Source organism: Pinus tabuliformis, chromosome X, assembly GCF_031772625.1.
Source record: "Pinus tabuliformis cultivar Carrire ecotype Pingquan chromosome X, CPIR1, whole genome shotgun sequence".
NCBI classification, from domain to species: Eukaryota; Viridiplantae; Streptophyta; class Pinopsida; order Pinales; family Pinaceae; genus Pinus; species Pinus tabuliformis.
This window is the reverse complement of record NC_142308.1, coordinates 255,026,652-255,098,740: the sequence shown is the minus strand read 5'-3', so window position 1 is coordinate 255,098,740 and position 72,089 is coordinate 255,026,652. Positions and strand designations below refer to the sequence as shown.

Here is a 72,089-nt window from a genome sequence, read left to right as displayed (position 1 = left end):
GATTCCAGGAACATGTTGGAATTTTCCAATCACGACAGTGTCACAAGGATGGCTAGGTGAAATCACTCTTCGCAGCTGTTCCTCAAAATGAGTAAACAATCATATGGAGGTGAACGATCGGCCAAATGAAAAGTGGAGGTGACGGTGCAAACACGACCAAGGCTTTAATGGCTGATGATATTACATTCACAGTGGTTATTTACCGGGATAGTTCATTTTTTAACGAGCTTAAACGCGGGTGGAAACATTTGCTCGATCTTATGTTTATTTTTTAACGAGCATGAACTATGCGCTAAAACTGCTCGGATCTTGCGTTTATTTTTTAACGGGCATGAACTGTGTGCTAAAACTGCTCGATTCTTGCGTTTATTTTTTAACGAGCATGAACTGTGTGCTAAAACTGCTCGATAAGTTTTTGTGCCCCCAGCATAATAACTCAAATCAAGGTGCATGACCCCCAAGCTTCATTGCATTCAACTTGGTGGTTGGAATGAAGGTTTACCTTTGAGATTTGGAAAGGGGTCATTTCATTTTTTAATGAGGTTGACACAGTAAAAGAACTATCCTCATGACTCCTTGTTTCATTTTTTTATCGAGGTTGACATGAGATAAGAACCATCCTCGGAGCCCATTGTATTTACAGTATTTCTATTAGGGCGATGATCCATGCTGACAAAATGTTTAGGAATCTTCCGAATCCATTAGATATAGAAGATTTCATATTGTAGGTTTCCGCTGTGGCTACTTCCGCCAGATTACTCGCAGGCGGTAGGGAAAAAGTACCCATTAAGGCAGGGTCTTTTAGGAGACCTACTCCAATATTTTGAAGCGAATGATTGCTTCCATGGATCGTTGGAGTGCTTCCCGTAACTTGTGAACTGTCGGGGAGGAAAGTTTGTTGGTCGACGACTGTAATTCCTCCTTGAAATGGAAATGCAATCTTCCTGAAGTAGGTTGACACAACTGCGGCCATGGCATATATCCAGGGCCTTCCCAGTAGGATGTTGTAATCGAGGTTTCCATCGATTACTTCAACATCAGCTTCTACTGTTTTTCCCCCCAGTTCAACTTGCAAGTTACTTAAAATCCCGTATGCAGTGTATGATCGTCCATCAAATGCTTTTAACGTCGTTGACGATTTCGACAAGGGTGGTGAGCCTAAATTTTTCCAGCAACTCATCGACATAAGACATGTAGATGCCCCCTCATCAATAACTGTTCGATGAACAGTTTTGTTGAGGGCTTTCACTTGAATAAGGAAAGCTAGTTGAGCTGGTAACTGAGGGTCATATCCTTTATGATCAAAGGCCACAAGATTGGAATCCATTGGGCCAATCCCACCTATTGCTGATAATAAAGCTTGCTCTTGGGAGGGGCAATTTTGCGGTACCTCAAGTGTCGACATAGCGGACGGCGATTGGGCCAGGTCCTCTACTATATTATAATTCTGTGCTACTTTGGCACGAGGATTAAATGTCGATTTGTGTACTACTCCCTTTGGCGACTTTATCATTGGTTCAGGAATGATGGGTGGCACAACTTCGGTCAAAGTTGTCGTCGAACTACTAGGTTGTTCATTAGCCTTGTTATTCGACAGCTGTGGATTCCCGTAATCTTTATTCCTTGTCAAAGCATTATTCTGCTGCTTTGAGGTAGACAACATAAGCACTTGGGATCGGGAAGCATTTTGATTAGCAACCAGTTTGGTTCCCGGGCTTGGAAACGGATCAGTCAAAACTGCTGGGGTTTTTGAACTCTTAAAGAGTTTCTTAACTTCAGCTATATGTGGACAATCTCTCGTCCAATGATCCTCATCGCATATATGACACCCCGCAGGGGGTTTCCTTTTTCTCCCTTTCTTTTTCTTCTTGCCCCCTGGTTGCTTCAGTTGTTTGCCCTTGTCTGTCGACATGGCATTTACTTCCGAGGCAAGAAGTTCCTCATTTGCATTTTGACTAGAAATCTTACAGGCCTTTTTAGATTTAGCCTTTGTCGATTTCGTATCTGTTTTGCCAATCACGCCATCGCCGGCGTGAGAGTCATTGTTTGATTTAGGAGGAGGAGGAATTGAGAATTCCGGTCTAGGGGCATCAGGTATTTTGTCGTAGAGCGTGCCAGACTGAGTATAGACCAAGTCTAGATATTGCGCACGAGCGATAACTTGCTCTTCCATTACGACTCCTCCCTTTGCCACATCTTCCGTTATAGCAGGAAGTAACGACTTGATAAACCATTCAGCTAATAGCTGATCGGGAACGTACGTTTTTACCATCCTACGACGACGTCGCCACTCATGTATATGATCAGATATGTGAGTGGCCGTTGTCTGTTTGAAGTTGGTTAGGATTTCTGTTCTCGTTTCATACCTTATCGGTAATTGAAAATGGGTTAAGAAAGTCGTGGCTAGGGAGCTGAAATTGTCGAACGAGGCTCTAGGTAATTCAATATACCATTTTGCCGCTGGACCCGTTAACGTCCTCTGAAAAAGGCGAAGTCTTATCGAATCATCATTCAGGGTGTTTGATGAACACCACAGATGAAATGTCATCACATGATTCGACGGATCTTCACCCGGATTTCCATTAAATTTAGGAATATCTGACGGAAGTTTATGCGGAATCGCTGGCCACCAAGGGGCATAAGCAATTGGATCATTCGTCAGCCGGTTTAGATCTGGTAATTCTAGAGTTGCTACAAAGGGCAACTGTTGATTCAGGTTAGGCGAAGCATACCCAGGATAAGATGGAATCGCCTGAGCAGTGGGTCTTTGCATACCAGCATAATGTATTTGATGCTGGCAACTTTGACAAGGTTGTTGGGCATAACCATTATAGTATGGTTGTTGAATACCGCTTTGGAAATGCAGCTGCCCATTACTTACAAAGACTTGTTGCTCAGGTCCTTGATATGATTGCTGGAATTGCGGTTGTTGAGATTGAACCAGCCCTGGTTGTTGGACCATTTGATGTTGTCCAATACTGGATGATTGACCAAGATGAGGAGTCATAGTACTTGTTTGAGCCTGAGTCGCTCCAGATAAGGAGTCACTAACCTGAGGTTGTGATTGAGTCGTTGAGACAAGAGGCTGTTGTATTGCAACCTGAGAAATTTGGGGTTGACATACAACAGGTAGCGCTTGTACTTGCATCACAGTCACCATACCAGGTATAGTGGGAATATTCGACACAGGGTGGACTGGTTGCATTGAATATGCAACCCTTTGTTGCTGAGGCAGTATTGGTACCCAACCACTGGATGTAATTTCAGTTTGACCTGAACTTTGTTGTAAACTCCCATATGGTTGTTCTCCGGTAGAGAACAATGAAAAGGCATACTGCCCTCCATATGGTGGCAATCCAGTACTTAAAGGGCAAATTGGCCTTTGAAGACACATTGGATCAATTTGTTGAGTTTCAACATAAGAAATACCAGATGATAATCTGGATGAAGAAATAGGAACTAACCATGTCGTCGAAGCAGTCCCTGGTGGGACTCCGGCTTGTTGTTGATAACTTGCCGGGACAGATGGTATACCATCGAACATCGTTGAGGTAGCAGCAGGAGGCTCTGCCGCTGCTGTGTCGGATGACACAGTCCTGGATGTCGACGGTTGTTCAGACATATCTAGTCTATCCAAAAGATTTTCTAGCGATTCTACAAGAACTTATGATGAAAAGAGACTAACTTCGAAGATCAACGAGGGAATGGTGATGATTATTCCGTTTAAAATAAATTTTAACGACGCTTAGACACAACCTGCTTTTTCAATTTTAAAGAGTCGAGAAAAAGCAAAAGATGACTCTAGTCTCCTTCGATGTTTTAACGAGCCCGAAGTGACAAATGCTCGGATGGGCTTTTTCCGTTATAGAGTCTGAAAAAGGCCAAAAGGAACTGCTCTGGAGTTCTAGGCAGAGGGTGTGCCAAACTTTTCGCAAAACCGCATAATACTTTTTAGGGTACGGGCGGTCGATCTTCCTGAATGCTGTGTTCAGTGCATTGCGATCAGTAGGGCGGCCGACACGGCTTCCTAAGTATAAAGGTTTTATGCCTATAGGGGTCTCCCAATATATATGCGACGGTACGTGGGAGCACAATCCGTACTGGCGCTATCGTCCCTCAGGAGGAATCACCCACCATCCACGAGATCGACAGTCACCAGGCTTTACGACGCCGGAACACGTCTCTAGCCTAGACCTCTATGTTGTGCGTTATGTTGCAAAGCGTTGTTAAGTTCATTCAATTTATTTTAGGTTGATCTTTTTAAAGTTTGCCTTTCAAGGTTCACCACGAGATGTATGATACAAATTCCTAAATGCAGTCTAAAGATGATAAGCAAGCTTTATATCTTTTCAACTTTGAAAATCCTAGCTACTAAGGGAAAAGAAAGACACCATCTTTTCTCAAAGAGCAATCAGCACACTCTAATGCACTTTTCCTAAATCAAACATGCAAACTATCAAAATGCAAATGCACAATGCAGGTGTTTGTTTTCCACTTTCTTAGTGTTGATGCCTACAAAAGAAAGCTTTTTTGCACAACTTTGAATTTGCTTTTAAATGACAAATACAAACAAGTTTACTTTTTCGAAATCAGAAAGGGTAGAAGAGATTACAACACTTAACGATTTTTGAAATAAACTTTTGTTTCGACACTTTAAAAGAGACAAACTCAAACCAATAAGCAAAAGCAAATGTATAATCAGCTGCAAACAGCCAATGAACTCTCTCCTAAGATCACAATCAACAGATCTGAATCAAGGGCTACAGGATGACTATTTCACTCATGCAAAGGAAAACTGTAAATGACACCACAAACACATAAAAACACTCACAGTCTTTTTGTACAAAAGGAGGCGGAATCTAAGCAGAGAAAAGGAGTTATCAGACTGGTACCTATGCTGGTTACAGGCTGCAAAAATCAGAGATCAAAACAAGGCAAAACAGAGCAGAGAACCCCAGCTGTACTAGGACAAACTGGTTCAGCGCAACCTCAACATAGGGGTTTTGACATTCAGCGCAGGTAGCCTTCACGAGACCTGCGTTGAAATGTAGAATCCCTTCACTGGGTCTGCGCTGAAGGAGAAACTCTCGTTTCTCACTGGTTCTGGGTCACAGATTGCTATTTAATTCACTGTTTTAGGCCAAATAAAAGCAACAAGCAAGGTACAACCAAAGGGATGCTTTGAGGGAGTACTAAGATCTATCACAAAGGATCATCAAGTCATTTGTGAGTCCATAGTTCAGATCATAGACAAGTCCAGTGATTGGATCAAAGCAGCAACTTTCTACTTTGCATCCGGGAATAGCAGATGCAGTTCGATTGTTGCTGTCAAGTCTATGAAACAAACAATGATAGAAACACAAATAAAATGACTAAACAGATCTCCCCAGTAGAGTCGCCAATTTGTTGTGGGGAAAAATGCCTATGCAGGATGATCCTATCCACCTAAGGTGTGACAGTGCCTTAGCAACAAACAGAGACAGCTATTCTAGTATTGTTCCTTTATGAATTAAGAATGAAGAGAGAGAGATGGATGGACTAACCGGTGTCTTCCTTTTGTCCCTCGATCCGGCTTCTCTTCTCTTGGAGAGTTCCCAGCTACTTGCCTTCTTGTTCGCCCAGCTTCAAGAGGTTTCTGCAAGATCACAAGAAGAGAACACTACACAAGACATGGATTCATATTCATAACTAGTTCAGGATTAGAAATAAACTAAACATACTAATGCATTCATACATCAAAAATACACCAGTATATAGGAGAAACCAAGATAGCTTTATTGATGAATAACAAGGTTCAGGAAGAGATACAACCCAGAGGGCTCCAATCCAGCATCTCCTTCCCAACAAATAGAATTCCTATCTTCACCCCCTTTCAAAGCATTAAGCACCCAATGATTCCAATCTCAAACCAACAACAATTCTTTGCAATAACAAAATTCCAGCCTCTAGATCTCATGGAGGAGAGATCCATATATAGATGTTTGGAGAGAGGATGAGTCAGCTTGAGATGTGACTAGTGTCCTCTCCCTCTGTTAGTTCTTGATTCCACTTGGAGGTTCTTGCTTCCACTTGGAGATTTGGAACCTCTTACTCATCACCAGTCGAATTCCCTGAGGCAAGTGTCATTTTGGAAGCTTCCTGGGTTTTGACACCTTGAGAAATGAGCTTGCCACATGTCCATTCTCGTTCAGCGCAGGTAGCCAGTGTTCCATTTGACATTCAACGCAGGTAGCCAGTGTTGGCTTTGACATTCAGCGCAAACAGCTAGTGTAGCCATTGAAATGATCTTGAATTGACTTGTTTTTGATCAGTTTCTGGTGGAGAACTTCTGTGAATTGCTGTGGTTTGTTAGCCTTGTTCCTCTAGGGGTAGGAACAACATGTTTAGGGACTTTGGATCCCTTATATTATGGACATTTCATGCTCAATGCTGTAAGGCACAAAAATGTCTATAATAGACTAAATATTTGATTATATTAAAATCAGATTTGTTGGATTTATTTACTTATTTATGGTTGAGAATTTATTTGCAGCTCTGTGTCTTATTATCTCAGTGTTTCAAGTTTTATTCAGCAAATTTAAATAATAATTACTTCAAAAATGAAGAAAATGACTTCAAAGAGTCCACTAGTTCCAATTGTAAACTCTTTATGATCTTTGTGGAGTACATATGTTGTGTAGGCTTTAAGTTTAGTTTAGTTTAGAGGGTGCATGCATGGTTCGTTTAGAGAAACAGTGAAACCAAGTTCTTATTGCATGTGTTTAGAGACATTATTTTACCTTATTCCGTTATCTGAGAAAGGAAATGTACGGTGCGCCACTGTGTTGGTTAATGAGTTTTGGTTTTGAGCTATTGTTGTGTATTAACTTCTTTCTGTATTCAATAGAATATAGATGTGTTTGAGAGTTAAGATATTTTACAGAAGTATGTGATTGTAGGTAAGCTTACTTAGATCTAGGTTATTCTTTCAAAGTTGAAAAACTGCTTACAGTGGCCTACTTTCTATGATCCTTGTTGACTGCAATGAATAATTAGATCTGAAGCATATTGCTACTGTGACTTAATAAATACCATAAGACAATAATAATAAGCCCAAGACCATTGCACATTGACCATAAGAGGCTAATAAAGTCATATGTTTTTCTGTTGGTGACTTTCCAAGTGTTTTTCTAAGTTCTGGTATATGTTTTCTAATATCTGAAATATGCTTTTCGAGATCTGGTGTACTTGTTTCAGTAAGAAGAAATCAATTTTCTAAGGTTTAATATCCACAAGAAATCACTTATCAGTCTTGGGAGCATCATTTTGAAGCTAATGGTGAAGTATTAAGTGATTTATCTTGTGAAATATTGTTCATATTTGCAGTGGAAAAAGAAGCCCCAAGACATAATATGAATTGACATAACAATTTCAAAAGGGGAATAAGTATCTAAGTTATCATTGTAGCATCTTTTGTGGACTGATATCATCTCTCTTAAATATTTCAGAGGTTGGTGTATTTTTTGAGCCATTGGTTTCAGGTCTAACTATTATGTTTGCATCCATTGGGTGGCAGACTTCATTGGTTTCTCTTTTTGTCTTTCTTATTTGAGCGTTGCATGTTTGCATCTCATCTCATTGCAAAACATTACATTGACATTCTGATTTGTATTTTTCATATAACACAACATGTTCTAGCTACTCTTCGGGAATATTAACTCTTGCATAATATATCGTTCCTATACTTATCATCATTCCAAAATTGTTGCATTATTAAAGTAGAGAAGGAATCTTATAGAAGTCAGATCTAAAATTAACATAAAGGTGACTTTTGTGCATGGCTTTTAGTTTCTAAATTAGCTACTTTCAGTTGAGGGTTGCTAACATTTACTTTTCCTTCCACACCATCGTCTTGGAGATAGGCTTGTGGATGTGAATGAACTTAGTAAGCATGTCGATTAATGATTTTGAGATTGTGTGGATGTGGATGATTGCTTCAGCTTTCCTCATCATTTGAAAAAAATGATAGATCCTAAGCAGTTCAGTAGGTATTTGTCCTCTTTAATCTGTCTTTTATCGGGGCAGAGGTCAAATTATAGTAAGGGACCTAGCAGGATATGAGACATGGAACCTAACTGGATGGTTTCTTCTTGTTGATGATTACTTCCTCATCATCTAAAAGAACTGCTAGATTCGAAGCATTTTAGGCATCGTCCTACTCTCAGGCATCGTCACCCCTAGCTTCCTTTTCAGTTTCCCTTCATGTTGTTGCAATGGACCATGCCACTATACAGGTGTATGAAGGATCACATCGGAATATCCTCCCTCTCATTCTCTTAGTTTTAGATGTTGTGGGTAAGCTTACTTAGATCTAGGTTATTCTTTCAAAGTTGAAAAACTGCTTACAGTGGCCTGCATTCTATGATCCTTGTTGACTACAATGAATAATTAGATCTGAAGCATATTGCTACTTTGACTTAATAAATACCATAGGACAATAATAATAAGCCCAAGACCATTGCACATTGACCATAAGAGGCTAATAAAGTCATATGTTTTTTTATTGGTGACTTTCCAAGTGTTTTTCTAAGGTCTGGTATATGTTTTCTGATATCTGAAATATGCTTTTCGAGATCTGGTGTACTTGTTTCAGTAAGAAGAAATCAATTTGCTAAGGTTTAATATCCATAAGAAATCACTTATCAGTCTTGGGAGCATCATTTTGAAGCTAATGGTGAAGTATTAAGTGATTTATTTTGTGAAATATTGTTCATCTTTGCAGTGGAAAAAGATGCCCCAAGACATAATATGAATTGACATAACAATTTCAAAAGGGGAATAAGTATCTAAGTTATCATTGTAGCATCTTTTGTGGACTGATATCATTTGTGCTTAGCTCGCAAATAAAACTGCTTTACAACCAACCAAGCTGTTGTTGGCTTTTCAATGTAGTGAATGCATAGAACCATAATGTTGTTAGCGTTTCAAAGCAATAAAACAACCTAGGTTGTAAGCCAGAATGTTTTTGTGACAAGAAAAAGAAACAATCCATCCAAAATCCACATCATAATGTGGTTACAACCAAAAACATATGACACCCCTATTCTTTATGGCCCTGAGAATCTTGAGTGCCAAAACTCCCCGAGTTACCTTCTTGAGCCAGGTAGGTTGGCCTACCTGTCAAGGGTTGATTAGGAAATGGTTGATTGCTGCCATATGATTGACTCCAATTTTCAGCTTCCAACCATGGAGGTATTGAGTACCCATACCTCACATTTGCACTACTGACCCCTGCATTAAGTGGAGGTGTGTAATGAGCATACATAGAATTGGCACCAACTATGGTAGGAATAAGGCAAGTGGGTAAACCCTCAGTTTGATAGTAAGGCACTTGAATGTTTATGAGATCTTGGAATAATGGTGTATTATCTGCAATGGAGTCCAATGAGTTTGAAATAATCTTGGTTTCATTAGCTATTCTTGTATCATTGTCAACCATATTGATCATCCCTTGTTCCTTTTCAAGAATTTGTTGTGCCTTTCGTTTTTCCTTTTCCTGTCTTGCCATTTGCTTTTGTTGGTCCTTAAATTGCCTTGCTTTATATCTTTCAATCCTTTCATCTGCTCGATGTTGTGCTGCAATAATCCTTGCTGCCTTCTTCTCCTTGACTAGATCCTTCTTTTTTTGTTTTAATTCTTACATTTCAAATTTCTTTTTTTCAGACTCAACTAATAGGTTTATATAGTCCTCTGAGGTGAGTAACTATGAGCTTCGGCCCAGATGAAGACTACCCAGTGCACCTTGCTTTTTTTTCATTGATACTCTCTATACTGGTAGCTTTAGGAACCGTCCAAGTTTCTTCTCCACCCCTCCCACCTGCATGTCATTTCTTGGTACTTCCCTTTCAGTATCTGTTGGAACTGATTGAACTATATCATTATCTTCATTTGATGCCTTATTATGTCCTTCATCTTCTTCCATTGATCTATTGTCCACAAAAAAATGAACAATTTCACTGTTCAATTCTGCTGGTTGTGAGGGCATGTTCATGCTTTCTTCATTGGTTGCTGAGACACTATGTGCATTCATATTGATCATTGCTTCTGCTAGCCATGAAGGTGGGGTTACTTGGCTTGGCAATGTCAATTGGTCATTGTCAACTGCATGTTCAACAATATCATTAACAATATCAGCAATAGGAATTTCATGTTCTTGAGTTGGTGGAACAATCTCCATGTTACTGCGAATTCGTTCATTGTTATATTGTGTTTCACATACAGTTTCACCATCTTCAACATGTAAGTGTCCTTGAGACAGGGAAATCATATTACCAGCTACAAAAACATCATCTTGGTCATCTACTTCTTGCACTTCAACACCTGTTTTGGCATTCCCTTCTTCCTGACCATCCACATGAAACACTTGGCTACAACTAGTATCATGCATAAGAGCATCATAGTTCAGTGGCCAGATTCCTGTCCTCCTAAAGCCAACCTTGATATTTGATGGTGTCAAAGCCCTTTTAAAAGCTTTACTTGCAAGCTCTACTAGCTCAAATCTTTTCACCTCAACCCCTGGATTCTTTGCCATCCATGCAGCGCGCTCTGACCTGAAATAGTTCTTGAAAGGGCCAAACACACTAACATCAAGGGGTTGCAATCTGTGAGTGGTGTGAGCTGGCAATGTCAACGGGTCGATGCCTAAATTGTTTGCTTCCTCAATTATTTGTACAACCATGTGGCTCCCATGGCCATCTAATATCAAAAGGTGTCTGTTATTAGGCGAGACGCCACCTAGTACCGATGCAACAAAGTGAAAAAGCCAACTTAGAAACAGTTCTTTAGTCATCCATGCATGGGGATGTGCAGCCATGCATGCACCAGGCTCACAGTTTTATATATAGTTTTTCAGTTGATTTTTACCTTTGAATAGATAAAATCCTGGGATTGAAGTACCAATTGCATTGACACAACATAAAATAGTTATCCACTCCCTGCTCTTGGGCAAAATCTTTGGCACATTTCGGCTCCCTCTCTTGGCAATTACCTACATGCCACAATTCCTTTCTGCCTGTAAACCTGTTTCATCACAGTTCCATATATGGTCTGCTCCATAAGAATGTTTATCGTAAGCACTAGAAAGTGTGTCATAGAAATTTTGCACAACTGCAGGGCGCAAATTTAATGCTTTGTCTCTGTCAAGGCTCTCAGCAGTATGCAATACAAGTTCTGGATGCCTTTTTTTAAACCCAAACCACCATGATTTACCAGGAAACCCATCTTTGAATGGGTTTGGCCTCCCTTGACAGATTTGAGCAACTGTTGATTTGAGTTGTATCAACTCTAGCCCATGTCCCCATTGGGCCACCTCTTTACACCACTCAACCACCTCGGCCTCCTCCTCCTCAGTCTTAACTGTAAGACGCCCTCTACATTTTGTATGATTCAGTCCATTTATCTGATAATGTATTGATGAGGGAGGAATACCATGTTTTTTTGCAGATGCCCGAACTGAGTATCCATGAAACTCTATGTCATCAATTGCAACTAACATTTGTTCTTTTGTCCATCCTCTTATAGAACTGATCTTTTTAGTTGAGCTTGCCCCTTGGACTATTGTTGATGGTGGTTCTGTGGCTGATGGTGTGTTAACATCAACTGCTGTCACATGGTCATCCTCAACAATGTTCCCTGGTGCATTGTTGGCATTGACATCAGCTGGCCTATCATCATCAGATGATGTGCATCGCAGCTGCGCACCCCTTGTCACTCTCTTGCCACTTCTCCTTGTACGAGCATAGTAAATTCCTTTTGCCATAGATGCAACAACCTGTAAAATTATTGCATGCATTTAGACATTAGAATATTTGTAAATTATGCTTTATTACTTCTGCAAAAATACTTTTCCTTTATTACAGGAAATTATCAACATGTTTGTTACAGGAAATCGAATTGCATTACTTATGTTACAGGAAATCAAATTGCATTACTTCGTAGTCTCTCATTGCAAATTACTTCGTAGTCTCTCAATTGCCTGCCTGTTCATCAGTTTAGCAACTTTAATATGGATTCAAGTAGGATTCTATGATAGTTGTTTCAAATATCATTTTCCATTTTTTTTGCTGTTTGGCATTGCCAAAAATGTCTCAGTACTGCAACTTCTCCATTGCAGTCCATGGCCACCATTCCAGGTATTCATCTGTTTTCATAATGAGAGTAAATGTTTAACTTTCATAGGACAGTGTCAAAATTTTGCAAATGTCATTCCAAGTAAATCCATAGTTCATCAATTTAGCAACTTTTATATGGATTCAAGTAGGATTCTATGATAGTTGTTTCAAATATCATTTTCCATTTTTTTTGCTGTTTGGCATTGCCAAAAATGTCTTCTTCCTTTCTTCTTTATTTGGTGGGGGATACCAGAACGATATTGGAACCCTTGGGGATTTAAGGGTTCAATGGTGAAGTGGGATTTTGTTTTGTAATGGAGATGAAATTGTTTTGTGCTTCTGATGTTGTTTCTTGTTGATGTGACTTAGATTCATTTGAAATGTTGTTTTTTGCATGTATTAATAGCCTTACAATGGATCGGGGGTTTTGATACATAGCCTAAGTGTTTTTGCTTTAAACCCTTGTAAATATATCTTTTCCAGATTCCTGGCAGAGTCCATAATTCCATGTCGTAACTCTTCATGGTTTTCATGGAACCTGTATGTTGTGTAGGCTGACAATGCCACCCATTAATACCTAACCTAAGGTTTTTTGCTTTAAACCCTTGTAAATCTATCTGTGCCAGATTCCTTGAAGAGTCCACTAGTTCCAATTGTAACTCTTTATGATCTTTGTGGAGTACATATGTTGTGTAGGCTAACAATGGCACCAAATGACCGACAATGTAACACTTGCTTATAAATTCTTATAACCCAAACCCAAAGTGATCCAGGAAATTTTGCAATTAAGCTATTTTTCCATGTATTCATCTGTTTTCATAATGAGAGTAAATGTTTAACTTTCATAGGGTAGTGTCAAAATTTTGCAAATGTCATTCCAAGTAAATCCATAGTTCATCAATTTAGCAACTTTTATATGGATTCAAGTAGGATTCTATGATAGTTGGCATTGCCAAAAATGTCTCAGTACTGCAACTTCTCGTGGATTTTCAAAATTTTGCTTCGTTTTCCTGAAATAAGTAGTCAAAATTCACCTCCTAGGGCCACCTGCAAAAATTAGTTTTCGCATTAATGGATTTACATTTTAATATTTTCTCTAGGTTTTGGATAGCACTCACAACCTCAAATGTCTAATATTCCTTATCTCACCAAGATGGGAGAATATTCCCACAAAAATGAAGGATGTGAGAATGGAATACCATATCAAGGTGTCCATGAAATAAATGAATAACCAGGACCCATGATCACACCACATAATTTTTTTTGCTTTGATTAAGTAAAACATGCCACTTGCATGGAATATTTTTAATCTTCAATTTTGTGTTCATTGGAGAGACCATAGGTTTGATTTGGAAATAGTAGTTGAAGAGGAAATTTGCAAGCAACAATCTCAAGGAAGAATAAAAAGAAGCAATGCCAAAATCTCAAAAGTGATGAAAACCAGGATAACTGTCAAGTAGTTTATCAATGTTTTGTTTTCCTCCTTTGACCATCTCAAAGCATGATTCCTTTGAGCCCATATCTCACTATAAAACACAAAAAAGATAATGGTCCATGCCAATACCACAATGATTTTTGATACCATACTCATTCAAATTAGTGAAGTCTCTTTTGACGCTAAACTGTATTGGGATAATTTCTGATTTCTGGAATTGAACTTTGAATCGGAAGGAATCGTTAGAGTCATCTTGGTTTCCATATGCATTGCTGTTCGATTGTTCTGATCTTGATCTCAATGCGGCCAATTTAAATTAAAATGCTTTCAGCCGCCAAAATAATTCATGATGAGATCCAAGGGTGACTCCTCAATCAGAGAGAATTTGAATGTTAAAGTCGAACAGAGTTTTTCTGTGCACTATCCAACATCAAGCGATGACTACCAAAAACATAGGCTTACCTATGTAATGAAGGCACTAAAGAGCCCTGTTGATGTGTCTCTAGTTTATGATAAATTATAATCAAGATTGTTTGCTCTTGTTCTCATCATTTTTGCCGCATGGTTATTAAATAAAATTTTGAATTTATTTTTGCTATAGTAGCATGGAACTCTTTTGAACCGCGTCCCTATTATCTTCAAGAAAACGAAGGAAAACCTCCTTCGGAATATTAGTTACTCTGAATATTTAGTATGGCTAGACAGATCATGTAAGAACTCTGATAAATGAAAACAATGAAAACAGAACTGTAATAACAATGACTTTCAATGGCTGTTTGTGAAACCATCCAGGTATCTTTCTAGCAGTTATGGCCAGACAGATCATGTAAGAAATCTGATAAATGAAAACAATGAAAAGATAACTATAAGAAGAATGAGTTGTAATTCATATAACTAACCTGGATATATTGGCAACTGTTTTGTGATATTGTCTTCAAGTTCGCTGAATGGTTTGAAAGCATAAGATGCAACTTCAACAGTGGGTGGACTTCTTTTATAGTTTTGGGCACTTGAATTTAATTGGTGGACATGGATGCACATGGATTGCAATGGCTTCATTTTGAATGTGTGGTCTGGATTTAATTTGATGTGATCTAATGGTTGGGAATTGGTTATTTGATGATCCATGTGCTTTGATTTGTTTTAATGAGAAATAGAGTGAGTTGGGTGTCATTTATTGCAGTTATTGGGTCTGTGTGTCATTTATTGCAGTTATTGGGTCTGAGTGTCATTTATTGCACAAAGTGGGTTTAAATGTTATTGGGTTGGGTGTCATTTATTGAACATAGAGTGTTTAGCTGTTGAAAAACACAACAGTTATGGCTGACATACATTCCCTTTTGTTATGTGCATGTAGGCATATTCCTTTGGGATGCAAAGTTGCAGTTTTGATGAGTGGGGGTTGAAGTGACTGCTGCTTTGTACTTCTGGAATAGGCCATTTTGGAAGCCTTTATGGTTTTAGGCATTTTCTAGTTGGGTCAATATGGTTTGCAGTTTTAACTAGTAAAATACTATTTATGGACAGTTGTGGGCCTAGTCAATGTATGGGGAAATTTTGGACATAAATTAATACCTATTTATACTTAATGTTATCTATTTTTGTTTACATATTGGTTTCAAAAGTCTCAATTTATGGTAGTTTGGTGGGACCAGTACTATATCAATTACTGGTCCCTACAAAACATTAAGAATCTCTCCCCTAATGGAGTGGAAAAGAGTGAAGTGTCTAATTGATAGATTATGTAATGGAGTGGAAAAGAGTGATGTGGCTAATTGAAGGACTATATAATGGATTTGAAAAAAATTACATGGCTAATTGATGGTGAAATGAGGGACGAGGAAAAGACTCTCATAACTAATTGATGGTAAAATGAGGGTGCTTACTATTGAGAAAATTGCATTTAACATTAGAGAAATGGGTTGAGTTGAGTAAGGAGTTTTTTTCACCTTGGTGTTATCATAATTTGTTATGGGGTGGAATTCTTCATTTATTCTTATGTTAGGCAATAAAGTGTTCCTCATCCATTACTTTGGTGAACTTAAGTCTTCATTTCCATATAAGTGTCCATGCTTGTCTACCTATTTATTGTTCTCTATCTACGAAAGGAAGACAACATTTTGGCTTTAAACATAAGAAGAATAATTTTGGATTTGATCCAATTGCATATATTAATCATTAACATTGCAAGTCATTATATATTGAGTGTAACATGAGAGATTGTGAGGAAAATAGTTAGCCACCCAACCAAGGTTCAAATTTCACTTTGTAACATGTTGTTTTATTGCTTTTAATATATTGATGGTGTAAATTATATATATATATATATATATATATATATATATATATATATATATATAGCCAATTGAGTTTCTCCTAGTTGGTTGGGCATAATAGTTGTTATCTTCCCCATCTAGGTTCAAGTCTTGTATGTTTACATGTTTACACTTTGGAATAGAGTAATTTGTGGTGCTCTTAAGTGAGTATATACTAAGAGTTGACCTAGTATCAACAACTTCTCTCTTACAAGAAGGAAGTTGACTTTCATCCCCAAGCGGTACCCAGTGCCCATTTTTTTTAAGTGTGTGTGTGTGTGTATTTTATGGTTCATGGACTTCGGAGACCGATGGCCACTATGTCCACAAAATATTTGTACCAGGTAGATTCCCTTGAACGGATCACTTCCTTCTGGCTCAACCATGGAGCTTGACCTCGAAGATATCAAGAGAATTGAATTCGTGACCTCTCAATAACAAAAGTGATTTAATAATGGGAACTAGACCAATTGAGCTAACCCTTAAAGGTTTTTCAAATGTCTATATTTATATATAAATATAAATAAAATATTATAAACATTACAATAATTTTAATTATATTTATTATTATATCTATTTAAATATACATGTATTTTAAAGTAATGCAAAGAAATGAATATTTCTTATATAATGGAAAATGAGAGGATAATACACTTAGCCCCATCTATATATATATATATATATATATATATATATATATATATAAAATAAAATAAAATAAAATAAAATATTATAAACATTACAATCACTTTGATTATAATTTTTTTATGGCTATTTATATTTGCACATCTTTTAAGGTAATGCGAGGAAATGAGTATTTCTTATATAATGGCAAAATTAGAGGATAAGACACTTAGCCCTATACAATGTTAAGTTAATGTAATGTAGCAAATTGTAAAGCTTCTAGACAATTATGTTAAGAATGCCAAGCAACTAAGAGAGGACGTTGGACGTAACATTGGTTATGGTGCTTTGAAGGTTTGAGTACTACGATATAAAGTTGAAGGCATGTGAAGGGTTGTGTTGTCACAGGGATCCTTTTATATTTGAGAATCAAAGATGCTTTTGTGAGTATTCTCTTTACATTGCAGAGGTATATTGTACTAACATGGTACTCTCGGCCTTTCCAAATAGCCTACACATCATTGCGGCTGCAAAATTATGTGGGGCTGACAGAGGTGCAATTGAGTACATACCATTTTTCTCCCACCTGAACTTGCTGGAGCTAGAACTCCAATTCTGCATGACGTCCATCAGGTCTTCATTTTCTTTTGCAAAATTCTCAATAAAGGCTTTATCATAGAGCTTCTGTGGTTTTGGAAGATGGTACATTCGACGTAAATTGTCTGGAGTAAATGACCCCATGACTTCATGCCTGGAATTCCTGAATGTTCTATCTGAAATTTTGACATTGTCAATAATCCATCTTACCATATCAGTGTATGGCAAGATTTTAGGCCTTGCAACTATTTTGTGCAGGAAAGAACATGCCAGGGAAAATTTTAAGAACCACCCTAAATTTATATGTATAATAAATGGGCTAATCCCCATGATACATAGGAAAAACGGGAGGCGATTTTATCAATAATATAATATGTATATATAATTTTTTTGGCGAATCTCTCACCAGATTATATTATCTTGTACAGTGATGGAGAATCTTTCACTGAATTATAAAATCTTGTAAGATCTTGGCAAATCTTTTACTGAATAATAAAACATTGTGAAGTCTTGGCGAATGTTTTGTTAAAGTATGAAACCATATATGATAATAAGAAAACATATTCATTAAACTGTAATATACTAACATACATGTTTGGAAAAAAGAAACATAATTTTCTCTTCCTACAAACAATGTTCCAAGTTTCAGTGGCTGTGTTTGTCAAGGTTCTTACAATACACTCTTTCATATCCTTCTATTAGTTTTGATAATATTCCACAACAAAGTTCTTGTAGGTGTTGATATTAACAACGAGTTCTGTCAAGGTAGGAGAGATTAATCTTTTCTCTGCAACTTTTGTCAAGATATCAGTTTTTTCAAGTTATCAAATTTCTTTCTTATTCCATAGACTCCAACTACAAGATAAAAAAAACACATCAAGTTTGTTTACCCCAACACCCCAACAAGTAGCAAGCCCCAACTATATTATATAAGAAAGTATTAGGTATCCCAAAGGTTTAAAAGGGATCTAATTGAAAGAAGTGACCATTGTGAGAATCCTTCTAATCAATATATGAATATATAAATGTAGATTTATTATTATTTTAATTGGAAATCTTCAATTAAATAATAAAATTTAATTACGTCTCTCCCAATCTAAATTGCTTATTAGCATAATTCACTACCCTCATAGGTCTCACATTTTTTAATAGCATTGTAACATGTAGATTAATTTCCTTTTTGGTGAACAATCTCCACCTTTTAGGAAAATATGCTGCAGTGGCTCCAACCCCTACAGATCATTAGGACAAAGTAGGACAAACTAAGAATAGCACAGAAGATGAAAGGTTGTACAAACCAGCTTATTTTTCAAACAACTAATCCAACATCAATCCCTAAACTTTTTCATGAAGATATCATATTGAGAATGTTTGAAAAATGGTGAGAAATCTTTTGCGAGGGTGATGCGGAAAGAGTGATAAGGTTTCATTGTTTTGAATTTTTTTTGTTAAATCAGTAAAAGTTAAAGACCAATATTAATGGAGATATTGGTATTTTTTACTAAATTTTGTGAAGTGACTAAATGTAGCTTTAACCATTCACCTTAAGATGTTTTTACAATATAATTTCCTAAGTCTATTTAATATCTTCATTATCATAAAAACCAACCTATATCCATGTTAACTCCACATCTACCACTCTTAGGGGGATCAAATCTATTTATCCCTCTGAGCACTTGGTAGACCCAGAATTAAGATGGATCTAAGATGATAGAATTTCCCCTTTAAATAGTTTATGCTCACATGAATACCATGGTATTACCATGGGTCAATACCATGGGTTATCATAAACCTGGAGTTTAAAAATTACTATTAGTAATTTATAAAAATTAATAAAATTAATAATTGATTTTTATTTTATTTTTTATTTTAACCAAGTTAAAATGTTTAACATACATTAAATTACAACATCCATTTTTACTCTCGATCCACCAAGCTTCGAGAGGGATCAAATCTTTTTCCACTCTATGCTATTTTGCATATCACGATATTTGATCCTTCTCCGGGCTTAGTAGATCCAGAGTAAAGATGATCTATGCTGGTTTAAATCCCCCATTTAAATAAGCTACATTCCATGTGAATACCATGGGTCAATACCATGTGCCATTTTTATTTTTATTAATACTAATATTAGGGTTAATAATGTTTTTTTGCATGGTATTAATAATAATCTAGCCCATGGTATTTGGCCCATAGTATTTTTCCCATAGGTTCCACCAAAATATAACACATTTTTTGCGTGTTCGTAAATATAAGGTGACTTATGGAGTAAATATAAGAAAATGTTTTATTTGTTTACCATACCTCTCCTTTATTTATATTTTTATTAATTTACCATACCTCTTTTAAAAATATGGTATTTGCCGATAGGATTCACTTAAATAAAACCTCTTTTTTGAGCCTTCATAAATAGAAAGAGGGTTATGGACTAAATATAAAAAGAAGTTTTATTTATTTAAAATACATCTAGTTTATTTATATTTTTATTTATTTACCATACCTTTTGAGTAGGTATAAAAAGAGGTTTTATTTATTTACCATACCTCTACTTTATTTATATTTTTATTTGTTTACACCCTTGCATGTATATAAGGTGACTTATGGAGTAAATATAACAAATGTTTTATTTATTTACCATAATTCTCATTTATTTATATTTTTATTAATTTACCATACCTCTTTTATAAATATGGTATATGGCCCATAGGATTCACTTAAATAAAATCTAGGGCGAATGGAAGGTTGTAATTCCTAATTTCAAGGGCTAAATTTACCTTTTCTACCCTCTCCTTTAAAATAAGGTGGGCTATTTGAGGCAATTTGTAAAAATGTACTATGATACAAAATATTCGTCCACTAAAAATTTAAAACCCCTTAATTTCGCCAAAGGGCGAACATTCGCCCCTAAAATTTTCCATGGAACATGCTGCTTCAAAATAAGAAGCCTCGGATGAAACCTAGACATCCGCATTTGCTTTATTTTCCTCAAATGAGACCTCGGCATCTGCAGTTGCTTTAGTTTCCAGAAACTTTGGGTTTTATTCCTCTAGTAAATTATACATTGCCTCCCATGATGTAGTCCCGCCATCCTTGTTGCATGTAGTGTCAGAGAAGAGTGGAAGCATGTATGAATCCTCAGGTGCAGTAGCCTCTGCAGTCTTCTTTCCTTTCTTAACCATTTTTCTAAGCGTTGTTTTCTTCGGAAATTTCTTGAAATTTGGGCAATGGAGAAAACAGAATGAAATGCAGAGCGACAATGAAAGAGGAAACACAATAACATGGTAAATTCTGAAAGGACGTAAGGTTGAAGCTTTTATTTCAAATATGAGTGAAAAAAGATATAAATATTCTTGAGCGTTGAAAGAGTAAATGCAGTTACATCTTATTAACTACTCATTAAGGCCTACGTGTGATTTCCTTTATGACTCTTCAAAACATCGCATCACAAGTTTCTAAATGATATTTCAATTTGGTGTGTGTTAAGTGCGATACTGATCATGCGATTGCGATGAATGGAAATATCGCAATATCATAAATCGCAAAATCGGTGATATCGGTTTATTGAGAATAGACCAACTCAAAGTTGCCTTGGTATTTTGCGATTTTTGATGAGCGGCATACTTTTTAATTTTTCGAGCGCGTTTCCTTAAACAGATGATTATTCCATTGAAACAACTATTTTGTGATAGGTCAGACTTAATTCAAGTTATAACAATCTTTATTATTTCGTCGGGTCCGAACCACATCGCAATTCACAGTTTTTTATGGTTTGCATGTTTGTGCCTTTGTAAAAGCCACGATGTGATTGCGATAAATACTTTATTTTATAAGGAATATTCTAAGCCTTAAGTTTTATAAAAAAGTTCAGCATTTCCTTCGGTCTTTTAAGGGGGGTCTTTTATCACATTTCACAGACTCTGACTCACAACTAACCTTTGTTACTTTGGATCATGCGATTTGTGATAAAGCGAGAATGCCTAGTCATAAAGTGACTTGGCTTAATATCTTAAGTTTGTCTAAGGTTTTATTCCAAATGGTTTCAAAAGGCAAGATTTTATTTGCTAAGTTTTTTTAAATTTTTTTGAAGGGTCCCCATTTATTAATACAATACTAACTATTTATATAATAAATGGGGGGTTGTTGAACAGTACAACAAGCCCTAAACGATGTTTTTTTGGAAAACACAAAAACATTATTCTTAGATAGATGTTCGAAGTCAAAATTTATAGTCTTCGAATAGATCTTTCTAACAGAATATCGTGTAGGTCAAACGATGATCGTATGCCAAAGTTACGACCTCGGGAAATTGATGTACCAATTTACCCCAACGAGGCCCAAAGTTTTGGTGTCTTATCTCCTAGGGTTAGGTTTTTGGTTGTTTAGGGTTTTCCATTATTTCTCAATAATAAACAGGCCTTCGAGCCTCATTGTAACACAGTTCATAGGCATGTAGCCACCACATCTCTTCTCAATAATAAACTACCATCGTCCGAGCTAGTTTATTTCCATTTTGTTTGTAAGCATATTTTAGGTCTTTGATATTAATTAAATAAAGTGGTATTTCCTGTTTAAGTTCAGATCAAAACTGGACAACAAAAAATACTTTGGAGCAAAGGTAAATATCATAATTTGTTGTCCAAGAAGTGAATATCCACCGATGTAATTCTTTAGGTTTTGGATAGAATTTTTTGAATCTACATATGATGGATTTTGATTCTAGAACAGTGAATAAATAACATACTTGTGGGTTTTTTACCTCCATGGGTGAAACTTGTTCCATTTGGTCCACAATATATGGACCTGAAGGAAAGTTTTGTTTATGTTTTGTAGAGGACAAGATTTCCCTTTAACTGCAGTGGTCTTCCCTTCGACAACATCCTTGAAGGATACATAGGGGCCATAAGAGTTCCTGACACTATTTTCACCCCCATGAAGTCTGAGATTGAAAATTATTGATGAATTTTTAATAATACCGTGATCTCTTAGTTGCAGTGGATCTAACAAAGCCTTCCCTGCAAACTGTAGACTTTGGAAATTTGTAGGTAGTCCCCATTTCCCTTGAATCAACAACTTGAGAGATGTAACATTTAAAGTTTCCCAAAGCCAAAATATTTGTGTTTTCCCTTTGATGTTTTTGATGAATATCTAAAATTTTATTTTTTGTTCCAATGTAGGTAGGGATTGTGTGCATACACCAAATTTGGCCAGAGATATAGGAGAGGTTGTGAGTAAACATTGTTTAATCTGGGTTAGAGTGTTCCATTGTTCCACCACCAGCAATAAAGAGTAAGTCATGTTGGTCATTGACAAAGGTGGTAACATCTCAAATAGGGTCATTTTTGGACGTGTCATTTTACTGGGTACCTACAAGGAGGACAAAAGAATTTAGGCCACCCACAACTTATTTGTAAAACAGACCCAACAGATAGATGAGAGGAAACAATATGGCACAAAGGCCAGTGAGAGAATCACCTGAATAAACACCCTTTTAAAAATATGATCCCTCCATACACCAATAATACAATCCATTGAAAATATCTCAAAGTGAGGGTGACATAGAAAAGTTATCAAGACATAATAGGAGGTCTAACCACAAGATTATCTGCCTACGTCCACAAAAAACCTTCATTCATCAGATTCAGAGGTTGAAAACTCCCCTGAATTCATCAACGACAAGATGACTTTGGCAACATCCACAAGGAGGCCCTAAGACCTACCACACCTCCAATTAAGTTGTGAATGGGGAAGGAGAAATTCCAGAAAACCAACGACGATGCCATATGAAGAAATTGTAGATGAAACCCTATCGATCGATGTGCAAGCCATTTTTTCCCTATGGATGCTTTCCACCTCATAAAAAGAATGTCTAAAAAATATATATTGAAATAAAAACAAATTAAAGTAGTTTTATATTTTGTTAAAACATATTTAAATAAAATTAAAATTAAAAGTTATTAAAATATAAATTGAAAATTGAAAAAAGAAGAAGATAAATTTCAAAAATATAAATGGAAATTTTGAAAAAAGGAAACATAATCAAAGATCATTTTCAAAAAATGTCAAAGGTAAGCGTTTTTTTTCCCTTCATATATATATATATATATATAGAGAGAGAGAGAGAGAGGGATAGTAGGTGTGGGAGGGGGACTGAGGGGTTACTTGTTCACTCCATGGAACAAATCAAATTAACATTCTCTTGTAGCTTGGGAAAAGCCACCAACAATGAAGTGGAGATTTACACTTTTCTCAAAGAGATTGACCTTGCCACAACCTTACGTCCTTGCAAATTATTTCTCATAGGAGGCTCTAACAACATCATAAGGCATTTGCAACTTGTCTATGTCCCTTTGGATCTAAAACTTCACTCCACTTATTGATGAATTTGAGTTGGCTTGAATTCCCTCCAAAAAGTGTTATTCTTCCATATTCTATGCATAAAAAATGGCTTGCATATACCTCAGGTCAAGCCTAGGCCAATCTTGTGGATTTTTCCTTTGGGTTTTTTTGGTTGGATATTTCTTTGTGGTTTTTGTGGATCATTCTAGGTCAGATTTCGACCCTCTCTAAGATCAGACCTTGGCTTATACCTCAGATCAAGCCTCGGCCTATTTTTTGGATCAAACTTTTGGACCTATGACAACTTCAGATCTCTATTTCAGACCTGTAGCTTGGATCTTACTCTTTGTTTCGGACCTACTGCTCGAACCTTACCCTTTGTTTTAGACGTGTAGCTTAGAATATACGCCTTGATTGTGGCTCAGACAATGAACAAAGTACTTGACTGTGATTCTCATGTTATATTTCAGACTTGTATCTTGGTCTAGTTTTAAGATTTGAGTAGGATTAGACACAACTATAATCACTTTGTGAACAAAGGATTAGGAGCGAAGTTTAGACCAGATTTGGATGGTTCTTTGAATCCTTTCTTTTGTGCACCGGCTTGAGCAATTTTGAAGACTTTGTAACAACATATGAAGATATTCTTAGAGCATTGTTTGGATACATCCTTGGAGTATTGTCAAACCTTGGCTTGATTTGAGGTATAGGCAAACCTTGAAGAAATTATGGAGTATTCTTTTGAAGTAGTACTTGGACGCATCTTTGGGACAATCCTTGAAGAATCATTGAGCTTGCCTCGAAGCATACCTTAGAGACATTATGAATCAACCTTTTGAGACCAACTTGGAGCACATTTTGAAGATATTTTGAAGCAACTGTTGGAGATATTGGAGATATTTGAAGATCCTTTGAGAAGACATTGTTGGAGTAGTATTGGAGACATCCTTGAAGCATTGTTGGAGACATCCTTGAAGCATTGTTGGAGACATCCTTCAAGTCTTTTTGAAGAATATTTTGGAAGTCTTGAAGTGGTATTGAAGTCACCTTGAGAGATTGAAGTAAATTGAGAGGGTTAGATCCCAAGAGGATTGGAGTACTCACACAAGGTTGGAGCCTTGTGAGAAACTAGGTTTGAACCTAGTTTGATAGTTGAGGATTGGAGTCCTCATTCAAGGTTGGACCCTTGAAAAAGTTAAAATATATTGTTGTACAAGTTGGAGCTTGAGTTTTTGTATAAGAGGATTGGAGCCCTAATTATTTTCATTAATAAAATTATTTTCTTGTTCTACATCTTGTGTTCTGGTTTAACTAGTGATCTTAATTGGCATAATATAATAATTGTAAAGAAATACTGATTCACCCCCTCCCTCAGTATTTCCAGCTACTTGGTCTCCTTCCTCCTCAGTAAATTTGTTTTTCCCTTCTAATTCTACCATCCTAGACTTGAATATGGTAGTTCTTCCAACAAAATATGCAATTATTACTAGTCTTCCTCAAGACCCTCCTCCCATTGTTTAGTTATGGACGCCATCAAAATTTTATTTAATATTAGGGCTTTTTACAAAGTGTTCACATTCAAAATCCCTTGTTTCTATGTAAATAAAAATATATATAATCTGTATGATACTAGAAAATAGAAGGCTAAACATATCGTCTTAAAAATACCGTATCTATATACATTATATCCCAAAACTTATTAACAATAAATTTTCATCATATGAATAAAATGTTAAAACAAATCAATTAATTTCTTATTAAATGTGTTTTTAAATATTTAACTATTTTTATTAATAAAATTTAAAATATATTTTTTAATTTCACAATTATACATAATTTCATTTTTCACATTACACACTCTCTATATAAAAAAATTTAATATCTTTAATAAAAATTCTTTCCATACTTCAATGTTATCCGTCAAAATTATCTAATTTTGCTATTTTAAATAATATAATAATTTTTATTATCAATAATTTTTATAAGAGATAAAACAATGGATAAATAGATGCACTATTAAATTACTTTTTATATAAAAGTGATCGATTTGAAATCTATTAATAATTCCACCATTCATATAATGACCCTTTTTTGAATGGATGCACTCTTAAAGTACCTCTTCTATGAAAGTTACTGATTAAAATTTATGAAAATTCCAACATTCTATGATAACCCAAAAAAATAAAAATAAAAATTAATATGTTATTTTAAATTATAAAAGTTTTATTTGATATTTATAAAAATTATTATAAAATTGCCCATGGGGCTTTGGATTGACGGTGAATGGGTGCACTGTTAAGGCACTCTTTGTGATAGGTCACCGGTTCAAATCCCTTGTGGGTGCTTAGGAAGTATTATATATATATATATATATATATATAATTTACATTAATCTTTTTATATTTATATCTGAGATGTTATATATTATTTAGGATTTGATATATTATTGAAGATTAGAAAATTAATCAATTTTATTAAAAAGATTAATTATACACAATAATATATATATATCTATCTATATATATATATATATATATATATATATATATATAGATATATATAGATATAATTAATGTAGATTCATTTTAAATTAGGATTTTTTTTTCCAAAAGAAAAAAAAAAAGAAATTATATTTCATTATTGAAATATACTTCATGTTTTCTATATGGATTGTATCTGTGAGCTAATAATTTTACCAGAGAGGTATCATCCTTTTATCATTTTTACAATAAAAAATTCATTTCCATATTCCGAAAGTTAAAATAAGATTATAACTTGTATTGTCCAAAAGATTTAGTTGAAAGTTGTTATGTTTCCTTGGAGAGTTTGTTAGCTTGTTGATTCAATTCCCTATAAATATGAGAAAAAGATTCCCATTCAAATGTTTCCATCTCAAGAGTGATTTCTCGGAGGATATGGTTTAAATTTGAGACGTTGACCTTTGCCTTTTTGTTTTCCCAATTTATCATGAGCTTTGAATTGCCCATGACTTGTATTTTTTTAATACCAAGATGTGGAGCTCTATAAAAGAGTGTCCTTGTAAATTCATCCTTCATATTGGAGTGATGACCAGGAGCACATTTGAGGAGGTAATGGTGGTTTTGATTTAAATGCAATACTGCTCCAACACTGCATTCTGGGGGATATCCTTAGCTGGAATCATCGAAGAAAACCCATGGAATATGTTTGTCTGGTTCTAGCATAACTGGAACCAAAGTCTTCCTCATCTTAGGCTCAATTCATAATTCCTTGACCCTTTTTTCAATGGGTCCACTTGTCTCTTGAGGTGCGATGAGCTTGTCATGAAGGATCGCATGATCTAGTTAACCATCTTAAGATTAATTCCAATTTGGATCATCACAAATGTTATGAACTCCAATTAACTTTGTTATATGCTTTGGAGAGGCCTATCTTAATGGCTATTGTGCTAAGCTTCTTAGTATTCATAGAATGGAGAGTTTCTTGGGCTAATGAAACTTCATCATAAATTGTCTATTTTAAAGAAACCCAAATTTCTCTCCTGAAATACTTTCATTGGGAACTGACTTTAAATGATTAGAAATGATTAAATAGTAATTAGTTTATAGATTAGATTACAATAACATATGGGGCGGAAGTTGTCAAATGACTCAACATTCTAAACTTTTGGAATAAGTGCAATGAAAGTGGAATTAAGAACCCCAAAAACCTTTCCCATTGTTTGGGATTCTCTAACAACCTTAAGAGGAACCCAAGAGTCTTCGATTAATTCGATATATTCCTCTTCACGGATCTAGACATGATTAAAACAAAAGGGCATATGATATTTTAAATCATTAACGCCAATCTCAAAGAAGATCAGATGATGATTCGATAGACAACCATATTCTACCCAAGATTTTGTTTAGAGAGTCGAAGAAAAGAACGAATTTGATATAAATAAGTGATCTAACCTTTTGCCTATGACATCCTCTTTGGCTTTGGAATTCCTCCAAGTGGGAGGGAGATTGAAAGGCTCAAGATCGACGAGGTTGGGGGAGCTAATGATATGAGGGAAAAAAAATTCTAAGGTGTCCTTTCTCATAGAAACGCCCTAGACTTCCCTAAACGATAATGTAAAACTCAAATCTCCCGTTAGGATTAAAGGATAAACATTGAGAGAACACGAACTGATCAAACTATCCGAAAAGGATCCACGATCCACATATGGTCCATAAACTTTTAAAAATTTAATCTTGAGACAAAGTTCACAAGTCTCCAAATCAATAACAATATATCATGATGTTAACTTCGACAAATGAAAATTGAAAGAAGGGTTCCATGCACTAACTAGACCTCCGAATTAGCCTTATGATTCAATGGTCAAGAAAGACTAGCTACATAATCATGGAGACATAATCTCTTTAGCTTTGTCTCCATCAGACATGGATTCCTGGACCATGATAAAATCAAGCTTACTTTTGTGGAGAAGCCTCTTGAGGGCGAGCCTTTTGGGCGAAAAATATGGAAGTGGATGCTCTGTCTAAGTGTGGGATTCTTCTTTCTCTTGGCAGAATGTTTTTTGAACTTTTGGTTGATGGGTCTATCTTCCATTCGGTTCCTTTAAGCTCTGATTTCTTCAACTAGTTTTACTCATGGATGCTTTTTGTTTCATGACTGGGCTTGGCTAAGTTGCTACATGTTGATTTTATGGTGTTTTCTGCTCCTGCTTGGTCCTTCTCGATCCTACTCAGTTTTTATTTTTTTATTTTTTGTCTTGTTATAGATGTATCTCCCTTGCAATTGGGCCTTTTTTACCTTGTTCCTGAGTTTTGTAACTTTTATTACTTCAATGAAAGAACTTTGTTTTTTTTCTTCTGGAAAAAACTAGCACATGGAGAAGCATTATCTTGTTAGCCTGATTATAACATATCAGACAAGAAACACTATGAATATTCAAATTATAGATTACAGTTGTGAGAAGCCTAGAATCAACAACTTAATTTGGTATTTCTTGTGCACAGTTTAAGTTACAAAATGAAATAAGCTGGTGAACTTCTGTCGATTGCGAGAATATTTCAGAATTTGATGGTCCAGAGAGGGGTCAATTTTTCAGAATTTGATGGTTAGGAGAAGGATCAAACAATTGACCTTTCCCCTAACGATCAGATTCTGAAATATTATGGAAATCTTCCATGGATATAAAGATGCCCAAAATATGCCACTTTTCGAAAAAAAAAACAAATTTTTTTATACTATATAATAAAGTGGAAAAGAGTGAAGTGTCTAATGGACTATGTAATGGAGTGGAAAAGAGTGATGTGGCTAATTGGGGACTATATAATGGAGTTGAAAAAAGTCATGTGGCTAATTGATGGTGTAATGAGGGCTGAGGAAAAGACTCTCATGACTAATTGATTGTAAAATGAGGGCTAGGGTGCTTACTATTGAGAAAATTGCATTTGACATCAAAGAAAGGGGTTGAGTTGAGTTAGGAGCTTCTTTCATCTTGGTGTTATCATATTCAATTATGAGGTGGAATTCTTTATTTATTTTTATGTTAGGCAATAAAGTGCCTCTCGTCCATTACTTTGGTGAACTCAAGTTTTCATTTCCATATAAGTGTCCATGCTTGTTTACCTATTTATTGTTCTCTATCTACAATAAAATATTTAATGAATGAATTTGAAATATAAAATGATATGCATCTCTATAGTATGTATGACTTCTACTCATATTGTTATTATAGTTTGAATTATGGATCATAGTTGGTTATTAAAGGAGCAAATTTCTAATTGTGTACCCTCATGGTCAAGGGAGGCACATGGGTACTTTATACCACAATTCATCAATAAATCATGGAATTCTTTCAATGCATGCTTAAAATTGAAGGGTGCATACTTCCATTTCCGTTACATTGAGAAGGTCAGATGGAAAATGGTTCAGTAATAATGAAAGGGATTTTCCCTTGTCTTGGAGCTTATGACTTAGTAATCTAGAAGAGGTATTGGAGGGACATGTCACATGGTTGGTGAGTAATGGAGCAATCAATGCTTGTGGATCCCTTCCTTATGAAGCATTTAGTTCATTCTATGAGTGGAAGGGTTTGTTTTGAGGAATTATAAAGAGTGTGGCTAGATTGAAAGGAGTGACTAAGCAAAAAATAAATCTCTAGGTGTTTTTGACAATAGTAACTATAATGACTAATTGCATCACAAATGGGGCCAATATGGTTAGTGTTAATGGAGATATCATGGGTTTTCTTCATTGGATCTTAATATTTGGTCACATTGTTGATTCCCTTGGCATTATTATTAGTTTCCCCTTAAGCTTAGTTCTTATGCTTATGCTTTTTAGTTTACTAGGTGGACATTCTTTAGGATGACAAGGATGAGTTAGGACAAAGCTAAACCTCGTTGAAGGCAAAGGATTGAAATCATATTTTCTTGAAGTAGAAAGCACCTAAATGTGTAGACCTAAGGTTATGTTTGAAAAGTTCAAGGTAGCCATGATGGGGTCATAAACATTTTTGGGCAGTGATAAAACATGGGGATTCCCTTAGGGAGGCTTCTCTTGGTTGCCATTTCTTAAAAAATTAACCATTATACAATGAGATATATCAAAGGTGACAATCTAGGAGAGGTGAAAGTTACAAAGAAACTCCAAGGAATATTTGAAACATGTAGTATATGACAAAGTTTAGTTTACGGTAAAAAGGTTGATAAATTTTTTAATCAATTAAGCTTATGTTTCCTTATGTTAATTAGGAGAAGAGAAAGTAATCACACCCTTGTGACACATTAATCAATCCCAAATAAGAGATGAAAAGTGAAGGGCCATTCCAAATTAGTATCCTCCCATATTGATGAAATTTGATGGAGAGGAAATCTAGGTAGAGGTAAGGGGACAAGTTATAGTCATATCAAAAAGGTAACTATACAATATGGTGAAATTAAGGAGAGTTATAAATGAGAAGAATCAGTTGCAATCTAGCTTTTTTCTAGACACTCAAGCTAATGGAAAATGAAGCCAACATTTTGGGTTTAAAAATAAGAAGAATAATTTTGGATTTGATCAAATACTTGGAATAATGCTTACATTAGTAAATAGGTAAGATTAGTTTGTTGGTTGTTGAGTTTTGTTGAGATATTTTCTCAATAAACAATTTCTTGTTTGGAATATGTTGGACCTCATAAGCATTATTTTTGTGGCTTGTAATTTGGCTTTGAATGAAAAAAATATGAGTAATTTTATGTCCAAAATATTTTATCTTCCAATTTCTTTGTTGATATCAGAGGTGAATGAACTTAACTCCCTCCAGAGCGGCCCCGGAAGATGAGAGAGATCTAAGTTTTTTTCTCTATACATAAATATGACAGTGTGTGAGAGTGTTTAGTGTTCATGTGAGAATTCTTATATGAGATTTTAGTTTTTGTGATTAGCGTGTTCCTCAGCAACATAAGCTTCTGCTATATTCTGCTATGCCTCCAGCCAATGAATTGCAGAGATTCCATCAAATCCAAGTTCTCGCCACTTCGTGGGATATTGTTTGACGTGCCTCGCAACTGAGATTGCTATGTATCTGTGCCAGAATTATGTCTGGTACAGAAGCGAGGTTGGCTTCAAGCGTAATACCTTTGGATGGACAACGATATGTTGCATTCGACAAAACATTGATTATAATGTTTTGGAAGCCTTGTGTACTTCAATATGGATTTGTCATTGTTCAGAGGCATATGAAGGGGTGGGTGTTGTCAGAGGAATCCAGAACCAGAGGAAGGCGTGGGTGTTGTCAGAAGGACCAGAGATGCTTTAGTGAGTACTGGCTTTACGTCTGCAAAGGCATACCTTATGGTATGTTTAGATACCCATTGGCTTACTTTGTCATCCAAAACATCTCAAAGACTTTGAACAAACTCTGCCAAGTTTCTTGGATGGAATAAGCAGATAGAATCTCTGCAGAGCCATCGAACATTATCAGGTACAGTTTTTTCAATGAAAATCGGTATGAGCAGGGACTTGTGCTCCGTAAGAACTCTATGCAATTATGGGTAATAAGGTTTACTCATATAAGTTATAATTATATCTTTGTTATACTTAGAAATGGTAAGAACTCTATGCAATTATGGGTGATAAAAACCTTGTATAAGTACGAGGTTAGGATGTTCGTTTTTGAGAATATGAAAGGAAATTTAGTGGTTTTTAATAAAGGCAAAACTATGGCTAGAATGTGTATGATTGAGAAAATCCCATTAACTATAAAATTCTATCAATGCTACTCATAGATGGTTGGAGGCAATGCTACTCATAGATGGTTGGAGGCAGTGTTTGTCCCCAAAATGATAGCAATAAATAATCAAATAGTTTGGGCTATTTGAAAAAAATCCCTTAAAGATTATTAAAGGAAACAAAAATATTTTTATACTATATAATGGAGTGGAAAAGAGTGAAGTGTCTAATTGATAGATTATGTAATGGAGTGGAAAAGAGTGATGTGGCTAATTGAGGGACTATATAATGGAGTTGAAAAAGGTCACGTGGCTAATTGATGGTGAAATGAGGGACAAGGAAAAGACTCTCATGGCTAATTGATGGTAAAATGAGGGTGCTTACTATTGAGAAAATTGCATTTAACATAAGAGTAATGGGTTGAGTTGAGTAAGGAGCTTTTTTCACCTTGGGGTTATCATAGTTAGTTATGGGGTGGAAATTTTCATTTATTCTTATGTTAGGCAATAAAGTGTCCCTCATCCACTGCTTTGGTAATCTTAAGTCTTCATTTCCATATAAGTGTCCATGCTTGTCTACCTGTTTATTATTCTCTATCTACTTGTTCATTGTTCTCTATCTACAATACAATATTTAATGAATGAATTTGAAATATAAAATGATATGCATTTCTATATTATATATGAACTCTATTCATACTATTATTATAGTTTGAATTATGCATCATAGTTGGTTATTAAAGGAGCAAGTTTCTAATTGAGTACCCTCATGGCTAAGGGAGGCACATGGGTACTTTATACCACAATTCATCAATAAATCATGGAATTCTTTAAATGCATGCTTAAACTTGGAGGGTGCATACTTCCATTCCCTTACGTTGAGAAGGTTTGATGGAAAATGGTTTAGTAACAATGAAAGGGTTTTTCCCTTGTCTTGGAGCTTATGACTTAGTAATCTAGAAGAGGTATTGGATGGACGTGTCACATGTTTAGTGAGTAATGGGGCAATCAATGCTTGTGGATCCCTTCCTTATGAAGCATTTAGTTCATTCTATGAGTGGAAGTGTTTGTTCTGACGAATTATAAAGAGTGTGGCTAGATTGAAAGGAGTGACTAAGAAAAAAACAAATCTCTAGGTGTTTCTGACAATAGTAACTATAATGACTAATTACATCACAAGTGGGGCCAATATGGTTAGTGTTAATCTGGAAATCATGGTTTTTCTTCATTAGATCTTGATATTTGGTCACATTGTCAATGCCCTTGACATTATTATTAATTTATCCTTACCCTTGGTTCCTATGCTTATGATTTCTAATTTACTAGGTGGACATTCTATAGGATGACAAGGGATTGAAATCATATTTGCTTAAAGTAGACATCCTTATAGGATGACAAGGGATTGAAATCATATTTGCTTAAAGGATGACAAGGGATTGAAATAATATTTTCAATTTACTAGGTGGACATCCTTATAGGATGACAAGGAGGAGTTAGGACAAAGTTAAACCCGGTTGAAGGCAAGGTATTCAAATCATATTTGCTTAAAGTATAAAGCACCTAAACGTGTAGGCCTAAGGTTATGTTTGAAAAGTTCAAGGTAGCCATGATGGGGTCATCAATTTTTTTGGTGATGATAAAACATGGGGATTCAGGCTTAGGGAGGGTTCTCTTGGTTGCCATTTCTTGAAAAGTTAACTATTATACAATTAGGTATATTAAAGGTAACAATCTAGGAGGGGTGAAAGTTACAAAGAAACTCCAAGGAATATTTGAAACATGTAGTATATGACAAAGTTTAGTTTAGGGTAAAAAGGCTGATAAATTTATTAATCAATTAAGCTTATGGTTCCTTATGCCAATTAGGAGAAGAGAAAGTAATCCCACCCTTGTGAAAAAATAATCAATCCCAAAGAAGAGATGAAACAGTGAAGGGCCATTCCAAATTAGCATCCTCCCATAATGATGAACTATGATGGAGATGAAATCTAGGTAAAGGTAAGGGGACAAGTTATAGTCATATCAACAAGGTAACTATACACTATGGTGAAATCCAAAGAGAGTTATAATGAGATCAATTGCAATCTAGCTCTTTTCTGGACACTCAAGCTAATAGGAAAGGAAGCCAACATTTTGGCTTTAGAAATAAGAAGAATAATTTTGGATTTAATCAAATTGCATATAGTAATCATTAACATTGCAAAATATTATCAATTGAATGTAACTTCTGTGATTGTGAGGAGAATCGTTAGCCGCCCAACCTAGGTTCAAATTTCACTTTGTAACATGTTGTTTTATTGCTTTTGATATATTAATGGTGTAAATTATATTATTAATAGCTTTATATATATAGTCATTTGAGTTTAGCCTCGGTGGTTGGGCAGAATAATTGTCTTCCCCATCTAGGTTTAAGTCTCGTATGTTGACATGTTTACACTTTGGAATATAGTAACTTGTGGTGTTCTTAAGTGAGTCTATACTAAGGGTTGGCCTAGTATCAAGAACTTATCTCTTGCGAGAGGGAAGTTGACTTTCATCCCCAGGCGGTACCCAGTGCCGATTTTTTTTAGGTGTACATATTTTTTCTTTCTTTCTATGGTTCACGGACTTCGAAGATTGATGACCGCTATGTCCACAAAATATTTGTACAAGTTAGATCTACTTGAACGGATCACTTCGTGCCAACTCAACTATAGAGCTTGACCCCGAGGATGTCAAGAGAACTGAATCCGTGTCATATCAATAGTAAAAGTGCTTTAATGACGAGGACACGACCAATTAATCTAACCCTTAGAGATTTTTTAAATATCTATATTTACATATAAATATAGATAAAATATTATAAATATTACAATAATTTTAGTTATATTTATTATTATGACTATTTAAATATACATATCTTTTAAAGTAATGCGAGGAAATGAATAGTTCTTATATAATGGAAAATGAGAGGATAAGACACTTAACCCCATATATATATATAAAGTTAAAAATAAAATATTATAAGCATTACAGTAACTTTGATTATAGGTTTTTTTTTAATTGCTATTTAAATTTGCAAGTCCTTTAAAGTAGTGCGAGGAAATAAATATTTTATATAATGGAAAAAATTTGAGATTAAGACACTTAGCCTTATACAATGTTAAGTCAATGTAATGTAACAAATTGTAAAGCTTCTAGACAATTACGTTACGAATGCCAAGCAATCGAGAGAGGATGTTTGATGTAACATTGATTATGATGCTTTGAAGCTTAATGCGACATAAAGTTGAAGGCATGTGAAGGGTTGTGTTATCAGGAACCCTTTTATATTTGAGAACCAAAGATGCTTTTGCGAGTACTTTTTACATTGCAGAGGTTTATTGTACTAACATGAAAATTTGACTTATCAACCTACCCTACACTTCAAAGTTGATCTATACAAAAACAATACCACATATAAAAATGCTTAACTTTATAGCTCCTTTATTACTTCTTATATTTAGTTTTTTACATATTTTTGTTGTTGTTGTTGTTTACCGTGTTATATTTAAGGTTTTGTAATTTTTAAAATATATTTATGTTGTTTTATTTTTATAGTAGAGGAATTATGGAAAGAGTATAACTTTTGAGTTGAAAGGTTTGTTCTACAGTTTAATATGATGTGTAATTTTGTTCATCCATCATTAAAATTGAAATTTTACTCATATTAACTTAAATAAAAATTTTAAAAATAAAACAATTAAATAACTATACAAAATATTTAAATAATATTGATTCATAAAAAATTTTACATGTAAAAAATAAAATCCCTCTCTTACTAAATCTATATTTAAAATAAATTTATATTAATATTAAATAATATTAATGTAATAAATATTTAATTCAAAATTCACTCTAAACCTTTTAAGAACCAAAAAAGACCTTGTTATTGTGGAGTTTAATTCTCTAAAATTTAAAGTTACTTTGAATAGTGAATCACATGCCTCTCAAAAATGTCGCATTTATATGTATTCACTTGTATCATAGATCATATAAACACTTTGCTTTACACATTGTAAGAGATTTTCAAAATTTTCATTATTTTAGGGTAATATGACTACCCGAGCCTCTGATTAAGGTGGTAAGAAGGATTTAATTGATCTCCTAAATTACTCTCATTTAAGTTCTCTTTAAAAGCATGCTATCGCCTTTTTTATTCAAAAGCAACCAGACCGAATTAAGGTCCTCCATTCTAGATTAAACATATAACATTAAATATAAGGTAATTTTATTGATTAGTTTTATTGATTTAACAAACATTACCTATATAGGAATGTATGATACTTTTAGATTGAGAATGATGAATCTAACTTATTAAAAATAGTTGATACAATTAAAATTTTAAGAACTCACACACTTACATTTCATGATAATTTGGAAGTTATGGAAGCATTACTTCCAATACTCTTCTTTAATGTTTACATAGAAAATATTGCAAACACATATTACAACAACAAGAATAATTTTTGTCTGACTAGTCTTCATCAGCATTCACATCCACTCATGAGCATTCACATCCACTTTAGTGTTTATAGTATTGATCTTAGGGTTTATATACCTTGGGTTTATAATATTAATCCATTAGGTTTAATATTACTCCCTTGGGTTTATTAATCTAAAGGTTCACATTATTGTTTAATTATATTATTTAATATTATTTAATTATTTAATATTATTTACTTTTATTTACTATTTTTTAATTTTAAATTATTTAATACCATTTGATTATTTAATAAAAATATTAATTGATATTAGTAGTAATATTAATTAGTAATAATGGTCTTAATAATAATAATAATTTAATAATAACAATAAATTTTTTTTTTTGTAAGCTGTGGTGTTTCTCTTTCTATTACTCGATCAAAAGAACATTACATCATATCATAATCAGTCTTTGCCCGCCCTCTAGGGGAAACCGGGTCGTAACTCCATCTATAGTTTTTAAAAGCAGCCCAAAAATAGAAGGCTCGCAGTCTGGTTGTCTGAGCTAGATAAACTATACAATCATGAGCCTTACTAAAACTATGTCTAAAACTACTGCTCTGTACTGCATGCTTTTTCCTATCTATAACAGGTGCAAAGCCAAAACCACAAAAATTACTACAGTTGCTAAACATATCTCATATCATTCTCTGTCGCCATCAGGTTGCTGAGCTGCTTCTTCCGCAGGGGCTGGGAGAACTCGATTCAGCAGCTGCTGGATAGCCTCCAGCTTCTCATCCTGTTTGATCATTGCTACGCGCAGAAAGGCCAGTTCGCAGCGGATGTCGGGACCCCCCTTAGCCAGATTGACCATTTCTTTTGCCACCTGCTCCATCGCTTTGGCCATGAGGCCCTTCATGACCCAGTAGATGTGGAGCGACTGCTTAAATAAGGACATGCGCCCTCTTGTGTGCCCCGGGTCAGGGATAAGGAATTCCCATTCCCCCATCTCCTCGTCAGATTGATCCTGGATCAATTCTTCTTCCAGGTGCTGTATGAGTCTGCGGACTGCAGGTTTGGCGTTGCGGTTGAAAGCCTTTTCGGCTAATAATAACAATAATTAATTTAAAATGATTATAATAATTTTTAATTAACAATAATTAAAAATTATTATAATCATTTTAAAATAATTTTTGTTATTACTAAATAGTTATTTTTATTAAGATTATTATTATTAATCAATACTACTATAGAGATTGTATTTCCAATTAATTACAACATTAACTTAATATGTGATTAATCCGAAAGACAACCTCTATTGATATGGATCACAAAAGTCTAAGATCAAGAATTAATACTATTCCTATTATTAATTAATAATATTATTAAATAATTAAATAATATAAAAAATAAAAAATAAAATATTAATTAACATAAATTAATAATTCAGAATCACTGGCTAACTGTGGTTTTCTGCTCTGACGTTGAACATGTAACTATGTTTTACTGCTTCTTCTAGTCTAGGTGTTCTATATTTTGTCCCCCGAGCCATCTCTGGGAGTCCTGGTAAGGGTACTATTCTGAATTATGGATATTATGTCTACAAGTCTCCAAGGAGCCTCGTTTTATTTGTGTTCTTAGTTATAGTCCTCGGTTTCAAAAGTCTAGTTCTTGGGGATCCTTCATTTCTCCCTTACATGCTCTCAGCCATTTGAATTGTTGCCATTTTGGGGTCGGTGTTTCGTGAGATTGCTCTCAGTTCGCTTGGGTGGTAGTTGTTTGCATCTGTGGGTTAGTGGGCTACTGGGCAGTGTCTTTTCTAGGAAGATGTTGGATTTCTTGGAAGTCCCTCCCAGTCTATCTCTAAACCTTCCTTAGTGTGGTTTCTATCAATTATAAGACCAACAGGTCATATTATTCTTTTGGTGTTTGTTCTCATCTCTATTCTAGCAGGAGTTTTGAGGGGTGCTCGAAGGCCCTATCATTCAACCCTTTTGTTGTGCAAGCAATGACACGCCAAAGAGGGAGGCTTCGCCATGGGGGTGGAAACCACTTCAATGTAGGTTGCCCGACTCATAATCTAGAACTCTACTAGCTTGGAATGTAAGGGCGAAGTGGCGCATTATCTAGCTCGTATCATGGATTCAACTTCCATTGACTCCATAACAGAGAAACTACGAGATATACAGATCAATATGGACATCATTCATGTTCACAAGTATGAAGACCACAATGAATTAGTTGCATATATGAATGAAATACAATTTAGCTAGAATGAGATATTTAAACAACTTGATAGCCTTCTTCGGAGCCATCACAGAACGAATGACCACCTCCACAACCTGGAAGCCTGGGTGGAACATATTAATTTTCATATGCATGAACGTGTTGGTTATTTTGCAGCTCCCCCTGTATTCCCTCCCCATCGCCCTCCTTGATATGCTGCTATTAGTTTCTGTGATCTTTTTGTCTCCCTTAAGCACTGTATGGCTTCTAAGCCTGGTGAAAATAATGCATGTAAAGACTTATCTATGGCATCCTTCGGTCCCCAAGTCCAACAAGTCTAGTCAGAATGAGGAAAATGGGGTCATTCAGACATATTTTGTAATCCATGTGTTTATGGAAATCTAATGAAAGAAATTTTACTCAGAGAATTAAAAAAAAAAAAAATCATATTTTTTAATAGTTTTTTTGTAATATTATTTTTATTATTATATATTTATCAATTGTAGATACAAATGAAGCCTTCAGTGTATATCAACTAAATTGGTATTTTTAATGTGGTTATGCTAGTTTAATTGTGTGTGTGTGTGTGTGTGTGTGTATATATAAAATTGATAAAATGATGTTTTGTGATTTTAGTAATAATACTGAAAAAATGGCAATTAACTAGCTTAGATCTAATTTAATTTTGAATCTACAATGCTGAGAGGATCAATTTTTTTTCATTTTAAAAGATATTAAAATATTTGATCCTGTTGGCACTTGGTAGATCCAGAGTTAAGATGGATCTAGGATAGTTTAATTATAATTATTATTAATACTTTTTTTCTTAAGTCAAAATATTTACATAACATAATCTAACATTACATAACATCTTCTATACCTACCTAGAGAACACCTATAAAGACAAAAAATGTAAAAAATTAATGAAAAAATTACAAAAAATCGAAAATATTTAGATATGTAACTACCTGACCCCTAACCACATACATAAAAATACAAACAAATAAAAAATCCAAATCATAACAGGTTTAAAATACACCCTTAATAGTCACAATGATGATAAAGAATCATAATTACATTATGCGACTCTTCTAGGGTTTCTAGGGTTCCAAGGAAGTTTTTGAATCCTTGTCGTCAAATCTTTTTGCTTCCTAGTTACGGAAGTTGTAGTCTACCTTGAAGGTGAAATATGGTTGATTGGGCACATGTTATCTCCCCTTGGGGGAGGGGGGTCAGCCCCCTCCTTCAAGAACATTGTAACTGGTGCTCATCGTCCTACTTCTGGTTCGTTTGGTAGCACATGGAAACATAAAGGAAAGAAAGTGGACTTGCCATCTTTGGGAGCACAATGGCAGTCTAGAATGAGGGAATGGTTCCTCCCAAAGGCGGCCAAAAATCCCTGTGTAGTGATCCCCAATCACCGTCTGGAACAATCCCAACAATACATGCAAGATCATGCAATAATATGCAAATTTATGTGTATTTTTCCTAAGGTGTCTAATATCCTCAGATGGATCCAACTCAAATGGCAACCAAAAGCTCCAATCGATCTTCGCTTAAGAACAAAGGGTTTCTTCACTGTGATATTTGATGATTTGGAAGACTAGAAGAGAGTTCTGGACAACGACCCTTACTTCATGAATAGTGTGGGGCTATTCATGAGACATTGGGAACCCTACTATAATCTGAAGAAGGAAAAATTCCTGACAATGCCTATTTGGGTCAGGGTATTCTCTCTACTAGACGATTTCTCGGAGATGGACATCTTAGAATCGATTTGCAATTACATTGGTAATTTTTTTCAAGCCTATAATATCATCAAACGCTGAAGGTTTTCATCTTACACCATAATTTGTGTCTACATGAACATTTCCCAACCCTTGCCAGAATCTGTGGACATTGAATACCATGATGAAGTTTGGTCCCAACTGCTGGACTATGAGCATGTCTCGTTCAAATGCAGAATTTATCACAAATATTGGCATATTTTATGTGATTTCCCTTAGTGACAGAAAGAGGCTCCCACCTGTCAAATAAATACTCCCCAAGATGGCTTCCAAGAGGTGTCAATTCAGTGTTCTCCATCAAACATATGTCCTCCAAACCATGCTCTGTCGCTCCCCCCATCGGCAACCTCAACCCACCCAACCGGGAATAAATTTTTAGTTCTCATCAAACCAGTGGATAATGACAAAACAAAAGAGCCATAAATTACAAGCCAACCTCAATCAACAATGGAAGTGGAAACAGGTTGTGAAAAACCTATAGAAAAAGACGATGTAAAAGGAAATCTCTAGAGGAGCTTTCGACTAGCAAGGAGATTCAATGGGTCCTTGCTCAAGATCATGAGGCCCTAGTGCACCAAGTCAAAATGGATCAGATAAATTCTAACGAGCAGATATTGTTATCTCTTCTGAAAAATTGGGCTAAGGCTAGATTTGAAGATATTCCCCAAGATCTACTGGATGAATTTCACCAGATCTATAAGGAATTGGAATAGCATCAAGCTCTTTTGGAACCTTCCCCACACTTGGCCTTGACGATCTATGACGAGGACACATATTCTAGGCATGCTTAGTCTAGTTCGGGGTCCGAGAAAAGAAACAAGGGTAGAAAAGATACCAGTCAAGTGATTAGAGAAGCTGGAGCAATCTTATTTAACTCATGATAAGCCATGTCCTCATAGATTATTACCAATTCTCCTTACCTCCTCCTTAATGAAAGTATTCTCTTGGAATATAAGGGGCCTCGTCACAAAAGGTAAGTTGAGGTGCTTAAGAGATATAATTCAACACGATAATCTGGATATCATTATTTTGCAAGAAACCAAGGTGACACATGAGAAGTTAAGTGAAATCATGAGAATAAGTTGTCCCTTGATAGAATGTATAGTGCTAGATGCCAAGGGAAGTGCAGGAGGTATGGGAATTATCTGGAACACCCTATCTATCTCCCTTGGGTCTTAGATATCCTTCCCCAACTCTCTGTCAGAAAAATTTGAATGTATTGGTTCCTTAGTGAAGGTCTAGATAACACAGTTTTATGGCCCTACTCTCCCGAGGGCAAAGTCAGGTTTCCTTAGTAGTTTACAAAAGTTAAGAGAAATTCTGGGTGAGGACAATTGGATCCTTGCGGGAGATTTCAACATGATCAAGGAATTGGGCGAAAGGAAAGGAGGAGTTTTCCAACTGGATCCTATTTCTCATTCCTTTCAGGAAACTATTCAATATCTCAAAGTAGAAGACATAGATTTCATTAATGGCATCTTCACATGGAACAATCGTCGAGAGGGTAAGCACCAGATTGCATCATGTCTGGATCGCTTCCTCATCTCGGATGATATCCTCCAACAAGATCTTTATCTTCAAGATTCTATTCTTCCATGCTTGGGATCAGAACATTGGCCCATCTATCTGGAAATTGACCTGAGAATGGCCCCAAGGAATAGGCATTTATGCTTTGAGGCGTTTTAGCTTGAAAGGCCCGATTTCATAGAAAAGTTAGAGGAATGGTGGAAGGATATCATGGTATCAGGGCGAGGTCACATGGAAACTTTCTAGATGAAGTTGAAGGAGCTCAAGAAAAGGATAAAAGCTTGGAATCATTCCGATTTTGGTAGCATTCACAAATAAAATAGGAAACTGGAGGAGGAAATGCGGTCAATCCAACTGAGGGTTATCCTAGAAGGCTAGACGGAGACTCATGTGGGAGAGGAGGGTCAGGTACTAAACTCTCTTGAGAAAAGAAGCAAATAGGAGGAAATCCTGTGGAGACAAAAATCGAGGGTGCAATGGCTTAGAGAGGGTGAGCGCAACACAAAGTTCCTCCATAGAATTAGGTTAAAGCATCAACGTGTTAATCATATATTATCCCTTAATGGCTCAGGAGGACAACGACTTGTCCATCACGAGGAAATTTCAGAGGATTTTATCTCCCATTTCTACTCTCTATTCACAGAACCAAGGGTGGAGAGAATCAAATCGATCTCTAGAGCTAGATAATGTATCCCTCAATTAATTATGGTGGATCACAATGACGCCCTCATGAGGGAGATCTCCTTTTTAGAAGTAGAAGAGGCTATGCGTGCTCTCCCTTCAAATAAAGCTCTGGGTTCTGATGGATCCAACTCATATTTATTTAAAGTTGGTTAGCACTTCCTTGGGCCAAAAATCCATGAATTGGTTGACGAATCCCATCGAACCCAAAGAATCTAGTCAAGACTTAATGACACCTTCCTCATGGTCATTCCAAAGAATTTTTTTGTGTTAGACCCAAATCGATTCATACCAATTTCGCTTTTGAATGTCATATACAAGATAATTCCAGGAATTGTAGCCCAACATCTCAAACCCCTAATGAAATATATCATCGGACTTGAGAAAATATGTTTTGTTGAGGGCTGACACATTATGGATGGTATTATTATTGCTCACGAGGTAATGCATTCTCTAAAATCATCCAAAACCACAGTTATGCTTATTAAACTTGATATGTCTAAAGCTTGTGACCCTTTGAGTTGGAATTATCTCATTTCTATTCTTGATGCTTTTGGTTTCTCTCATTCATGGATAACTTGGGTGAAATGATTGATTGAGACACTGTTATATTTAATGGTTCTCCATCTCGACTTTTTCAAGGTTCAAGGGGCCTGAGACAAGGGGAACCTCTCTCCCCGTTCCTTTTCATTATTACAGTTGAGGGACTAGGTAGACTCATTAAATCAACCTCCAAGTCTAGGCATCTCTAAGGCCCGAGGTTATCTTCAGAGGCTCCTCCTCTGTCACACCAGCAATTCGTTGATGATAACATGCTATATGGAAATCCAACTTTAAGGGAATCTAGGAAATTTGGTATCCTTCTTGAGGAGTTCCAGCAAGCTTCGGGCACAATCATTAATGGATAAAAATCAGATATTTTATTTTTCAACAACAATCCCAGGGTTCAAAGGCATTTGGTTAGGACCATTAATTTACGCATCCATTCAGTTCCAAGAACTTATCTTGGAATTACCTTAGTATCTAACTGCCTAAGATTAAATTGTTGGAAATATCTTTTGAATCACATTGACCAGAAGTGTTCTAGCTGGTCCTTTAGGGTTATGAACTCGACTAGTAGATTAATTCTCTTGAAGGTAGTTTTGCAGGCTTTCCTAGTCTATTAGCTTTTAGCCCTTCCATCCCCACAAAGTATTTATAAGGACATTATTACCAAATTTCATAGATTTCTCTGGTTGTAAGTGCAAAATGGTAGGAAATGGTCTCTGGTGGCCTGGGAGAAACTATGCAAGTGAAACACCCATGGTGGCCTTGGCCTGAAAGATCCGGAGATATTATCAAAATTTCTAGGTGCCAAGTTATGGTGGAGATGGTTGCAAGGTGGCCAGGAAATTTAGAAGACCTCTGGTCTCACAAATATGGCTCGATCAACATTCTCGACCCTTTGTCTGAACATCAACACTTGTCGAGTGGCTCTTCTATCTGGAACATGGAAAAAGAAAATAGGGATATTATTCAGGAGCATAGCATCTGGGAAGTTAGGAATGGCTATCAGGCCACATTTTGGGAGGAGGTCTGGATGCAACACCCCAAGCTCAGTCAAGAAGAGCACCTCAGGGATATTCAGATATTCACCTCTCAACTAGGAGCAGTGTGAGTTCAAGGCTTTTGGCAAGATAACAATGAGTCGTCAAAATGGAAAGTGTGTAAATCTCAAGCGCACTGGCTGAATCATGACCCCCCTTTGGACTTGGAGGCTTTGTCCTTGATCCTCTTGCAACACCCGATATTAAATAATCGAGAGTTAGATAAACTCAATTGGTGTCAACTACCTCGGGGTATGTACTCTCTTAAGGAAGCATTTTACGTTCTCTCCACCTCAGTGGATTTGGTGCCAGATCTTGTATGGAAAATGATTTCATACTCAGGGCTTTGGCCAAAAGTATATTTTTTCCTTTGGCTTATTGTTCATGGCAAACTTCTCGCTTGGGATAAGCCCGTGAAAAAGGAATTTGTAGTCCTTCCCACTGTCCTCTTTGTGCTAGCGAGGAGGAAACAAAGAACCATCTTCTCAGTTTTTGCTTTGTGGCAGTGGACCTTTGGAATCAAATAGTAACATTTTTCGAGGTTGTTGATCAGTTTGAGAGTAGTCTAAGAGAATAATTGGAATTATGGCACTAGAAGCTCTTCAAGAATCCCATAGTAAACAGAGCATGGTGTATCTCTCAAATCTTCATCCTTTGGAATTTATGGAAAACCATGAAATGAGTAGTGTTTCACTTAGAGATCATCAGGACCAATTAGGTTTAGGAATTGACAAAGCGCAATATCAAAGAATCCATCATAGTCAATCACTGGTCAGAAGACGATTGCAAATTTGAGGGTCGAGAGAGTGTCATCCTTAAGGAGTTAGCTCTTAGTCCATATTTAATTGTCTCTAGGTTCGCTCACGTTCTCATCATGAAGGGAAGATCGAATGATACTTTTATCTAACCTCTGCCTAATTTCTTTAAGTTAAACTTCGATGGAGCATCTAAGGGATACCTTAAACAGGTTGGTTTCGGGGGCTAGATTTGGAATGACATGGGGAAGGTGGTGAAAATCTTCATGGCTTTGTGCAGTACTACCACCAATAATGTCGTTGAATTTCTAGCACTTCAGAAAGGTCTCCAACTTGTCGCTGAGATGGGCCTAGCTAATCTGCTGGTCTCTGGAGACTCTCAAATAACAGTCTCTATCCTCCAGAAGTTGGAGGTTGGAAACTATTGGTGAGAGATTCCATTCCCATTTATCTTCCTTTCATTATGTAGTCACAAAACATGTGAGAAGATAGGGGAATTAGGTAACCGACAAGCTTGCTAATTGGGGAAGTGATAAACAAAGTCATGAACTTCTCCATGATTTGCCTTTCAATTCTTGAACCATTCATCTTGATGAGTTCTACCAGATATTGGTTAAAGAGGAGGGTTCCCCAATAAGGGTGAAAAGGTCTGATACATGCTCGACATGTGTGCAATGAAAGTTAACATTCGACAAATGGGAAGGAGGATAGATTGACTGTCCTCCTATTACGTAAGGTGCAAGGTGAGAGGATCAGTGCGGCATGCGAGACTTCATTCATCCTCCATGGGAATGTGTGCTTGTAAGGAAATATGGTTAATGGTGAACACTAAGGCTATGGAATGTTATATTGTGTTAGTAGTGTGGAGGCTGGTTGATTTTGGCCTGAGCAGTGTTAGTCTGTCTAGGTTCTTTGGCTCTCGGGTAGTCTCGAAGTGGTGGAGAAAACGGTGTCGTCAGTTTCTCCACCATGAATGGATAGAAAAAGCCACAATTCTTGTGAATATTAAATTTTTTAATGATTTTTTTTTAAGTATTTAGATGATATATATATATATATATATATATATATATATATATATATATATATATATAGAACAAGTTGATAAAGATGATTAAATTTTAAAATATAGTATTATAAAGTATAAATTATTTAACTATATATATATAGTTGTAAGTCCATGTGGTGTAGTTTAATTGATAATTGTTTTGTTATGAAGTAATATAAAAAACATGAGATTTAAAGTTAAAATCTTTTTAAATTAAACTAAAAAAAATGAATGGTAAAATTTTTAAAATAAAATAAATTAAAATATACCCTATTTATTATTTTTTAAATATCTAAATATAGAACAAACAAATATGAATGGTAAAGTTTTTAAAATAAAATAAATTAAAATATACCGTATATTACTATTTTTTAAATATCGGCATATAGAACAAACAAATAAATATGATAAATTTAAAAATAAATTAAGATAAAGTATTTCACATTTAACTTTTCAATTATTATTATATAAACAAATGAGTTGTAAATTTTTCAATAGAATATATTAAAATATAAAATATATAACTGGTTAATAATTATTATCTTCTTAAAAGTATCTACACCATATATACCGGATTAATAAGATTAATATAGAACAAACAAATAAAGATACCAAAGTTAATAATATTGTAAGATAAAGTATAAATAATTTAACTTTTTAAAGTATTGTTATTAGCATTTTTAAAATATCTACATAATTGAAATTGCGTTAAGTCTATGGAATTTGAGGCTTATTTGAATGATGGGAAGAGTTGTTTAGAAAGTTATGGAAATTTTTGTTATATTTAGAAAAAATTTTGCAAGGATTTTTTAAATCCAAGTTATAATTGTCTAATTTTAAAATTAGAAATTTTAGATGTTTTTTATGGTGTTAATCTATTTCCACCATAAAAATATTATTCAAACACTGCCACTACCAAAAAAAAATTCAATTTTTTACCGAAATTCCGATGGATAAAATTAAATTCTATTAAGCTATATAAACCTGGAAAATTTACAATCCAAATAAAATATAAAGTAATTATTGAGCGGTTACCCACTTCCATTCGGCCATTTCAATTCACATTCGACCGACGCCCAAGGAATGACTCCAGTCGCTCGTGTTCGTGCGGCTCCCCTCATTTGCAAACCATGTAAACTCCCCTCTGCTACTGCACGAAGCTTCCAGTTCCGATTCCATTTCCTTGGTACCTGACATCAATGGCCCATCTATTTCTTCAAGGGCCAGCAATGCCTCTAACATTGAGGGCCTTGACAGATCCTTCCGGTGCGCGCACTGCAGTGCCAACAATAAAACTTTCTCTATTGTTTTCATGTCTCCCGAATTCCGAATCGTGATGTCGATAACCTCTTCAGCCCGGTTCTTCTGCGTCATGTCGACCACCCAGTCCGATATAAGAGAGTGTTCCAGAACACCACCACTCGAATCCAGAGCCCTCCGACCCGTTATGAGCTCCAGCAGTATGATGCCGAAGCTGAATACATCGCTTTTGTTGGTCAGATGGCCGTAGAGAGCGTATTCCGGAGCCACATAACCGAGCGTCCCAACAGTCCTGGTGCTGTAATGGGTTTTATCCTCTTCTTCTTTCTTCAACTTGGCCATTCCGAAGTCTGCGACAAGAGCATTCAGATGGGAGTCCAGCAGCACATTTGCAGCCTTCACGTCCCTGTGAATGATGGCCGGCTTTGCGAACTCGTGCAGATAAGTTAGCCCCCTGGCTATGCCCACTGCAATTTTGTAGCGCTCCGGCCATGACAGGCATGTTGATCTTTTGGAATTGAAGAGGCAGTCAGCCAGACTGCCGTTTTCCATTAAATCAGAAACCAGAAGCTGCTCGCTAATCTCTCCGGCTTCGTTGAATTCGACGCAGTAGCCTCTGAGAGGAAGCAGGTTGCGGTGCTTAATACTGCCGATGACACGCATTTCGTGGCCGAAATCGGCCCCTCCGTTGATCTTTGTGGAGTTCTTTAATCTCTTCACGGCTATCCGCGATCCGTTTGGCAGCGTCCCTCGGTAAACGGTGCTGAAACCTCCTTGGCCGATCACGTTGGACGCCGCAAAATTCGCAGTGGAATCTCTGATCTCCGACAGGCTAAAGAACGTCAGCCCCGTGCTTGAGCTCAACAATTCGTATCTCTGCATCGATTTCATCTGTTTTGATTTCCAGAGACGGGACTTTCGGCGGTTTAAATACACACAAATGCTCGACAGCAGGAGAAGAATTGCTACGACAGGGATAGCAGCCAGGAAATACGATTTCGTGACTGTTTTTTTTACCTCCATTGCCAACGCCGTTAAATTCTGTAGGCTCAGAAGACAGTAAGCGGCATCAGGGCCGATACCGTTGTAGCTATTGATGCCTCCTCCCACATAGATCATCACAAACAATGGGCAATTTGATTTACCTCCAGATTCTTCATTCAGTGAATGAAGTGCCACTGCCATGGCGCTCAAGCATTGATTGCACTGAAAATCTCCAGCACCAGATCCGTTGCAGTTCAACTTCATGCCGGACGAATCTACCCTGGCTTCGAAGGTGCTTAGATTGTCAATACCGAGGCAGGTGCCTGAATCCGAGACGAAACTTTCAGACCTGACGTTGCAGCTATTGAATAGTTCGGCTCCTATCCCCGCCCGTGCTTCCAGTTGCCTCTGAAATTCGTTTAAACATACTGTTGCCGTGTGGTTGGAGGGAAGGAGGAATGAACGGGTGGTGTGCATCCATGAAAAGTAAAAGATTTTGATTAGATCGGCGATGCCTTGGCAGCAGTGAGATTTGTCTGGCCCAGAACATTGTTGAAGCATCCATGGATGAGCCACAAGCTCTGCGCTAATGTTCAGCGGACAATATGCTCCGAATTCTCCAACTTCAGCTCCGGATGAAATCTTCAATGCCTCCGACTGAATTGATGCCAAAGTAAGCAAAAACGTAAAACAGAACAGCAAGCTCTGCTGCATGATAGCTTTCCTGTAATTGATTGTAACAGAGAAAATCGTAACAACAGATTAAACTAATATGCCGTTTGTCTGTTTTGCTGTAAGTGGCCTGTAATTAATAATTGATAAATCGGTTGATGCCAACAGCTCACCATTCAACAGCATGCTTCGAGATTTGATTGGCATGTGGAAAATGTGGTCCGAAATTCCAAGCTGTGACCACAAAGATCTTATACAACCTGTGGAGGAATTGATTCTCTGCTGCAGCCTTATGACCAGAGTGTAGGAGAGGTATTGCAAATTGTTTTTCACAAATTTGTTAGGTTGCTTTAGCAACTTGTCATTTTATGGGCTTGGTTCGTGTCGAAAGTGGTTTGGTGGGTTTGTTAGGCCAGAGCTAACGAGCTTGCTATACGGCATTAAATGTTGGTTTAGCTGCATGTTTTATAATGCGAGTTTTATAACACGATAACACACCCGGTGAGCAGATAAATAAAAAATTAATGGCGATGTGTTCTCGTGTTATGGAGCATGCAGCTAAATGGGCATTTAATGCTCTATGGCAGGCTCGTTAGCTCTTTCCGATTTGTTAGACATCAATAGGTATTTTTAAAAGGTCTTTCAAATATGCATGAAGTTCCTTGTTTGATATTCTTTGAATTTTTTATAAATGACCATTTTTTTAATAACATATTTCCTTTATTAAACCATAATTAATATCTACAATACATCATTTTAAAATTAAATATTAAGAATATTAAATAAAATATAAATTTTATCTATTAAATATCTTATTATAATCAAATTTATATTTATACATTTTATTGAAGAATTATATAAATGAATTATTTTTAAAATTTAAAATAATTGTAAAAAGTCAGATTTCCAATATAATAAGTAGCGTAGAGCACACTTGCAATATAATAATAAAGAATAATTAAAGTTAAAAATGTAAAAATCATTATGATGATAATGCTGAAATCAATCAAGTGATTAAAAATATAATTGTAATATAATAGTAATTATCAATTATTTTTTAAGGTGCAAAGATATATTAAAGGAATATAAGATTTTGGAACTTATTTTGAAAAACTAAATCACTAAATATAATATAATAAATATTAAATCAAGAAGTTTTTTATTTCAATTGTTGCTTACTTCTTGATGGAAAATTTGAGGTTATGACATTTGTAAATGGAAAATTTGTGGTTAAGACATTTGATTGTGCCCATACTAATTAGGATGATAATGCTGAAATCAAATGGTTAAAGGTATAATTGCATTATAATAATAATTAGGAATTATCTCTAAAGGTGCAAAGATACATTGAAGGAATATAAGATTTTGGAAAATCATATTGAAAAACTAAATCACTAAATATAAGAGAATAATATTAAATCAAGAAACCTTCTATTTCAGTTGTTGCTTACTTGTTGATGGAAAATTTGTGGGTAAAACATTTGATTATGCCCAGAGTAATTACGATGATAATGCTGAAATCAAGTGGTTAAAGGTATAATTGCAATATAATAATAATTAGCAATAACTACATCACTAAATAGAATAGAATAAATATTAAATCAATAAACCTTCTATTTTAGTAGTTGTTTACTTGTTGATGGAAAATTTGTGGTTACAACATTTGTTTATGGAAAATTTTTGGTTAAGGCATTTGATTATGCCCAAGGTAATGCTGAAAGCAAGTGGTTAAAGATATAATTATAATATAATAATAATTAGCAATTATCTTTAAAGGTGCAAAGATACATCGAAGGAATATAAGATTTTGGAATATCATTTTGAAAAACTAAATCACTAAATATAATAGAATAAATATTAAATCAAGAAACCTTCTACTTCAGTTGTTGCTTACTTGTTGATAGAAAATTTGCAGTTAGGACATTTGTTAATGGAAAATTTGTGGTTAGGACATTTGATTATGTCCATAATAACATGATTGATGGAAAGTAGTTTTACCTATAAGCCCTAACTACTATGGAAATTCTTATAACTAACTCTTTTCTTTTTTAACAATTTTCCTTTATTAAAACATAATTAAAATCTACTCTATATATCATTTTAAAATTAAATATTGAAAATATTAAATAGAATATAAATTTTATCTATCAAATATTTTATTATAAGCAAATTTATTTTTAAAATTTAAAATAACAGATTCAAATTGTAAAAGGCAGATTTCCAATATAATGAGTAACATAAGGCACAATTGCAATATGATAAAAAGAATAATTAACTTTAAAATAATGCTGAAATTAAGTGGTTAAAGGTATAAATGCAATATAATAATAATTAGCAATTATCTTTAAAGCTGTAAAAATCCATCAAGGAATATAAGATTTTGAGAGATCATTTTGAAAACTAAATCACTAAATATAATAGAATAAATATTAAATCGAGAAGGAATATAAGATTTTAGAAAATTATTTTGAAAAACTAAATCACTAAATATAATAGAGTAAATATTAAATCAAGAAACTTTATATTTCAGTTGTTGCTTACTTGTTGATAGAAAATTTGTGGTTATTACATTTCTTGATAGAAAATTTGTGATTAAAACATTTGATTATGCCCAATAACATGATTGACAGAAAGTAATTTTACACTATAACCTTTTACCACTATAGAATTTTTTATAACTGACACGTTTTTTATTATAATTTTTTTTTATTAAAACATAATTAAAATCTATTATATATATCATTTTAAAATTAATATTAAAATTAATATTAAAAATATTAAATAAAATATAAATTTTATCTATCAAATATCTTATTATAAGCAAATTTATATTTATATATTTTATTAAAAAATTATATAAATAAATATAAAATAACAAATTCATTGTAAAAGGCATATTTCCAATATAGTAAGTAATATAAGGCACAATTGCAATATAATAATTAATATATAATAAAGAATAATTAACGTTAAAAGTGTAAACGTCATTACGATGATCATGCTGAAATCAAGTGGTTAAAGGTATAATGGCAATATAATAATAAAAATATGAATGAATCATGCTGAAATCGAGTGGTTAAAGGTATAATGGCAATATAATAATAAAAATATGAATGAATCATGCTGAAATCGAGTGGTTAAAGGTATAATGGAAATATAATAATAAAAATATGAATTAATTTATATTAGATTATAAAGTACAAAGAATAATATTTATAATTGTAAATGTGATTATTATAATAATGTTTGTAGTTTTTATTTATCTATGCTAAATGCGGATTAATGTGATTAGAGAAATTTTTAGATTTAAAAGAAAATTAAAAGTTATGAAAATAATTGATTTTGTAAATATCTTTAAATTGATATTGAGAGCTAATATGGTCAGAGATGGGTTATGAAGATGTAAATAAAGTATGAGGTTTTAAGAGAAGGTTTTTCATTTTTTCTTTTTATTATTAAAAAATGATAGACTTTTTCATTCTATGGATTTTAAAGATTAGTTCAATGTTTATTTTCATAATAGAATTTTTGAGAATTTATTCTCTTTTGGTAATGTTGATTTTTTTGTTTAAGTTAGTTATGACAAAAAGATAATATTGGCATTCTATGCCAAGTCAATGAATTTTTAATAGTAACTTAATTTTCTCTTATTTAATATTTCTTCATTAGTTTATAGTTTCTTTTTAAAGTTACATGGTATAATATTTGTAATGTTATCAAATCAATATTATATGAAGTGATTTTTTTTCTTTCCATTCTTCAATGGTTAGCCAAAAATTAGCGTTTTGAGCATTTTTATGCCATCTTTTCTTGTATTAGGTGATTTTAACTCAAGTTTGAAGCAATTATTGGAAGCCTATTTTTATTCATGTTTATTATTTTGTGCTTATACACTAGGTACATAAACCTAACATTACTCTCAATTGATGAAACACCGCTCTCTAAAACCTAACATTACTCTCAATTGATGAACCACCACTCTCTAAAAGAAGAGTTAAATATAGTGTATTTCTCTTAATTTTAAAATTATAAAATTGAAAAAGGCTTCTATATTTTCTTGACTTTCTTATAGAATTCTCTAGAGAAAATACAACTTCAAACATTACATCCATATAAGATAATGAGAGTAATGAGGGTCTCAAAGAGAAATTTATTTTTAAAATGGAAAATATGTTGTTTTACATTTATTCTTAAGATTAAAATAAGTTTTCCATCATTCAATAATCATTTTTTTGCATGAGATAGAACTAGTTGAGCTTGTGATAAGGTCCACTTCAAGATATTTATATATTAGTATCATCATACACAAAAGTCGTGTATGTGATTTTTTTGGATTTGACTCGTATAACCTTTGTGGTATTTGTTGATATACTAGTGTTAAAATAAAAACTATTGAGAATACTTAGTTTCTTGTCAAGATTAAAGGGATATATTTATAAAATAATAACATCATTAATGTAAATAACCATCCTAGATCCATCTTAAAGCATAGAGGGATCAAATCCCTTTTCATTTTAAAAGAGGTTTGCATCTCACGAGATTTGATTCCTTTAGGGGATTGGTAGATCCAAACTTATGATGGATATAGGTTGGTTTAATTATTAATTATAATTATAAATACAAATATAATTATTTAATTTTATGCTTATTATTTAATTTTATTTTTATGGAGTCAAATTGTTAAAGATTACATCTTTATCATACTAGATGAATGCTTACGGAGGAGTTAAGTTTACTATGTGTGTGTGTGTGTGTGAATATTTATTACCACCCCACCAAATAAAAAGTAGTTAGGGTCCTAGGGAAATACTAATTAAAATGTGATATTATTACATTTAATCTAATATTTCCCGTTACACCCCACCCTAAATATTACATTTCACTCAATATTTCTCCTCACCCCTACTAAATTTATAGTTGAGTTTGTATATTTTTAGATTTCAAATATAAAGAAAAATTACAATAAGAAGTGGACTTGTTGAGGGGAAATATTGGGTAAAATGTAATATTATAACCTAAGCAAAAGTGGACAGAGGTAGGACAATAATTACATTTTTCCTAATATATATTTCCAAACAAAGATCATATCACACAAATTACCAACACATATCCATAAAAAGTTTTACCTTTATAGGCTACATGGATTCAATCCATCATTTTCTATAGCTAATTATGTATCTAAATATAACAACAAATTAAGATGGATCTATGCTAGTTTAGTGTCTCCCTTAAATAGGTTATATTCCACATGAATACCATGGATCAATACCATGGATTCTTAAAACCATGGGTCATTTTTATTTTTATTATTTAATTTTTATAGGCTTATTTTTATCTTGTTATTTTTAGTTTATTTCCTATCAAGTTAAAATGTTTGCATTAAATTACATGAAGTTACACATCTCTACCATATTTTAATTTTATTTTGACAAAGTCAAAATATTTATATTACATTAAGTTACATTTCATGTTTCTAACATACTAAATGAAAATTGAAGTATTTTATTTATGATCAACATTAGTTTTTAAACATTATTATTATTATTATTAAAAAAATATAAAGCTAAACACAATATCTCTCACAAATACATATATTTATCCAAAAATATATATATATATATATATATATATATATTTTTAATATAAAATTACATACAAAAATCCCCTTCATATAAGCCGAATAAAAACTATCATTAATTGAGTTAAAGTACTTTTACCGCTAATTTCCTCTACCAATTGTCATTTTTTTTTAATAGAAGTACAATTTAAAATTAAAAAACTAAATAGAATTACACTATTTACACGCATAAGCTAAATTAAAAATTCGGCCTGGAGTATGCCGTAAAACTGCTTCTGCTTGGCTAAGAGCTCGTCTTCCTCGGACGTAAGGAAACAGGTTAACGGCCCAAGACCCAGAGGCATCTGGCAGGAGTGAAAGCCTGCTCCCTTACAGACCACCAGCGGGTTATTACAGGTGGCGTGGTTTTCCTTGATAACGGTGATGAGTCAAACCGACATTCGCGGATAGCAGCCAGAGATGGCTGTCCTCACTGTTGGTTTGACACCTGAGTTTGATAGGTTTTGCCACCTTCGGAAAAAAAAAAAAAAAAGAAGCTAAATTAAAAATAAGCCATGTATATTTAGCCAATATTTCATACTAAATAGAATTACACTATTTACACGCATAAGCTAAATTAAAAATAAGCCACGTATGTTTAGCCAATATTTCATTGGTTTCTATCCTAGAAATCAAATGAATATCCAAAATCATTATATTTAATGAAATGATACAAATATCATATCATACATAAAATTAGATAATGACATATCTTATGTAAAATTAGATGATGATATATTATTTAGCCATGTCATTATTCATATCATACATAAAATTAGATAATGACCTATCTTATATAAAATTAGATGATGATATATTATTTAACCATGTCATTATTCTTACTAAGTGTAACTCAAATCATTTTGTTAATGTGGAAATTAGAATTTCTTTCATTTAACTAAAGCACCAGTTAAATGATGTTTTTTCTTGGTACAATTTAATAGTGATATTAACAACAAACAAAATTAGTGAAATAAGAGAGGAAAGTGAGATATATATTACTAATGTTTAATAATATTTATGATTAAAACTAACCAAACATGCTATTCATTTGTGTTTTTTTGTTTTTGCTATTTTTTTAATAGATATTGTTTTTCTATTTAAAAAATATTTATTTTTTGTTTAAATAGATATATATCAACTCCACTTTTGTGGCAAGTAGCTATTCAAATTGAATTTCTTATTTATTAAGATTACTCATGGTTATATATAGGAGGGAGATACGTTTGGGCTTCACTTCTCGATGTCTCTTCACTATTTAAGTTATTTACAAATGTTCACCCAATCTTAATGATTAGGTGTCAACATCTCCCCCCCACTTAATCTAAAGGGATGTTGGTGGGTCCAGGCACCGTTCAAAATCTTTCGAAATTTTCTCTTCCAAGCGCTTTGGTGAAGATGTCTGCAATCTTCTCATTAGTGGAAAAATGGCATAGATGGGTTGTATCGGCCTCAACATGATGTCGAATCATATGGTATTTTGTGTTGATGTGCTTCGTTCGATCATGGAACTTTGGGTTCTTTTCCAACTTTATTGCATAGGTGTTGCCAATCACGAGTGGTGCTGGATGTACTTGTTTCACCTGTAAATCTTCCAGAATTTTCCTGAGCCACACAATTTATTTTGTTGCCTCAACTGCTGCCACATATTCTGCCTCTGTTGTGGAATCTGTTGCAACTAATTGTTTACGTGATCTCCAGGAGACAACTTCTAATCCAAGACTCATTGCATAACCTAAAGTAGATACCTCGATTTCTTTGTCTCCATCGATGTCTAAATTAGAGTATCCAATCCAGCTGAAGTCGCCCACCTTTGTATACTTGAGTCCAAAGTATTGGGTTCCCTTCAAGTACTTTAGAACTCTTTTTGCAGCAGACCAATGTCCCTCACAAGACTTTTGCATAAACCTGCAGAGGATTCCAAGAACAAACGAAATGTCCGGTCCGGTAGTAGTCAGGTAGTTGAGACTTCCTACAAGTTGTATATACTTTGTTGCATCCTCAAATTATTTTCCTTGAATAGATGTGAGCTTAAAGTTTTGTTCCATTGGAGTAGGTAAACGATTGCACTTAGCCATGCCAAACAAGTTGAACAGATCTCCAATGTACTTCTTTTGAGAGAGGAATATAGACTTCAGATGTTGAGTTACTTCAATAATAAGATAGTAGTGAACATTGCCCAAGTCATTCATTTGAAAACATTTCTTCAATTCGTTCTTTATGGATGCAATGTAGGTCTCATTTTTCCCTGTCATCAAAAGATCATCTACTTAAATCACAAGATATAACACTGTTTTTCCAACTTTATTGACAAACAAAGTTGCATCATCAAGATCATAATGTTTGGAGTTGAGTTTCAGAAGATGCTCAGTTAACTTGTCATACCAGGCTGACGGTACTTGCTTTAGGCCATACAAGGATTTCACAAGTTTGCATACTTTATGTTAATGTCCCTTCATAACAAATTCTTTTGGTTGGGACATAAAAACATTTTCTTTTAAATCTCCATTCAAGAAATAAGTTTTTATGTCCATTTGATGGACTTTCCAACCGTTCTGAGCTACCAAGGAAAAGAGTGTTTGGATGGTAGCCCATTTTGATGTGGGGGGGAAGTTCCTCATAATCGACACCTTCCTTCTGTGAAAAACCTTTTTCCACAAGCCTGGCTTTGTTCTTGTCAAGTGAGCCATCAACTTTATACTTTTTCTTGTAGACCCACTTGTAACCAATTTGTTTGGTTCCCAATGGAGGATCAACCAGCTTCCAAGTGCCATTCTTTATCAAGGCATCATACTCCTTTTGTATCGCTTCTTTCCATTCATCATGAGAAGCGACTTCTTTGAAGGAAGTTGGTTCAAAATCTGTAGACAAATTTAGTTCACAATCATAAGAAAAATGTGTCTCAATAGGTGAATCAGAATCACCTACATCACCTTCATTTTTCCTGCTTTAATTTCTTGTTCCTATCTTCCAACCTCATCAGGATGAAAAATTTCAAGTGTGTTTGTCAGGGATTTTTGAGGAACTTTCTCAGATGGCACAGGATACTCAGTTGACTGAGTTGGTACTGAATCAAGATTAAGTCTCCCAATTATGTCAATCACATCACTTAAAGTATCATCAGTGGTTGGAGCTTCATGTGGGGGAGAGAGCACTTCAGAAGAAGATTCCATAGATCGATCTAGTATAAGAATCTCCCCTTCAATATGTGGAATCTGATTATCAAATTCTTGGAATGATTTTACATGTCTGAATCTATCCAAGTGATTAATATGCTACTCAACAATACTGCTAGCTTTGTAATATTCAAGAAATATTACATCTCTAGATACAACAAACTTCTTATTAAATTCATCATATAGACGGTGTGCTTTGGAGGTATTTGAATACCCCAAGAAGATACACTTATGACTCCTTGCACCAAGTTTGTTTCTTTGTACCTTTGGTATGAGGGTATAATAGGTGGAGCCAAAGACCCAAAGATGCTTTACCAAAGGAATGTGGCCATACCACATTTCATAAGGAGTCTTGTTTCTAATAGCATTAGATGGACATCTATTTTTTACATAGAGAACACATAGAACTACATCAACCCAAAACATCAATTTTACATTCTTGAAAAACATCATAGAACGTACCATATATAAGATTGTCCTAATCATTCTTTTAGCTACTTTGTTCTGTTGGGGATTATAAGGCACAATTTTTTTATGTTTGATCCCATGCTGGCGAAGATAGTTTTCAAATTCATTTGAAGTGTATTTTTTTCCATTATCATTGCGAATAGAGCCAATATGAGATTTTGCATCATTTTAAATCCATGTTTGAAAGTTCTTGAATGTTTGAAAAGAATTAGATTTGTTATTCAATAGATAAACCCAACAAATTCTGGTGGAGTCATCAATAAATGTCATCATATATTTATTTCCATTTGCAGAAGGAACATGCATTGGACCACATAAATATGAATGAATGAGTCCAAGTTTTTGATGTGCTCTGGAATGTGAATCATGAAAATACTGTTTTATATGCTTTCCTAGAATACAAGCATCACATTGCTTAAGTTTCCTAGGAATTGTAGGCAAACCAGTAACGCCATTTTTCTTCAACAAGCAAAGGCTTTCATAGTTCAAGTGTCCAAATCTAGCATGCCATAAAAGACTTGATGGAAATATACTTTCATCATAATAAGAACTGTATGAGATATTTTGTGCACGAGCAGAGGTATCTTGTAGCTTCAGAAGTCTTTCTTCTTTTGTCCCTGTCATGACAAGTGAGTGAAATGACACTTTTCTAACCTCAACCTTACCATCAAACATATGAATGGAGTGTCGTTGGTGGCGGATGTGGACCAAGGATAACAAGTTTCTCCTTAGTTGTGGGAGATATACAACATCACGCAGAAGAAAGTCTGGAAGACTAGGCAATTTGAGCCTGATTGTGCCAAGCCTTGATAGCTTGAGTTTTGATTTGTTTGCAAAATATACTGCTCCATCAAGATTATTAGTAAATTCTTCAAAAAAATCTCTTCTAAAAGTCATGTGGCAAGTTGCTCCTGAATCAAGCAACCAATCATTTTTCCAAGAAGCAAGTGGAGCATTAAACAAGTCTTCATTTACTCCAATATTACAATGTGCCACAACATAGTGAGTGGATTCAGGTGCTTTACCTTTGTCTTTGTCATTGGTTTTACCTTTGGGTTGATTTCTTTCCTTCTCAATTCTGTCCCAAGGAAACTTTCATGTGGATGAATCATGTGATCCATCTCTATTACAACATATGCTATGAAGATCAGGTTTTTCTCCTTGAGAGTGTCTGCCCCCCCTGCCTCTGAAATTTCTTCTTCCTCTTCCTCTTCGACCACCTCTTCCTCTAGAAGAATCTTGAGAATGATCCTTATCTCTATGTGCAAGACACACAGTTTCTTCATAAGGCTGAGGAGATTTCTTTTTTCCAAAATCCTTTTCTCTCTCAGCAAACTTTTTCACAAGGGAGTCAAAGGTAATCTCTTTGAGGTTTCCATTTGCTTGCAATGACTCAAGGTAATTTGAATAAGTGGGATAAAGTGCCTTGACAAAAGCTATCAGAGGAATGTCTAGTTCAACATTAGTGACTTTGATATCATGCATAATAGATCTTACTTCTGATGCTAAAGCAAGAGGATCATCATTTTTCAATTCCAAGCTGAACAATTTAATCATCAATTGGACAACTTCAAGTTGAGTCATAGAGTTCATTCAATTTCTATAAATTCAAGCTTGTGATTTTAATAAATTCCGAACGGATTTTAGAGAAATTAGACCGGAAAAACCCACTAGAAAAACTTCCAAAAAATTTCCCTAAAACAACTCGTTAATTTTTTAATTATTATTATTATTATTTTAAAATATATAAACAACATAGAACAAATAGATAAAAATGATCAAATTTAAAAATATAATAAGATAAAATATAAATAATTTAACATTTTTTTAAAATATTGTTATTTATGAAATTGAGTTGTAAGATTTTAAAAATGGAATATATTAAAATATAGTGTAATTAACGTGTTAATTATTATTGTTATTTTTAAAAATAATTTAACTTTTTAAACCGTTTTTATTGATATTTTTAAAATATCCACACAACTGAAATCGTATGAACACTATGAAATTTGATGGTAAAAATAAATTCGATGAAGCATCTAAGGATGAGCCACAAGCTCTGTGCTAATATTCAACAGACAATATGCTCTGAATTCTCCAACCTTAGCCCACGATGAAATGTTCAATGCTTCTGCCTTAATTGATGCCAAAGGAAGTAAAAACGTAAAATATAGCAGCAAGCACTGTTGCATGATAGCTTTCATGTAATCGACAAGAGTCCCTTACTTAGCATCAAGCATGCAATACTCTCCAACTATGCCTTTTTTGCCTTTCTCCACCCTAGATAAGATGTCCTTTTAGTTACATCATCTCTTGGTGGTACTTATTCCTCCTGGAATTTTTGTGAATTATGGGTGGTTATAACTTTGAAAACTGCAAGAGATGATGATTCTCTACTGATAACTCTGCATCAATGGAATAGGGGGGATGTGGAAGAAGAGACAGGGTTTCAAGTTGCTGCAAGTGTTGATCTCCATGGAGGGGCACAAAGGGGGGAGCTCCACTCCCTCCTACGGGCAGGCCGTGGCCAGCCAAGGTAAGAAACCAATAGAATCTGTCAGAGGTCCTTCAGGAGAAGGGAAAAGGAACATAGAAGAGGATCAAGATTTAACCAAATCAAGGGAGGACAATAGCACAAAAGAAAATGAGGAAGAAGACAAGACACAGGGAGCAGAAAACAAAGAGCAAAAGGGGCCATGTAAACCCAAGACTGAGGTCACACCCAGAGTAGTATTAAATGATCCTGCTCTGCAAGTGCACAGAGACCACATGCAGACCTATGCTATCATTTGTAAATTCATGGGATTATGGCCCACTGAAAATGCATTACAAATGTGGATTAAATACTACTGGAAACCAAAAGGAAGCATAGACATACATTTGGGGTCAAAAGGTTTCTTCACTGTGGTCTTTACAAATATTGAGGACAAAGACAGAGTGTTTGAAGGAGGGCCCTACTTCTATGTAGCAGCAGGCCTCTACATGCGGCCATGGATGATGAATTTTGTCCCGGAGTGAGAGACTTTCACTTCGGTCTTGGTCTGGGTAAGACTCTACTCCCTACCTCTTGATTACTGGCAAACGGAATCATTATCTGCCATAGGAAATAAACTAGGGCATTTTGTCAAAGCTTCTGAGGCCACCAGAAGGGGAAAATACACTTCCTTCGCACGAATATGTGTGGAGATGGATCTCTCTGGAGCTCTACCGGATGAGGTCATCTTGGAAGTTTTTGATGAAGAATGGGTGCAAATAGTAGATTATGAACATATTCCCTTCAGATGTCGCAGGTGCCATGAGCATGGGCATCTATTTAGATACTTCCCTCTCAGTAAAACAGAGAACAAAAGTAAAGCTACCACAATGAAAGATACTGAAAGCTTCCACAAAGTGGGATATAGAGGAAAAGGGGGCAAAAGTGGAACAAAGCAACATCAAACAGAAGGGCGACAAGTCAGTCTGAACAGGTTCCAAGTACTTGAAGAAGAGGAGGAGATAGCAAAATTAGATCAGGTAATGGAAGGGAGCCCAGGGGAGAAGGAGAAAGAAGAAGATAATGAACAAGCACAAGATATTAATAAACAAAAAGAGACTATGCTAAGCGATGGAGAACTGGAGATGGATCAAGAAATGACCCAGAGTGAGATGGAAATAGAGGATCATGAACTGCAGGAGATTCTTGATAGAGAACACCAAGATTTGGAAGGGTTCTTGAAACAGGGGACCATGGGAGGGGTAGGCTCACTACCTCAAGAAGAGTTCAACAAAGTACAACAACTGTTCCTATGGAAAACTCAGGCTAAAGGGCCAAAAAGGCAAAGAAACAATGAAAGGCAAGGCAATGAAGGTGTGAAAACTATGAAAACCACACCAGGATTAGCTCCTAGAAACCCAAGAAATAAAAGAGGAAGAAAAAAGCAGAACGAGTTATTGATGGAATGTGGAAAGCTAATGATAGATTCAAGTAAGATGAAAGGCCTAACTCGCTGCTCCTTTACAAATCTTTAATAATGATGTTCACATCTTGGAATATCAGAGGTCTAGGTAGTAAGAGAAAACAAAGAATACTTAGCAATAGAGTGAAACAAGAAGCTCCGGATATGATATTTATCCAGGAAACTAAATGTTCCTTTCAAAAAATAAAAGAAATTCACAGAAAATGGCTGAATAGATTTGAGTTTCTAGAAGTTAAAGGAGATAATACAGTAGGAGGCATACTCACTCTTTGGAACCCCCAAAAGATTGGCATAATAGATGCTAAGGCATCTAGGAATTATCTATCACTAGTTATTCAGCCTGTGGGAGATAGGGATACTTATCTGGTCATGAATGTTTATGGCCCTTAAAGAATGGATGATAAACTCAGGTTTCTAGATTCTCTTATGGATTTAAGAGATAGACATGCAGGAGTACCATGGATCATGGGTGGAGAGTCCCACATGATCAAATCACTTTCGGAGAAAAAGGGGGGAACCAAAACTTTAAACAAAGACTCTACAACATTTCAAACTTTTATAGATAATATGAAGCTAGTTGACACTGACATGAGTAATGGCCTCTTTACTTGGAACAATAAAAGAGGAGGAGAGTCTCAAGTAGCCTCAAAGTTAGACAGATTCATAATCTCAGAGGACCTTATGCTCATTGATAAGCAAATGATAGCGATAATTCTCCCCTTTGGAGGCTCAGACCATTGGCCTGTACAACTTGAGGTTCAGGGCATTGGTACCCCCAAGAACAGACCTTTTAGATTTGAGAATATTTGGCTCACCCACCCAAATTTCATTAGCAACATTTCAAAATGGTGGACAGAAGATCTGCATATGCAAGGGACAAGAATGTTTTTGCTACACAAAAGACTAAATCACATCAAGCTCAGACTTAAAGAATGGAACAAGAATGAATTTGGCAATATTTTTGAAGCGAAAAAAGTTGTTGAAGATAAAATGCAGGAACTCAATCAAGCCCTTATCACGGATGGCTTTGATAAAGTCAGAAATGATCAGGTCACCAAACATCATCAAGACTGGGAGAGTTTATGTAAACAAGAGGAAATATTTTGGAGATAAAAGTCTAGAGTTCAATGGCTAAAATAAGGGGAGCGAAACAGTGGATTTTTCCATAGATCCACCTTGGCGAACAGATCTCATAAAAAGATCTCTTCGATCAAGGACGAGGGAGTTAATATACTTAATTCCCATGAAGATATAGAAACTATGCTAGTTCAACACTTTCGAGGTATAACAAAGGAAACCATCTCAGATAGAGATCATTTTATCAGGGACTTAACAAGGCATATACCCAGGCTTGTAACAAGAGAGGATACTTTCAATCTTAATAGGCCAGTGACTGAAGAGGAGGTAAGTGAGGTCATCAAAGAAATACAGAGTGGTAAAGTGCCAAGCCCTGATGGTTTCAATGTGGATTTCTTCAAAGCTTGCTGGAACATTGTTAAACAAGACATTCTGAATGTGGTGGAGGATTCCAGGAGGAATAGAACCATTTTGAAGGTGCTCAATACTTCCTTCATCTCCTTGATCCCCAAACAGGACAATGCTCAAACCCCAGATAGGTTTAGACCCATAGCTTTGTGCAATGTGGTATACAAGATAATACCCAAGGTTGTGGCCAATAGACTCAAACCTCTTCTTCCTACTCTAGTTTCTGTGGAGCAATCTATTTATGTGGAGGGTAGAAAAATTCTCAATAACATCATTCAAGTGCATGAGGTGGTGCACTCTTTGTTAAGCAAGAGTAAGGCTGGCATGATTATGCAATTGGATCTAGCCAAAGCTTACGATAAGTTGAATTGGACCTATATCAGGAAGGTCCTTATAGCCTTTGGGTTTGATCATAACTGGGTAAGATGGGTCATGGCCCTGGTAACTTCTTCCAGCTTTTCAATTCTAGTTAATGGTTCTCCTTCCAAGACTTTTACTCCTTCAAGAGGCCTCAGGCAAGGAGATCTGCTCTCTCCCTTTCTCTTCATCCTCATGATGGAAGGACTTGGTTGGTCAATCAAGCATGCGAAAGAAGCTGGTAACATCAAGGGTATCCAACTTTCTGAGACTGGATAGGCTTGGAACCATCAACAATTTGTTGATGATACTATGCTGCAAGGACTCCCCACGGTCAAAGAAGCACTAGCTTATAAACAAATCCTGTGTGACTTTGCCATGGCTACAGGTATGGAATTTAATCTCTCCAAATCTAAGATTTTTTTCTTTAACACCAATATTTCTATTCAGAGAAATATCTCCAGAATTTTGGGCTTTCAAAGGGATGTCCTTCCTTCCAAATACTTGGGAGTTCCTCTAACTGATAAACCTTTGCACAAGAGCATCTGGGAACCGGTGATTAATAAGATGTAGGATAAAATTAGGAAATGGACTATTAGATCTTTAAACTTGGTTGGTCGGTTAGTGCTTACTAAAGCTGCACTTCAATCAATCCCCATCTTCATGCTATCTGCCCTTACAGCTCCAAAAGGAGTTCTGCAACAATTTAGAACCATTCAAAGATATTTTCTTTGGGTTAAAGGGGAGGAGAGAAAGAAATGGGCCTTGGTAGACTGGGATAAGATTTGCAAACCTAAAAACCATGGGGGTCTTGGATTGGATGATCTGGAAGTACTAAGCAAAGTTTTAGGGGCAAAATTATGGTGGCGTTGGGTTAAAGATCCAAAGGCTCAGTGGACTAGTATCTGGAAAGAAAAATATGCCAACACTTGGCATGATAATGATCACATAAGGATGACTGGCATCATAAAAGGCTCACACATTTGGAATAAGTCCTGGGAGAATAGAGACTTAGTACAAAAAAATAGCTTCTGGGAAATCAGAGAGGGAGATCTTGCTTTGTTTTGGGAGGATAAATGGCAACAGGAACCTACACTGTTAAGAGAGGACTTTCTGGACCTCAATAAAGAAACTGATTCCAAAGGGTTACTTAAGGTAAAAGATTTTTGGGATCAAACCAATAGTGAAGGTAAATGGAGAACCTGGAAGAATATAGATTACAGAGATGGTAGCCCCTTGAAAGCTAAAGCTGAGGCACTTCTGAAAATGTTGGACCAAAGGAAAATTTTAGTGACAGGGGGGCATGACCAACTTAGATGGGGAAACAATAATGAATGTAACTTCATCCTTAAGGAGGAAAAATGCATACTCCTTGAGCTGGACTCCAATGTACCAGATAGGGTTTGGCAGAACCTATGGAGGCATCAAGGATGGATGAAGATCAAACTCTTCATATGGCTGATTCATCATAAGAAAATTCTGACTTGGGACAACATTCGGAAGAGGGGTGTTCTGGGTCCTTCCAGATGCCAGCTCTGTGAAGCCCAAGAGGAAATAATGGAGCACCTTCTCAATAATTGCATTTTCACCTCCAGGTTGTGGGATACTTTTGCCACTATTTTCCAATAGAAAGACAGGGACAAAGGAAGCATAATCAAGACCCTAATGAAATGGAGATGAAACTTCTCTGATTATGATTTTATTTGCTCAGCTTGGGCTTTAACGCCAAGCTTCTTAATATGGAATGTTTGGAAAGAAAGGAACAGCAAAATCTTCAAAAATGAAAAAAAGTCCTCCCAAAGCATTTTTGAGCAGATCTTAAGACAGCTTAAGGAGACGGTAGGTACTATAGTGCGAACTAACCCAAAGAATCCACCTTCAGAAGCTGAAATGTAGATACTTCTTCGGTTGGGTATGCAGGGGCTTATACCATAGGGCTTGGACAAGATGGTTATGAAACTAGACACTAAGCAGGATTACTGGCATCCTCCCCCTCAGGGTTTTTTGAAATACAACATTGATGGGGCCTCAAAAGGAAACCCGGGTATTGTTGGCTTTGAAGGGGTGTTAAGGGATGAAAATGGTTGCATCCTTTTTATTTTTCATTGCCATTTGGGAAAAACCACTAACAATATGGCAGAATTAATGGCTCTTGAGCAATGTTTAGATTTCCTGAAGCAGGATAATCTCCAGAATATAATAGTGGAAGCTGATTCTGAGTTAATCATTAACTCGGTTAAGAGAATTAGCTATGGTACGGATCCAGAAAAAGTCTCAAAACACTGGAGGCTACTTCAGATCTTTCAACAGATTCAACTTCACCTCCAGTGCTTATGTACCATGAGTTTTACCCATGTGCAATGGACGACAAATAAATTGGCGGACATTCTGGCCAATTATGGGGTGCTCTGCACCAAAAGCAGGGTCGAGCTGAGTTAGCAAGAGATGCCTTAGAATAGATTAAAGGCGCATTGTCAAGATCAGGCGGATGAGGACAGAATGGTGTTTAGAAACAGAGCCATAGAGATGGGGTCTAGTTGATTTGGATGCATTATGAAGTGTTTTTTCCAAAGTGAAGTCATTTTTGGGATGCAAGTCTTTGTCGGCCTCCTAAACCCTGGTAAATACATTCACAAAAGTCTCAGGTGCATGTTGCTCGACAGATGCTGTTTCTCGGATAAACGACTGGATGGATGGATTTTCATCTTCCTTCGGTTCATTCGCCCGAGGAGATGGAATGGTGCGAGGGGCCGGAGTCCAGGCTTTCTCAGCAGACTCAAAACCCCCATTTTTCTTTCTGTGGTGGCTTTACCGCTTTCGGGGTGGTTTCCGGTTTTTTGCATGCCCTTCAAGCTGGAAGCAGTTTTTCCGAGTTGGGAGCGATGCCACTCACCAAGAAACACGTGGCCAAGGGAGGGGAAGGAATACCGCCCTCATTGCGAGGTAATTCTTGGGGCTTTTGGCTTGTGCGATATGTTCCTTAGCCGTCGGATCATGCACGACGAATCTACGGTCAAGAATGAGCGAGCATGTTGGTGGGTCCAAGTCGTTTATCGCGCGGTTATTCCCTGGGCATTTTGGTCTTGCGATATTATCCTCCGCCATTGGATCTGGTGAGGAGAATCGACGGTTAAGGATAAGTATGCAGGTCCGGGTGAGGGCTATGTTCCGTGCTTGTTTTGCTTCATGGTGGAAATCGGTGGATTTCAAGAGAACTACATGCTCGAGGGTTATTCCCTCATTTGGACCCGAAATCCTTTTTGAGTGGTCCCTATTTCCTCATCGGGTCTGTTTATCATTATAATGTGTTTGCACGTTCTCGCCCCGATTTGAGCCTCGTCCGTCAGATCTCTGAGGGGGTTCGAACGGTCTTGTCTTGTGATTGGCTTTTGAGGGCATTGTATTTTTTTGTGGGCCCTTGGCTATGTTTTTTAAGCCTTCAGCTCAGTGACCTAAGATTTAAAAGGATATATTTTTCTTTGGTCCACAGTTCCTTTGTGACTGTGTATTTTATGTAATTTGTTTTCCGATTTAATGAAATAGAAGGTACAACTCTTACTTCAGCAAAAAAAAGGATAGCTTTCATGTAATTGATTGTAATGGAGAAAATCCTAAACAACAGATTAAACTAATATGTCGTTGGCTTGTTTTGCTGGAAGAGGCCGGTAATTAGCAAAATATATCGAAATTAAAGATGTCGTGCCTTTCCTATTATATGAATCTGGAGAGCAAAATCAACGAAATTAATAATCAATAAATCCGTTGATGTGAGCAACTCACCATTCAGCAACATGCTTCGAGATTTGATTGGCATGTGAAAAATGTGGTCTGAAATTCCCAACTGCGACCACAAAGATCTTATCCAACACGTGGAGGAATTGATTCTCTGCGGCAGCATTATGACCAGTGCAGGAGAGCTTCTGCTAAAAAAATTCCACATATGTTATTAGGTTCCTATGACAACTTGTCATTTTGTGGCTTTGGTTCCCGCCCAAAGTGTTTTTTTTGGTATATTTATTTTTAAAAGGAGTTGTTTTTAGTGTGATTTTTTGAACATTTTATCTGTGAAAAAATTGAGGTGAAATCTTGATTTGTGTTTTTTAAACTGTTTTTTAAATTGTATATATAGATTCACTACCCTGAAAAATCCTAGGGCACTTCAATTGTGTACGGGTTACCCATAAAATTTGTGATTTCAATAAATTCCTGCAAGATTTTAGAGAAATTAGTGCAGAAAAACCCACCAGAAAAACTTCCAAAAATCTTACTGAAACAACTCGTCCTAAAACATTTTTCAAATATACATAAAATTCCATGTTTGATATTCTTTAAATTTCTTATAAAAAGAATTCAAATTGCCCATTTCTTAACAAGTCTCCTTTACTAATACATAATTAAAATCTAGTATATCTCGTTTTAAAATTAATTATTTAAAATATTAAATAAAATATAAATTTTATCTTTATCTAATTTTTATCATAAATAAATTCATATTTATACAAGCTAATTAGAAAATAATATATAAACTATTTTTAAAATTTCAAATAACAAATTGAAATGGTCAAATGCACCTTTCCAATATAATAAGTAATGCAAGGCACAATTGCCATATAATATATAATAATAATAAAGCATAATTAATGTTAAAAATGTAAATGTGATTGGGATGATAATGTTGGAAGTCAAGCGGTTAAAGGTATAATTGCGTAACACTAAATATATAATAAAGCATTATTACTTTTAAAACTGTAAATGTGATTATGATGATAATGTTTAAGTGAAGTGGTTAAAGGTATAATTGCAATATAATGATAAATATGAATTAATTTATATTAATTTATAAGCTATAAAGTTTAATATTTTTAAATATAAATGTGATTATGATAATAACGCTGGTTTTTTTTATTAGTCTCTCGACTATAACATTTTATTTTGCAATTGTTTGTTTTTATTGTTTTGGTGAGAGTGTATAATTCTAGCCAAAGTTTTTGGAAAATGAATATATATATTTTTTTTATAAATTAAAAATAATTTTTTAATTTCTGGAAATCTTATTTCTAATCTTCTATTTTTTTTTTTTTTTCCGAAGGTGGTAAAACCTATCAACTCAGGTGTCAAACCAACAGTGAGGACAACCATCTCTGGCTGCTATCCGCGAATGTTGGGTTTGACTCATCACTGTTAAATAGGAAAACCACGCCACCTGGCATAACCCTGCTGGTGGTCCGTAATCGGGAGCAGGCTCTCACTCCTGCCAGATGCCTCTGGGTCTTGGGCCGTTAACCTGTTTCCTTACGTCCGAGGAAGACGAGCTCTTAGCCAAGCAGAAGCAGTTTTACGGCATACTCCAGGCCGATTCTAATCTTCTATTATCTGAGCTAGTTTTTGGAAAATATTGAATATTTCTATTTTCCCATAAATTTAAAAATAATTTTCTAATTTATGGAAATCTTATTTCTAATTTTCTATTACCTGAGTGAGCATTTTTGGTATTTGTTAGTGGTCATTCTATTGGTGAGTGCTTTGATACTAACATTAACACAATGCGTTGACAAAGTCCTTTACGTAATCCGGAGGGGAGGAGGGCAGGGGAACGAGATGGGAGGAGGCGTTTCATCGGTGAGTGTTATGACACTAACATTGACATTGAAACCATAAGAGAGACTGCTAGTTGCCTCTTAGTTATTTTAAGTGTTTTTCTCATTTTAAACTTTTACAGATTTAGTTGTACAAAAGAATAGGTACATGGAGTAGTGAATCTGTACGAAGTGAAGGAGGTGCATGGAGTAGTGAATCTATACGGAATGAATGATGTGTAGGAGAACGATGGTGCCTTCGTTTACAATTCTCTACATCTGTGCATACATTTCCCCTTTGCACATTTCTTATGCATATGTTTTCGCTGAAGGGTGGGCGATTAACCCTCTCCACTATTATGCATTTATTATTTGATTTTGGGATGCAAAGGAGCTATGGAAAAATTGTTGATCCATGATTTTTTTTTGCTATGGATGCATTATTAAATTACATATAACAAAGCACTTAAAAACCATGGAACATAAGCATATAAAAGAAAGATAAAAATACATAATCACGCATGAGATCAAGACATGGAGATTTGATTACGGAGTTCATCCAATTTGGACTACATCTTCGACCCTGTTGAATAGTGGGGAGGCCTTCATTCACTAAATTACATGAAAAGGGAGAAGTACAAGAAGATTTTACATAACACCTTTATACCTCCAATCTGGAAGATAGATGAAAAATGGAGAGCCCAACTCAACAAATAGAGAGCACCATTGACTTCTTGGCGAAAAATCGTGTAGACTCACTTATCTGAACACAATTCAGATAATCGAGCTTTCTGCACCTTCTCGGAACCTTCTGATTCAAGGTTCCGACGACCTACCAGGAGCAGGTGCCGCTGCTCTGCTCTGTAAATCTACGCTTCTCTTTGTTGCCCCCCTCTCGCTGTGTGTATAACCCAATTTATATGCTGGTGGCAAGATCCTTAACAATCCAGACAGTTTAAATAAAACGACAAGTTTAGGTAGGCGAGTTGTTTTGAAATAGAGATTCGTAGGCCCTGAAATAGTTCTGCAGGTAACAACCTGTTTAATCATAGAAAAACCTCCATTGAACAGATCCTATTGGTCGTTCTGCATCAAACATTAAACCGACGGAAGAATACAAGAATTGGCGCATTAATAATTAAACGACGGCTTTATCAGTGATGACCTTAGTCTATCAACACCAATAACCCATCGAAAATCGCAATCGATGGAATCCGAAGGGTGGTACTGTTATCGGGACTTTGCACTTAGCGATGTGCGATAAAAGGTGGACCCAACAGAACTATCAAACTGTAGCGTATAACCATGTCGTGTCCGCAGGCCTTTCAATGTATTGCACTTGGTGGGGATGAGGGTGAATCTCCATAACAGGTCACTACGCAGTGTGAACTGATCTACGAGCCACCGGATCCGATGGGTTTAAAAACCACATCCTATAACCGTATCGCATCTGGGGTTCATCGGCATATCGCAATCAGTGGAGTCGGGGGTAATACATATAATGGGGCGTTGTTCCGTGTGATGTACGATATGTGATTGCGATATCGCAATTGCAACCTGACTCTGCCAGGGTCGATTCTGTAAAACGCTTCCCTTTGCGATGTGCGATATGAGATCATCATGTCACACCTTTTCTTGCTTGGGGCTAATTCTTTAACTGCGGACCTCTGCCTTTTGTGATCAATGAACTATGGGGCAAATGGCAGCCTGCCACTTAGCGCTTCCCCATTCGTTGAAGACTCTGCCACATCATTTTTCTTCCTAGCATTGGTCCAAGTCAAACTTGAACTTTGACTTGCCTTAACTTCTTCATATGAGCTCAAATTCGAGTGTTGTTCACATCGTTGGAATCAGGATGCCAAGCACTTCGATCTGAAGCTAAGTTTTTCAATATTCTGCCACTTTGAAGTTTGAGCCTTTTTACCATGCCATTGGTACTTCTTAGAAATCCACCTAGATCAATCCTCTTGGATCCTCCTGGATCAATCCTCCTAGATCCTCCTAGATTCATCCTCCTATATCAATCCTCCTAGATCCCCCCGGATCAATCCTCCCCACTAAGAGAATATGTTGGTCCTCCAAAAGCATTAAATAATCTGTAACTTCTCTGTGCATTGTTTGCACCACAAGTGTCCTAACAGGTCATCCTTCCTTCTCCTTCACCTTTGTCCTTCAGAGCCATAAGCGATGAGCCAAAAACTGCATCTCCTACAAACCTGTAGTACAATATATTGCAAATTACATGTTTAGCTATGTGACCAAAAAAATGAGCCAAGCATCCCATTCTTGCCACGAGTTTATAACACATACTCTGTGGTCATGTTTACATAAAAATGGAAACAATACTCCAACTATCAATACAAGGCCAAAAATCATTGTTTCTTCCATAAGTGATGGAAAAAACATCATCACTGCAACACATGATTTACAAAAATAAGGCCAAACACTATTGTTGCTTCATGAAGTGATGGAAACATATCATCACTTCCACAGTTTTAAATGCAACACAAAATAAATCCAAACATCATTGTTGTTGCAACAAGTGATGGAAAACACATCATCACTTTTATAGTTTAAAATGCAACACATGATTTTCAAAAATAAGGCCATGACATTCTACCACACCTAGAAGAACCACCTCTCACTTATTAAAGTGACTGGGTCGTCCCTTTGTGGTGCCATCGCTGGTCGAACAACTATTTCACCTAGTTCATGCACGAATGCTTTGTCCTTGTGATGCTATTCTCGATGGAGCCTCCAACACATGGATCTTTGATGACCACCTATGTTGCAATGACTACATTAAGCCTTCTTCCTCCATATTTGCTTTACCTTCTTCTTTT

General features: G+C 35.4%; 1 protein-coding gene across 1 annotated transcript; it reads right to left on the bottom strand.

Annotated features, from left to right (window-relative positions):
• Positions 1 to 46,752: 46,752 nt before the first annotated feature.
• On the bottom strand, positions 46,753 to 48,653 carry LOC149139338 (putative LRR receptor-like serine/threonine-protein kinase RKF3). Its single transcript, XM_089450684.1, has one exon. The coding sequence runs from the start codon at positions 48,651 to 48,653 to the stop codon at positions 46,755 to 46,757; it is 1,899 nt and encodes a 632-aa protein (XP_089306810.1). The 3' UTR covers positions 46,753 to 46,754.
• Between the last annotated feature and the right edge of the window lie 23,436 nt (positions 48,654 to 72,089).

Excerpts from the sequence above, each read along its gene's own strand:
- LOC149139338 (XM_089450684.1), bottom strand. The coding sequence starts at position 48,653 with ATGCAGCAGAGCTTGCTGTTCTGTTTTACGTTTTTGCTTACTTTGGCA.